Source organism: Hyaena hyaena, unplaced genomic scaffold, assembly GCF_003009895.1.
Source record: "Hyaena hyaena isolate Hyena2069 unplaced genomic scaffold, ASM300989v1 scaffold_84, whole genome shotgun sequence".
In the NCBI taxonomy this organism is placed as follows: domain Eukaryota; kingdom Metazoa; phylum Chordata; class Mammalia; order Carnivora; family Hyaenidae; genus Hyaena; species Hyaena hyaena.
The window spans coordinates 339,660-411,593 of NW_024080716.1; the positions used below are offsets into that span (position 1 = coordinate 339,660).

The 71,934-nt window shown below is 44.6% G+C and overlaps 1 protein-coding gene across 2 annotated transcripts; it reads left to right on the plus strand.

Annotated features, from left to right (window-relative positions):
* The first annotated feature begins 13,778 nt into the window (after positions 1–13,778).
* Positions 13,779–49,482, plus strand: RTP4 (receptor transporter protein 4). Of its 2 annotated transcripts, none has more exons than XM_039234186.1 (3): positions 13,779–13,871; positions 45,966–46,178; positions 47,670–49,482. In XM_039234186.1, the coding sequence occupies exons 2-3, from the start codon at positions 45,997–45,999 to the stop codon at positions 48,697–48,699; spliced, it is 1,212 nt and encodes a 403-aa protein (XP_039090117.1). In that variant the 5' UTR covers positions 13,779–13,871; positions 45,966–45,996; the 3' UTR covers positions 48,700–49,482. The 2 variants fall into 2 exon arrangements, with proteins under 2 accessions (XP_039090117.1, XP_039090116.1); XM_039234185.1 differs by lacking the exon at positions 13,779–13,871 and adding an exon at positions 43,958–44,060.
* Positions 49,483–71,934: the final 22,452 nt, after the last annotated feature.

Consider the following 71,934-nt stretch of genomic DNA (forward strand, 5'->3'; position numbering starts at 1 on the left):
ACAGAAGACAGAGTACAGAAATAAACCTACATATTTATGATCAATGGCTTTCCAATAAAGATGCCAAGGCAACTCAATGGGGGAAAGACAGTCTTTTTAAGTCGTAGTGACACAATTGGATATTCACATGCAAAAATACACACCTAGACAAATACATAGACTCTTACTTCTCATGATACAAAAGTATGAATTAAAAAATGGATTGTAGACTGAAATGTAAGACCTGAAAGTAAGGAGCAAACGGGGTGTACATGTAACAAGAATGATCCTCCCAAACGATATGCAAAGTTAAAGAAGCCAAATATGAAAGAGTAAATATTTTGGGTTTCTCTTTACACAGAGTTTCTAGAAAAGGCAAAACACTAGAGACAGAAAGCAGATCTGATGTTTACACAGACTATCAGGCCGCTAACAGGCATGAGGGAACTTTCTGGAGGGTGGCAGTGTTCTAAACTGTGGTGATGGTTGCATAGCTGTGTAAATTTGCCAAAAATATAACGGATGGATTTTATGGTGTTTAAAAAGTAACTCAAAGAGACATGTCAGCTGATAAAAGTAAACTTAAATGGTAACGATGATAAATGACCTGTTCCCTTGTTGTGTTCTTTGTGCAGGATGCGTTCATTCCAAACCACTTCTTACTACTTTATTAGTCTCTGTAACATCCATGGCACATTACACATGGATATACTGCTCACAAATGAGTAGCCGTTTGAAAAGATTAGAATAGATGTATCATGATTTATATTGAAAACTAGACTCTTTTGAGAAAAAGAGTTTATAAATCTAAGTCCGTCTTCTAACACTTTTATATGCAATACCAACACATGCCATTGGTATACCAAAATTAGCCATAGCTTCGAGCATGTAAATTACCCATACGCACTAAAGACACAATCTGTTGGTTCTGAATACCTATGAAGCACAAGGAAGAATGTTCTGTGTCTCTTTAGCAGCTTAGGATGGAAACCAGACCCTGCCGAAGATTTCTTAACCAGTTTACTGTCTTCTAAACCTCACTAGGGTTCATAAACTGCCATCACCCTCAATCTCTACCCAATCAGAATCTCTGTGAGGCCACACAGAAGGTCTTGGGGATGTAGTCTTGCAGACCACCCCAGGTGGTCAGGAGATTTGTGAACTTGGTTTAGTGAAATCAGCTCCATCAGTTTTGAGATCGATCACAAAGGCCTGGCTTCCAATTATGGTTATAATATCAAGGTTTGCAACTGAGTTACTTAAAAAAAAAATTTATTAAGCAGAGTATAGACTAAGTTGTCTCAACAATCATACCACCCACACTTCCTTGCCATCAGATCTTTAGAAAAGGGTGAAAAACTAATGGTTGAGAGGCTAGAATTTTGCCAAGTCCTGGGATCTCCCATCGATAACCTCAGATCGTTAGCTTTTAAAAGCCTCATAATCCTTTTTGGTCATATGGAGAACATCATCAATTACTTTTTAACATTGTTAGCTTCTGTGCATCAAGTTGCCCTTCTGTGTTTGTGGAAGCTGACGTTTAAACCAAGTACAGAGTTCATGTTTGCCAAATTCAAGCTGGGTTTTAGCTCTTCACTCAAGACTCTTAATATCTTTTTGAATCATGGTTCAGTTATTTAATGAACTTACTATTTCTCCCAGATTTATATCCACTCAGATCTTGGCAGAGTTGATGTATTTGTGGTAGTTGTTATCTTTGTACCTAATTTGAATCACCCTGTGAACCTGTTTTCAAGCACACCTTTTCCCTCCCTTTCCCCACTGGCCTCAGGCAAGAGGGGCTCTGGACCTCACCCCAGCTCCTGGTCCTCTCCAGAATTTTCCCTTCTCTGGCCACCCTGCCCTCCTGGACCCTCTGCTGTGATCCACATCCACTCGGCCTCCATAGCATAGAGAGATAGTCAACTTTTCCCACCTGATCACCAAAATCCTTCTCTGGCACCTATTTCTGTCCCCATCTGGCTTCCATCCTCTTCCTCATTTTCTTTCCGGATCAGGCTTCTGGAGGGAAGAGGAGCCCCTGGTGTTAGTATTTCTCTTTTCCAGTTACTTTTGACCTTCTACCATCTGGCTCTGTCCCCACTGTTCCCACAAAACCGCCCACTGGATAGTCATTAAGGACCTCCCCATTGCCCAAAGCCAATCAACCCATTTTCTGTTCATACCTAATTTAGCTTTCATGGTGAGTTTGCTTTGGGGAACCATTCTCTCCTTAAAACAATTTTCCTGTGGTCTTACAGGCACTGCTTGTTCCCTCGTCCCTTCCCACCCCTCCAGTTTTCCTCTGTGCCTGCGACCACAAGGCATCAATTTCACAGTCCGTCTCTCACTGTCCTTGGCCGTTGCCTCCTTCATTCTTCTCCAGTTGCCCCTCAAGTGTGGCCTTTGAGCCATTTGTAGCAGAAGGTTAATTCTTCCTGAAAATGCAAAGTCTGGGGCGCAAGCCCAGACCTACTGAAGCAGAATCGTGGAGGGGCCCTGGGACTCTGCACTACAAGCTCTCCCTCCCGGAGATTCTACAGCATGCACAAGTTTGAGAACACCAGCTCTACAGATTTTCCTGGGCCACGTTCTTCATTCTAATATTTCCCAGTTCATTGACCCCACTGCTGCCCAGACCCCCATTTCTTTGTTGTCCTTAAAATCTTTTGCAGGGATCTCACCCCTAGAAACAGAGGCTAAGCCCCTACGTCCTGGCGTGAGAAGCCCTTGTGAGCTGGATCCTGTGCAGCTCCTGGGTTTGCCTTTCTCACCCACAACTCGCAGATGCGTCCTCTGCTCCAGGTGCGCCCTTACCACACTTGCTTGTTCACACCTCGGAGGCTGGCTGTGCCAAATGCCCTCCACCAAGGGTCACCTCAATACACCTTCAAGTCTCAGAAACTACCCTGAGATTCACAGTGTCACCCCAGTGTCTTCTCTCGGCCCTTAGGGCACCTCTGTGTAGGGAAGGCGGTTGCTGTGTCTGATGTGTAGTGCATGGCTAATTCCCCACACCATATTGTGATCCATACCTGACTTTGCTGGGGCTCCTCCCTGACTGGAGGACCACACGGTAGGGACTATGCCTTGTTCTCTTCAGGACCCCGAAGTTTTGGGGGTCCATAGCATGGAGCAGGAAGACAGCGGTCATGGTGACAGGTGCAGCGATGGCCTGCATGCATGCAGTACTATTCATATGGATGATGGGGGACTTTATTCATCTGTCCGTGTGTTCCAGGCTCCAGGCTGGGGATACAGAGTGTGAACAGTCTCTACTCTCAAAGGTGTTTTTTGAGTGAGAGATACAGAGAAGTCAGTAGGACAAGCTGGGTAGAGAAGCCCATTGCAGTGGGAAACTTAGGCAACTTTAGAGCACAAAGGAGGGCATTCAGCCCAGACATTGGTTCCAGATGGAAAATTCCTGTCCTAGGAAAAGAGTGAAGTGGAAGGGAAAGTTAACATTGCACAGGGTGGGAAAGTGCTCTGGAAGGAGAATGTGAAGGCCTAAGCTTCAATGTAGCCTCTGCCTCTGATGAGCCACCTGCTATATCGCTTATGCAATCCCTGAGCTTCAACTTACATGTCAGTAGTGGGAGGAGTTTGAACTGAGTTCAGTTTGAAATCGGTAAAAAGAAAAATATAAACTTAGTGCAAGTTGGTGTGGTCAGAGGTGAGTTAGTAAGTAGTGACCACCAGATGGCACCAGAGAATCACTTTTAGCACAAACCCTGGGTTTTGCCTCCTTGACTGAAACCTGGAGGGGGAAGGGGGGGGAAGTGTCCACTAGAATCTGAAGCTGATAGATGCCACCAGCTCAAGGCTTCGCTTCTATGTAAAGCTCTTCGAGACATATGAGCAGAAATCTTAAAGACATACCACTTTGGGGGAGCTAGGCATTGGTTGTCTTTACATGAAGTTTAAAAGCAGCTCCTTGTATGCCTGCTCATGTCCTTTTGAGCCTGTTCCCGCATTCCTGTGCTACAGTTCTGGTTCTGACCCCTCATGCTGGACACGAAGGGAGAGGTATTGCTCTAGTCCCATTGGGACCACCTACTCGCTTCTCATTCTCTGCGGGAGGCAGGCAGTGACCACAGGAAACAGCATGCATTGTCTTGCTAAGGACATGTCCCATCCCTGGGGCTTTGAGCAAAGCTGAGTAGTCTGGACGATGACAAGTCCATTTCAGATCCTCATGTGGCTGGAACTGAATCAGAGACCCGTCAGGATCTGATGGAAGCCATGGACCTTCTCCTTCAGAACACTCACAACATGCATGCTATTTCAACTGCTTCCAGACCTTTGCCTAAGGCACCCAGGCTGTGGTCCGTTCCATGGGACCTTAAGAACCTAATGTGTAGTCATTCTCCATGATTGCCCTATGCATATTAGCTTCTTAATTTGCAGTAAGGCTATTTCTTCCTGAGATGGTTATCTCTTCCAGAGAACAAATAGTGGCAGGGATGGGTCCCGAGTCCCAAGATGGCTAATATCTAAAAATTGGACCACGCACAGATCGGTTAGACATAATGCAGATGTGTTTGGATCTGGATTTCGTGGGAGCACTTGAGCTGCCCGGAGGAGGTTGCATTCTGGAGCTCTGCTCCAGGGGAGGCTGAAGAGCTGCAAATGTTCCTTGCTGGGGCCTGCCTGCTGGGAATGTACCTTTGCTGCACCAGGAGGACTGGAAGTTTCTTGCCAGCTACTCCTCCACATCTCCATCCCGAGCTTTCTTTGTGAACCTTGCTTGGTGCTAGAAAGCTCCAGGGGTTCTGCCTGTGCACTGTACGGCTGCTCTACACATAAGTGTCTTTGGGGTTCTTTGCTTCCTGAGGCTACTGACCCAGAAGTATCAGAAGACAAAAGAGCTAGCAGTGACCTTGGGGTGAGAGTCTCCATTTGGTCCTGGCTCTGCTCTTTCTTAACTGCGAGACTCTAGGCTTCAAATATAAAATGGGGATAAGGACTTGTCTCTTTTTGCTTCGTAGTGTTCATTTATTCAACAAATATGGATTGAGCACCCATTACGTGCCACTCTCTGCTCCAAGCAGTGGATTCTGTGGGTGAGACAGACATGATTTCTCTGTCTTGATAAAGCGAGCAGTCTAGGGCAGTTTTAGAATCAAATCTGAAAACGTATCTGAACACCTTTTGTTGACTCTGTAGTGCTGGGCAGCCACACATTCTTCCTACTCTCTCTCTCAATGGTTTTGTGGCCCACTGTGGCAGAAGACCCAGACTTAGGCTCACAAATATTACAAAAATGGGGAAGTTCCAAACAAAGGTGATGGCTTTCAACTCCGGTCAATGGGAAATCACAAAGGGGCTGGCCGCACCTGTCTTCCTTCCTCCTTCTTAGTCTTTCTCCTGGAAGATAAATCGGTGGGATTGCGACCTCCATTATCTCAGCAAGCCACAAAGTCTATTGAAATTTGGGCAGGCAGGGAAGGTCTTGCAGAGAATGGAGGTAGGACACTGCCATCCCAGCACCCCAGGGCATCCTGAGTTTCAAGTCCTTTGAGGGTTTCTCTCTCGGTTCCCACTGCCCTCACCGTATCTGATACAGGGTGCCTAACTTCATACCCTCCCCTACTCTGTGCCCTCGCCTCTTGCTCTAATCACTTCTTGTTTAGTGCAAATCATTTAGTATGGCACAGGGAAGGAATCTCGTGAAAAACTGAAAGGAAATAAAGAAAGAAAATACTGAGCTGTACAAAAAGAGACATGTTTATGGACAACGAGGTTTGGGGCAGAAACCAGCACCTACCTCCACCTGTGGGCCCCCAGCTGGCCTAACATCTTCCACGTGAATCTCCTTATTGACTCTGCCCCATCGTGTTTCCCAGTCACTCAGGCTTGGGGCCTATTCAGAGACAAACTCCAAAGAACCTGAAACTCTCCCTTTCCTTCACTCAAAACCTCCTCACTAGTTCAAGGTTTTGAAAGGCATTGAGGTCACAGCTGCATGATCCAAGGATTGCTTCCTATATCTGTGCCCTCTGGTTGTGTCTCTCAACCAGAGGAATTTTGGCTCAGCCGGGACCCTTACTTTGGAAAATGGAACACTAGCAAACTTGATGCAAGCAGAGGCTTTAAAAAATGCCTGATTTCCTTAACCTTAACTCAGATGTGCAGAAATAGCTGCACGAATATATAACAAATAAGCTAGGTTTTCCCTGAAGCATTACTCAAAGGTTGGAAACAACCCAAAGGTTCCCATGCACTGATTTGAAAAGATCATCATGGTGTAGTATATAATGAAGAGCAGTGTGTACAGCATAATAATGTTTTGTGTAAAAAAAAAAAAAGGGAAACTAAGAATATACATTCATGTATGCTTGTGTCCTCATAGAAAACAGTGGAAAAATATATAAGAAATGAATAAGAAAGTGTTATCTGTGGCTAGGAGTGGGCTGGGAGAACAGGGCAGCCTGGAGACAGGAACTGGTAGTAAGATTTGTCACTCCTATCTTTTTACAATGTTGAACACTGGTTTGATCAATTCCACTTCTGTGTTAAAATGCTATTAAAGAAAATACGAGGAAAAAATTTTTTAAATGGACTCCAAAATGCCTGATTTCTCACTTAGACCCCTGCCACTGCTCTGAGAACATGTTTGGGCTGGACTGCTAGACAAATGTGGCAGACATGTGACAGAGAGACGACCAGAGAGTCCCCGAGCCAACCAGTCAGCTGATCAGCCACAGACACATGCATGGACCCGGTCAGGGTTGGTCACATAAGGCCAGGTCAGCAAGACCTGTAGGTGACCTGTAGATTTTGAAAAACAACAGAAAGGAAGATTTCGGGTGACTTGTTACTCAGCAGTTCCTAGCTGATACAACTGTTGCCCAGGCCATTATCATGTCTTTCTTAACATAGCTTAAGAAAGGTATTGGTAATTTAATGGTAATTCTTTGGAATTTAATGGTAGCTCATCTTCTGGCCTCCAGGCAACAACCCTCCCGTTCAGCCTCCACTCTGATGTCAGAATGATCCACTCATGTTATATTGGACTGAACTGAATTATCCCCTGCAGAGGCCATGAGGATCATCTTATCCTTTCCACAGATGAGAAAACTGAGGCCTAGAGATGGAAAGTGACTTTCTCATGTCACAGAGATTCAGTGGCAGTCTCCTCTCCCCCTGTCAGCCCTAAGACTGGAGTCTTAATCTCTGGGGGCTGTTTGAGGCTCTATGCCTGCCCTGGAAATCTGCTACATGATCAGAGTGGCCATTGCCATCTCCCACTCTAACGGGTCCATTCAGGGGCACCTGGGTGGCTCAGTCAGTTAAGCATCCAACTTCGACTCAGGTCATGATCTCACAGTTCATGGGTTCAGGCCCCACGTGGGGCTCTGTGCTGACAGCTAGCTCAGAGCCTGGAGCCTGCTTCAGATTCTGTGTCTCCCTCTCTCTCGGACCCTCCCCTCCTCACTATGTCTCTCTTTCTCTCAGAAATAAATAAAAAACATTAAAAAAAATTTAACAGGCCCATTCCCAGTAACAAAGGTCTACCCTACCTTTTCACTGAGGCACATTGGGAAAGTCTCTCCCCAAATGTCAAAGGTGATGAGTGTGTGATGGCCCTGTTCCAGTGACACCCCTGGGAAACGACAGCTTCACCCATCACCCTCCTTCCCCCACCCCCCCGCCTCATCTCCTGTTCGGAGGTAAGCCTGGGCCCTGCTCAGTGTAGGAGGTGGGTCCTCTGTTCTGGGACTGCTGTCCCTAAGTCCCTACCCTTTTTTAATGATTCCACAGATATGATCGGTGAGGTACCTTTGCCAGATATTCTCCTATGGTTCTTCCCAGGCTTACAAACACACCCAGCTCAAAACTTTAATTCTATTTCATTTACTCCTTTAAGAAGGCAAATGTGACAGGAGGAGAGCGATATTATTCAAGGAACAACCTTGATGGCACCTTGACTTAGAAAGCAGTGAATCCTTGACTAGATGTGTAACCCGGTGCCTCTGAACAAGCATTGCCCTTGACCCCGGGGCCGCGTGCAGGCTCTCTCCTGGCTGTAACTGGACCCATTTTCCGCGACCTGGGCGCTGGCAACAGCAATGCTTTTATGTCACGTGTGTTCTTCCTGCAGTGCCCCAAGCCTCCCAGGCAAAATGATTCTTAAAGCAACCAGTTCAAGGTTTCCATTCCATCTTACTGCTTCACATGGTCCTAAATTCCTACAATCGTAGGTTACGTAGACAAAATACAGGAATATTAATGGGGGGGGGAGCTGGGAGACCCCGGACCCCCACTCCCCACTCTTTTCCCCTGTCCTCTCCAGCAAGGCTGTCTTCCAGGCCAGGCTGGTCTCTGGGTGAGATGCTGTCAGTGCACAGGCTCATACCGAGCAATAGCAGAAACTCAACAGCCCAGGGGACTCCAGACTAGAACCCAGAGCAGCTCCTCACCCCAAGTCTTTACAGATGTAAAACATAATCCCTTTCCTTTCCCGAGGACCCTTTCAATCATTTGAACGTGCACCCCTCTTTCTGGAAGGCCTTTCAAACCCCAGTGTGGTTTGCAGATGGAAGCTGCATGTAAGGGGTCTGAGTTCACTCAGGAAGGGGTGGAGAGGGGTGCCCATCCCTGAAGTCACACTTTTATTGAAGAATAAAGGAATGGAGCCATTCTGTTCTGTGGGAATTATTCAGGAAACCAGTTTTCCTGGACAGATGGAAGAAGTAGGGAATGCAGGAAACAATGACTAGGGGTTCTGGAGATGAGCCCTTCTCTGTTGTTTCTGAGAAAATTGAGGAACTTCGGTCTGTCCTGCTCTGAAGAAGACTCATGTGCAGTAGGTGGTACAAAACAGGCTACTCATCGCAACCCTGCCTCTGTCCCCAGCCCGGCCCATGCACATATCTGAGTGCACCGAGAGAGTCCCGGGCATCCCGTGAGCTGCTCTGAGGCCCACACCCTTCTAGGTGCTCGGCCCCCAAACTGTACTTCCACCCTGACTCTGTACACGCTCTCTTCAGAATTACAGCTGGGGTGGTCCTGTAAAACATAAGCTACATTAAACCAATTCCCTTGCAAACCCTTCCATCAAAACAAAACCAAATTAAAACCCATTTGTATTCTCTACTGATGGCTGGCATGTCTAGACGGCCCGTGCTCTGTTCACCAGCATTAAATACTATCAGCTCTTGGGTTTGGGTCTAATTCTCTTATTTCCTCTTAAAGGCTGACAAAAAAAAATCCTGAAAATGCGGGAACAGCAGAAATAGGCTAAGAATTCTTTGAGGTTATTAATTTTTATTTCCTGCTGGGTGAATCGGGCCCGAGGTTCTCCCGAGAAGCTCAGAGCAGTGATTTCAGCAGGGCCCTGCCAGAGTAGGTCCAAGGATCCATCCAAGGCTGGCACAGGGGAGCCATTGGAGGAAAACCAAAAGAGCCCATGCAAGTCAACTGGAAATAAATGAGGCTTGGATAAGTTTCATTACCTGGCATTCCCCCCGTTACCCAGTGTCTTTCCTTTAGGGGGCCCTCTGCCAGCTAAGTTCCTCGATATGCAGTCTACAAAATCTGATCTGAATAAAGGGAGGAAATATTGATGATGGCCAACAATTATTAAGCACTTACTTTGTGCCATACACTATTCTAAACCACTCATACTCAACCGTTCATTTATTTACTCATGCAACAAATATTCATTGGCATTTAATACATATATAAATAAACACAAAACAGAAAAATAAACCCTTACCCTCCAGAGCTTACATTCTGGTACAGGGAGACAGAAAATATACAATAACTATAATGAACAGATAAACTGTATTGTATATTAGGAATGATAGGCTAAGGGAAGGGAAAGGGAGTACTTGAGAGCAGGGATCAGGGTTTTTTAATTAAATTTTTTTTAATTTTTATTTTTCGAGAGAGGGAGCACAGGCAGGGAAGCATGGGAGAGGGGTAGAGGGACAGAGGGAGAATCTTAAGCAGGCTCTATGCTAAGCGTGGAGCCCATCATGGGGCTTGATCCCACGACCCTGGGGATCATGACATGAGCTGAAACCAAGAGTCGGATGCTCAACTGACTGAGCCACCCAGGTGCCCCAAGGGATCAGTTTTATGTAGTTGGGCCAGATGGGCCTTACTGAGGAAGTGACACCTGAGTGGGGGTGGAGGTGGTAAGGAACCACAATCTATGTGGTTACCTGGGGGACCAATGCTCCAGGCAGAGGGAACAGCCAGGGCAAGGACTGCAGTGAGAATAACCCGGATGCTCTAGGACCAAGAAGGAGGCCGTGGCTTGGGAGGAGGTAGCAGGGATGAGATCAGAGATGTAGGGGTTTGCAGAGGCCATGAAAGTCTTAGGGGGCAACTGTAAGGGCTTGGCTTCCTCTCTGACCAAGTAGGGAGCCACTGAAGGTTTTGACTTAATGTGACTTATGTTTTACAGAGTCTCCCTGACTGCTGTGTGGAGAACAGAGTGAAGCGTGCAAGGAAGAAGTAAGGAGGCCAGTCAGGTGGCTACTGTAATAATCTTGTTGGGAAATGATGATGGATGAGCAGAGGGGAAGAAACAAGCTTAGATTCCAGATATATTTAAAATTAAAAAGAATTTAATGCTCAACTGATTGAGCCACCCAGGTGCCCCATGTTTATTCATTTTTGAGAGAAAACAGGAGTGGGGGGGGTGGGGCAGAAAGAGAGAGGGAGACACAGAATCTGAAGTTGGATCTGGGCTCTGGAGCCCGATGCAGGGCTCAAACTCACGAACTGAAAGATCATGACCTGAACCAAAGTCGGAGCCTTAACCGACTGAGCCACCCAGGTGCCCCAAGGTACCAGATATATTTTAAATGTAGAGTAGAGTCAACAGAGCTTCTTGGATCTGTAGTCAGAAAGAGAGGAATTAAAAATGAATACCAGGTTTTGGCACTTAAAAGAACAAAGTTTCTTTTAGCCGAAATGGAGAGTGCTGGTGAACAAGCTTCTGGAGGAAGATCAGGAGTTCAGTTTGGGACATGTGGTGTTTACTGGAGTGAGCAGTTGGATTTGTGAGCCTGGAGTTTAGGGGAGAAAGCCAGCTGGAAGTAAAGATTTAGGGGTCATTGGCACACAGGTGGTAATTAAAACCTTGAACTTGGACAAACTCACCCAGAGAATGTGCATAGATAGAGGGTGGATTGAGGACCCTGGGGTCTCTCACATCCTGCGTCTGGGAGAAGAGGAGGAACTCACAAGAAGAATGAGAAGGAGCAGTCAGACAGGAAGGACAAAGCCCAAAGTGTGTTGTCCCAGAAGCTAAGGGAAGGGAGAGTGTCAAGGAGGCAGCAAGGATCTGCTGTGTCAAATGTCACTGGTGGTTCAGAGAAGACCAAGACCGAGAACCGGCCTTTGGGTTTAGCGATGTGGAAGTCATTGGTGACCCAGGCAAGAATGCTTCGTGCAGGTGGAATAAAGGGCATGCAAGCCTAGTGTAAGTATGTTTAAGGAAAAGTAGGAGAGGAATTGAACACAATGAGTACATCAACAAAAGAATAAGTAGAATTCTTAAGAAATAAAGGCTATAGTAGAAAAAGAGGAATGCTGTTGGAACAATGTCTTTGGGTCATCTAAACAGGGTAAGAAGGCAGTCACTTTAGATCACTGAAGGGCCGGCTTTTGTCATAGTTTTCTAGGGCTGCCAACACAAAGTACCACAGCACTCAACACTGGGTGGCTGAGACAATTGGAAATTTACTGTCTCACAGTCCCAGAGGCGAGAAATCCAAGGTCAAGGTGTTGGCAAGTTTGGCTCCCTCTGAGGTCTGTGATGTAGATTCTCTGCCAACCTAGAGGTATGCCGGCCCGATACCCTGTTCTAGCCTTCCTGTTCATGTGACATTCTTCCCGTGTGCACGGCTCTGCACCAGTCTCCCCACGTGTAAGGACTCCAGTAGTATTGAATCGGGGCCCCTCCTACTCCAGTGAGACCTCATCTTACTAACTACATTTGCAATGACCCCATTTCTAAATCATCTAAATTCTGAGATGCTGAGGGTTAAGATTTCAACATATACATTTTTAGAGGGCACACAACACATAATAACTTTATTTATTTATTTATTTTTAATTCTTTTAATATTTATTTATTTTTAAGAGAGAGAGAGAGAACATGAGCCAAGAAGGAGCAGAGAGAGAGGGAGACACACAATCTGAAGCAGGCTCCAGGCTCTGAGCTGTCAGCCCAGAGCCCGACATGGGGCTAGAAACCGGGAGACCATGATCTGAGCCAAAGTCAGATGCTCAGCCGACTGAGCCACCCAGGCACCCCAACACATAAGATCTTTAGATAGGGATGGACAATGTATCTTTAGTAACAAGAGAGAAGGGAGAGTACTTGTTTGAAAATGCTGGCAGGTTTATAGATACATTTGTGAAAGTCTGTGGACCTGCTCTTCCGATTGCTTTAATCTTTTCAGAAATGCAGAAAGCAAGGTCGTTCGCTGAGAGTGCTGGCAAAGGCAGATTGAGGAGAGGGATGTTGTGAAGTTGTTTCCCGCAGGGTGAGAGTGAGTGGCCTAAGGAAACACACAGCATGACAGTCGGCCGCTTTATGGGTGGGTCCTTGGTCCTGTATCCAAGCGGGTGGTTTGTGTGGTGGTGAATTTTTCTCAAGCTCCCCTCAGCCGCACGGGGGCAGCAGAGAGTGTGGGGAGGGTTGTGATTGACTAAGGCTGCGGTTTTACAAAGCACATTTCTGCAGAGGAGGCAAGGGGGGAGGAGAAGCGAGTGGAGAGTAAGGAAGGAACTTGGAATGCTAGACTGTGGAAGTAAAACTGGGTAAGAGGGAAGAGAGATACTGTGATTAAGCCAATTTTACAGATGAGGAAAGTGATGCATAGAGAAGTGAAGTACTTTTTTGGACTCCATCGGTGGCAGAATCAGAATCCAAACCCAGCTGTGTGGCACGGTCCCCATGTTCTTAGAGGTTTGACCAGAAAGGTGGGAAGAAAGAGGCGGGAGAGAGGAGGAGGCATCAGATCAGTGTGGGGGACTGTTCCTTCCACTGACTCAGCTCATAACCATTCGTAACCATAAGCAAGGAGTTCCTGATTCCTGTAACACGACCTGCTAAGACTCCAGTGGTTTCCTCCTCTTCGGAGAAGGAGCTTTCTTTTTTATTCTGACAGAGATATCTCTTTTATTTAGGACAGATATATGTTTCCCTACTAACGTCCTACCCTCACTTCTTTTCCTCTTTAAAGTCTATATATATAGTGTTTCATTGTTTCCAAAATACTTTTATATTCATTCAGTCTTCGTGTCTGCAACTACCCTACTATGGGAGTCACTGTTATTCCTGTCTTCAAGATAAGGGAATGAGGCTCAGCCTCGTTTGGAATTCAAGAGGTGGACATTGCTGTGACCAATGTGACAATGGGCAGGAAGGAGAGCATCAGCAGGCAGAACTAGGGGTTGTCTGAGCTTCTTTTTTTTTTTTTAATCTTTTTTTTAATGTTTTATTTATTTCTAGGGGGGAGAGAGAGAGAGAGAGTGAGCAGGGGAGGGTCAGAGAGAGAGAGGGAGTCACAGACTCTGAAGCAGGCTCCAAGCTCTGAGCTGGCAGTCAGCACAGAGCCCGACGCGGGGCTCGAACCCACGAACTGCGAGATCATGACCTAAGCGAAAGTCGGACGCTTAACTGACTAAGCCACCCAGGCGCCCCATGAGCTTCTTGAATGATATGGTAACTCCACCCAGGCTCGTGGTCAGTCTCAGGTTCCTCTAACCAGCAAACAAAACCAAAGCCTTTCTGGTTCAGAGGAAGCACAGAGGGCTGGTGTGGACGAGGCCTGGCCAATGACTGGCTGACTGATGGATGGTTGACCTTCCACTTCTCCTCCCTGGGCCACAGTTCACAAATTACGGAGCTGATATTGCTAAGGGTAATTGTTTTATGAATGAATTATTTTTCTTTATACGATTTTGTGTTTTCTGTACTGTCCATAGTTTCTACAACGAGAATGTCTTAACTAACTTTAAAATGTTAATGTATTAGTTAACCTTTTAAAAAGTGAAAATGAAGGAATTGAAGTAAATGGCTTCTGAGATCCATTCCAACTAAAAATATGATTTTGTTATTTTAAAAAAATTTTAGAGGGGGAGAGGGCAGAGGGAGAGACAGAGAGAGAGAGAGAAAGAGAGAGAGAGAGAGAACATCTTTTTTTAAAAAATGTTTATTTATTTTTGAGACAGAGAGAGCTTGAGTGGGGGAGGGGCAGAAAGAGAAGGAGACACAGGACACAGAGTCTGAAACAGGCCTCAGGCTCTGAGCTGTCAGCACAGAGCCCGATGTGCGCTCGAACCCACCAGCCCTAAGATCATGACCTGAGCCGAAGTCGGATGCTTAACCGACTGAGCCACCCAGGTGCGCCGAGAGAGAGAGAGAGAGAGAGAGAGAGAGAGAGAGAGAGAGACCATCTTAAGCAGGCCCCACACTGAGTGGATCATGATCTGAGCCAAAATCAGGAGTTGAATGCTCAACCAGCTAAGCTACCCAGGTGCCCCTCAAAATATGATTTTAAAGAACGATTAGAGGGGTGGCTGGGTGGTTCAGTGAGTTAAATGTCTGACTTGGCTCAGGTCATGGTCCCGCGGTTTGTGAGTCTGAGCCCCACATCGGGCTCCGCACCGATCATGCGGAATATGCTTGGATTCTCTCTCCCTTTCTCTATGACCCTCCCCCACGTGCACTCTCTCTCTCTCTCTCTCTCAAGAGAAATAAATAAACTTAAAATTTTTTTCTTCAAGAAAAAAAAAGAAAGATTAGAAACAGAGAAAATAAGTGTATGGCTTTTGGTGAGAGTAATGCATTCTGTGAACAGAATGTATTACTTTTTCTTAGTCAGTCTCGAGTGCTCCCACTTTACATACATCTTTATCTTTAAGTATGTATCTTAGATGCTTGTGTATACATAGAGAGAGCATATATCTATATAAATATGTGGATGTCTCTATATATTTGGTACAGATACAGATATAAAGAAAGATGAGACACATCCCCAGAGCCAGGAGAAGCAATATAGTGAAGTTCTGAAGGTCCTTCTGACTGTGATTTCAGTCCTGGCTTGGTCTTTATATTCCTCATCATCTGTCTCTGACCCCAGTGCTAATAAAGTTCAGAGAGGCCTATTTGCTCTTCATGTGAGCATCAGGAATATACTTCCCCAGGTCTAGATGTTCTCAAGACCCAGTGCTAGTGGTGTCCATCTTCTCCTTCCTTCAGCTGCTTGGCATGGGTGAGTGCCCTGAAAATGGGTAGTGCTTCTGGTGGTAGAGCCGCAAGGCAGGGTAGTCACTGTAACATCTAGGAGTAGCTGGCAGCCCGCATGTCCACAAGTGGCCGCAGGCATGACTCATTGCTTGAGGCACATCACAGGGCTAGAGTCAGATTTGGGTAAGGAAAAAGCACTTAGGCGGCCTTAACAGCAGTCTCTAACAGAAATTGAGAAGATTACCAAGAATTGCTGACGATTTAAGGGAAACAAACATGATAGAAGAAAGGAATGAGAAAAACCAACAAACAGAAGAATTAGCACCCTAGGAGAGAGAAAATAGAATAAATAAAAATGGAGAAAATGTAACTAACAGTCACAGTTATGAAACAAGCATGGAATGTTCTGGAAAAGTACCAATTAGAGGGGCGCCTGGGTGGTTCAGTTGGTTAAACGTCCAACTTTGCCTCAGGTCATGATCTTGTGACTGTGATTTTGAGCCCTGCGTAGGGCTCTGTGCTGACACCTCAGAGCCTGGAGCCTGCTTCAGATTCTGTGTCTCCCTCTCTCTGTCCCCCACCCCCCACACTCTGTCTCTAAAAGCTGAATCAACGTAAACATTTTTTTAAAGTATCAATTAGAGGAAGGAAAGGAAAATGCTTGTTGAAAAGGAAAAGTTAACAAATGAGGTCACAGAGCACAGAGTGAGCTGTGAGTTAACACTGAGCAATTCCCTCAGCTTTTAGAGCAGAAGCATCAACAGATAAAACATGGAGCTGAAGTTCCGATTCCTTGGAGGAAAGAGTGAGAAGTCCACTATCTCCGTGATATAAGTTCAAGATGGAGAGACTGGACAAAATGAATGAGAGAAAATCAGAGATTTCACTGAAGAAAACATCCTAGCACCAGAGAAAGATACATGTGTAGATTGAAAGAGCACATGAGGCTTCTGGGTAGAGTGGGGAGAAAAATCAGCCCTAAATACGTCTTAGTGAAAGTTGGGGAAATGAGAAGGAACAAAAGCCAAACATAATCTAAAAGCTTTCAGAAAGAAAACAGATTTATCTACAAAGGAAAAGGAATCCGATCACCAGCAAGCTTTTGATTGCCAAGAATGGCTGCAAGAAATAATGGAATAATATTTCATGTTAAGAAAGAAAATGATCTTGAGCCTGAAATTCTATAATGACCCGAATGATCATTAAAATGTAAGGTCAAACTAAAAGCATTGTAGACATACAAAGTCTGTACAGCAAGTCTTACTACAAGCATTTCTGAAAGCTCTAGTCTAGCAAAAGGAAAAAAGAACACAAGAGACAATTATTGCAGACAGAAACATTCTTGAGTAAAAAAACAAAGACAATTTAAAAATAAAATCAGTCATTGTTGACTATTAAGAAATTAATATTATGCTAGATTTCAAATCTATAATGATCCCTATGTATAATCTGGGGGAAGAGGAGGTTAACATTTTTGTTATAAATAGGAAAAGATATAGATACAGCTCAATTTTAGGCTATAGAAAAATAGATTGATTGTATTGTTTGGACTGCAGCCCTAAGTGTGAATTGTGTTCAGAGTTTGAAAGGAAGATCAGGAAGCTACATATCAAAGGGGGAAAAAAAGGCTCTGCCATCAGAATGGAAATAGCAGTCTTAGCTAACATCCCACTCACTGAATAACTCTTTAATTTCCCTTTAACACCTACGGGCTGATTGTTTAAAAGTCAGGATGGAGTGGTGGCTCGCAAGTTTACAATAGGATGGGCTAATAAGGTCAGTACCTCTAGGGTGGGACTCAGGCATCTCTGAGTTTGTAAAATTCCCCAGGTAATTCCAGCATGCAGCTGAGTTTGCAAAAAGGAAAAAGTCTCACTTCATGTGGAACTAGATGGCCAAGTGACAGGGGTGAAGTCCTTGCACCCTCGGACATTCATCTTATTCACCTCTGTGCCATAGGAGTCAACATGGATGTGGGCTATGGGTCCTGCCACAGCTGAGCAAATCTGATTCTATAAAGCCAGTTCAGAAAGAAGAAGATGTGTTTATTTCCTTTTAAAATGTATCACAGGGGACCCATCTGAGTACAGGGCTCATTCCCTCCTGGTCATCAGAGCTAGCACCCACATTGTTGCTCTGTCTGCACTGTTATAGCCAAACTTGACCCCCTTCTCATTAGGTTCATTAGGCAGCTGCCCACAGCCATAGTTTCTTGACTTAGAATAATGGTTAATGCTCTTGCTGAGCTCTGCTGCTGGTCCTAATGCCCAGCCTTGCCAAGCCTGAAATATTGTCTCCTCTCCTCTCTGCCTATTCAGGACATACTCAGCTTATCTAGGAAGACACTGTTTGTTTGTTTGTTTCCTCTCAATTGACTATCTTGGCCCCGATGTACATGTCAACCTCCTTTTTGTCATTTATTTTTAACATCTTCCTGTGGTTTATCTATACCATGCAATACTACATGGCAATGAGAAACAATGACATCTGGCCATGTGTAGCAACATGGATGGACCTTGAGGGTGTTATGCTGAGCGAAATAAGTCAGGCAGAGAAGGACAAATACCATATGTTTGCACGTATAGGAGGATTAGGAGGAACTTGACGGAGGAACAAGGGGGAGAAGAAGGGGGGAAATGGTGGGGGAGAGGGAGGGAGGCAAACCATGAGAGACTCTTGAATGCTGACAAAAATTGAGGACTGATGGATGTAGGGGGGAGGGGGGAGGGGCATGGAGGAGGACACTTGTGGGGATGAGCACTGGGTGTTATGTGGAAACTAATTTGACAATAAACTATTAGAAAAAAAAAAGAAAACTCACTTAACTCTCTAAAAAAATTAATTAATTAATTAAAAAAAATATTTTTAACATCTTCCAAATGCTTGTTTGATCCCAAGTCCAATATTATGAGGAGGCATTTAAGCCTGCAGTCTTCGTTCTTCTTTCTTTCCTTCTTTCTTTCCTTCTTTCTCTTTTCATTTTAAGTAGTGTCTGTGACCAGCTTGGGGCTTGAACTCACAACCCTCAGATCAAAAACTGCATACTCTATTGACTGAGCCAGCCAGGCTCTCCAAGTCTGTAGTCTTTGAATGCATTCTCAGTATAACCACCAGAGTGTATGTTGGTCTCCTGCATATCTTTTCCTCTTTGACATGGTGAAATCCAAATGCCTTTGCGTGGCATCCATGCACTCATCAATCTAGCACTCATCAGCCTCATGGAACACCACTTTCTCTGCCTTCTGGTTAAATCCATTTTCCAGTCATGCCTCCAAGGCTCCATGCCTTTACTGCTGGGAGAATATGCTACCCACACAGCCTCTCCTCTAACCTTCTCTGTGAAGCACTCTTGGAGGCCGCAGTCAGAAGTGAGTTCACCTGCCTCCATGCTCCAATACTACAATGGAAGTCATCGCTGTGTGTTACAAGTACATTTCTCACGTGTCGGTTTCCCTTGGTAGACCACAAGGAACTAGAAAACAGTACTGATCTCTGTCTTCACCCGCGACTATCACAATGCCTAATGTGATACTTATGTGACAATAAATACTTACCAGATGAATGAAAGAATCAATGAGAGAAATAATTTCAAGATCCTAAAAAGGTCAAGCCAAAAAGGAAAAATCTGGAGCTTGGTAAAAAATCAGGCTTAACAGGAGAGTGCCTTAAAATGCTTATTCCCAGGCTTCGGTCCATGAACGTTTTGATTCAGTGAGAGGAAGACAAGACCTGGCAATCTGCATTTTCAAAAGCCTCCGTATCTGCGTCTGGTTTGTCAGATCTGGGGACTTGCCGTAGCCTTGGGGTTTTTCCCTGGGAGAATGTGTGCTTTTGCCATTCTTCCAGTATGTGGAGCCCTGAGCCACAGGGCTGGTCTGTTTGGCCTCTCCCTTCCCAGGAGGGTCCAAGAGGCCAGCTGCCCTTCCGGTATGCTCCCCTCCAATGAAGAAGAGTCTTTCCAGCCTAAAGCACTCTATGGGCTGTGGCCCAAGCAAGGCAGACCTGGGCCCACACAGACCTGCACGCCATGGAACCCACCCCCGACAGCTGATTTGCATTTTGGCTAACTTCTAATCCAAGAGGATCCGAGGAAAATAGAGCAACACCTTTCTCTCTGGGTCCTGTCATCTTTTTACTTTCTGATGGGATTGACAGCTTGGGTGTGAGCAGTTGGCTTTTCAGCCACCGTGCTCCTCTAAATGAATATTGATGCTGTGTTTACCTTTAATTAATATTCATTGTAATAAAGGCATTACACTCATTCACTTTTAATTATATCCTTCTTGCATAAACTGGGTTTTAATAACAGATATTCCAGGGTGGAAAAAACCAGCTGCCTGTCCCCAGCCTCGTCTGGTGCCAGGAAAGCCGCCTCTGTGTTTGATAAAGGCGGTTTCGGTTTGTTTACTCGGTGCAGTGGGAAGAGCTGTGGGCAGTTCTAGCGCCAGCCCCACCGCAGCTACTGTGGGTTCTTGGGCTAATTCCTTCCAGCCTGGTCTTCGCCCTCACATCTGAAATGCAGTCGGACCGGATAGGTCATTCTCATCTGTGGCTGGATATTGGGATCACCAGGGGCAATTAGTGAACAATGCCAAAGCCCAGACCATATTCCAGATGAACTAAAACAAAGTCTCCGTGGACCGGGTGCAGGCACCGGTACTTTTGAGAAGATTCTCAGATGGAATTCTTTTGAATGTCGAGAATTTCAGGGTTGATAACTGCTGATGTGGAAATCCTCCTCACCAGTCTCCTGGTTGCTCGTGGCTCCGCCTGCACAGAGCCCAGAAGGACGCTCAGCTCTGCCCGGATTCTCCCTGGTGCTGGGGACTCACATCCTGGAATTCGCTTAGTCGTGTTCCCTAGGAGTGGAGAAGAGGGAATCATATTCACCAGATACCTGCTCTGTGCCAGGCACATCTAGTGTCTCGTCTATCAGTCATCAGACACCTGTCTCATGTCTACCGTATGGCAGGCATGGGGGATTTAATGTTGGTGAGCAAGGAACCTTATGATCTCGTAGAGGAGAGAGACTTTAAGCTGACAATTAGCAATTAATTATATGAATTTAAAGACCTGCAAAGTAAAAGTAGAGTTTATCAGGGCACATAACACAGATGCAGGGGAATGTTGATAAGGGAAACCTGCCTGATGAAGGGACATCTAAGATCTAAGGCCTGAGGACAAGCAGGACTTAGTTCACTTAATAGGTGGGGAGGAGCATTTGGGTCAGAGATCATGGCCTCACAAGGCAGATGCTGTCGTTCCTGTTTTACAGATTGGCCAGCTGCGGTCCAGCGCTTCTCCTGAGGTCAAAGCAACCACCTTAGTTCTACCTTCTTGGTGGGAGGGGAATTCGAAACCACTGAAAGCATGTGGTGGGGCCGAACTGGTCAAAATGACCTTGGCTGCAGCTGGACACAGTAGGAATCCGGTTGGAGTGGGGATGGAGCGGGAAGTGCAGGTAGGAAATGCCACCTGCTTGGTTGTGTGGCAGACTGCGCGTAGTCCGGGAACATCACACAGGTCACCCGAATCTCGGATGAGAGTAGCATTCTTGGTAAGGCAGACAGGGACGCGTGGCATGCCAAGAGGGGTCCAACAGCAAGGCATATTTGGATGATGCCAGTAGTGGGTTTCCTCCGATTATCCTGGAGTTCGGAGGTGGGGTCCCAGACTCTGAGAGACACAAGACAGTGCCCTGCCGATCCAGATTAGACAAGCCTGGCCATGCAGCTTCCTCGGGGGCACAAGGTAACACCACATCTTGACAGCTGGCCAGGGCTCAGAGGCGGTGGTCAAAGCCAGTATAGCGCCAACAGACTTGATAGCTGTAGCCAGAGCTTGGGCCCATGGGATCTGTGTGGGAGGCTGTGGGCAGGCTTACCTGAGGGTGGGAATCAAGTAGTTCAAGGTGTGGAAGGAGCAGGTATACAGAGGGGGCAGGCAGGTGGGGCTTGACAGTCCATCGCAGTGGTCCTCAGTGGCTATGAGATTCTAATAGCTCCTTAGAATTACCTTCAATATGTCTGGGGTGGAGGGTGGGCACCTGCATTTTTAAGAATCTCCATAGGCAACTCTAGTGTACATAAGAATCGCTGATGTAGGCCAATCCCTTCAGTTTTTCAGATGAAGAAACCGAGGCCTAGAGAAAAGTGACTTGCCCAAGGTCATATATAATACTAGCAGAGATAAGATTTAAACCCTGGTTTCTTCATCCCCAGGCCAAAGTACCTAAGTGTTCAAGTTAGTAATTAACATCAACAGCAGGAACAACCGCTCCTTAAGTGCATACCACTAGGCCTCTGATATCATCTGATCTTCACAATCAGGGGACATTTATGCCCCAGGTATCAGATCAGCAAACAGAAGCTGTGTGAAAGTGAAACAATTTACTTGCTCAAGGCCATGTGGCTGGGCTGGGACAAGAACATCTTCTTTCCTACTCCTGAGATCTTTCTCCAGCGTCAGATTATAAAAGCAGGCTTTTTTCCCAAGAGGCAAGACCTGACCCTTCTCAACCTGGACAGTCTAATGGCCCCCAATCCATTTCCTGTACATGTCGCCAACAAGCCCCTAATGGAGTGACGCAATAAGGCCAAAGGGGAGCCTGGTAATTAGTGGCCTGGAGGCCTAAGTGGCATTTGGACAACTGGACAGCTGGCTGCAGTGCATTTGGCACCCCAAGGATTCCAGCAACCGGAGCTCAAGTGCCAAGTACATCAAACTCAAGTGTCACCAAGGTCTGAGCTCAGCTGCTCCCTTAGCATTTGCAGAACGTCCCGCCCACAGTCTGCCCTTCGCATCCTCCGTTGGCCATTTTCAGGAGCAGATGAGCTGAGGTTACATGCAGCTGATCCCAGACCTGCTGGTTAATTATCTTGGCCTGTAATTAGTGTTTCTTATTCCTCGCCCCCTGCCAACTTCCGCAGTTAATGTATCATTTCTCTCCCGGCAGATTCTCCTGGGGGAGGGTGCCGAGGCCACGGAATGAAAATTTCCAGTAGTGGCAGCCTTTTGGAGTTGTTCTGTCTGCTGACTCTGCCATCACCCCTGGCATCATCCCTGATCCCTCTCTCTACCTCACTGTCTGTATCAGCCACCAAGTCTTCCGGTCTCTCCTGAATGTTTCCAGACCGTGTCTCTGCCTCCCCATCTTTGTGCGCTCTGATTTGCTCAGGCTTCGCCAGCTCTCGGTTGGACTTCTGCGGTATTTTCTTAATGGGCTTCCTGCCCGGGTCCGGCAAATATCTACTATACGATAAAGAGAGAATAATCTTTCTAAATTGTCCATCGGGCTATGTCACTTTCCGTCTAAAGCACAACCTTTTCAGTGTGGCATGCAATGCCCTGTGCAGTATGCTCTATTTTTCAACTCCTTCTTTCACATGGTTTTCTCACTTCACTAATTCAGAACTGCCGTAATTCTCTCCTCCTTCCTTTGCACATCCCAACATACATGGATGTGTGTGCACACGCACACACATGCCGGCACCATCCATCCATGCTGCTCCGTTACCAGCGGGACACAAGATGGGGCAGGAAGGGGTCTTCCCTAAGGACCATCACAAGGAAAGGGAGAAAAGACTCTATGTGGCCTGGGGAAATAGGACTAGAAACCAGAAGTTCCTTTTAATGTACAGAATAAGTATTCGGCCGCTGACATTGTGTGAACACAGGGTGGGCAGCCCCAGGAAATAGTGAAGGTGCCACTTGCAGGATTCAGAAAGAGGCTATCCGTCCAGGATGCTGTAGGCGCAGTTCCTCCTCTCAGCACAGTCTGGGAGTCTCTGGCCTTCGGATTCCAAGATTCTGTTAATTTCTGATATGAAATCCACATGAAGTTTTGCTGTTTCCACAGAGATTTCTCTGTTTGGGAAAACCACTTGCTTCTCTGCACATCTGTGCCCAATTCCCTAGAGGCACATACACACATGGTCTGCAGATGTCCCCAACATGGACGATCACTACGAGGTGCAGGGAACTTCACCATACGCTGCCTCACATGGCTTCGGATATCTAGCAGAAGCACATCTTACACTCATGCAACATGCAAGCTCGAGGGAGAAAGAGAGCAGGAAAGAGTCATTCGAATAATGTGCGCACACCACCTAGCCTCCCACCTGATACACGGGACCCCATGCCAGGAGGAGTGTGGGGGCAGGCGAGAGTCTGCCAGTCCCTCACTGCCATCTCCTTCCCTGAGTGCTGCTTTGGGATGTAAGATCCTCGATGATGTGGCTAGAACACAAGCTACCTCTTCCTCTTCTTCTTCTTCTTCTTCTTCTTCCTCTTCTTCTTCTTCTTCTTCTTCTTCTTCTTCTTCTTCTTCTTCTTCTTCTTCTTCTTCTTCCTCCTCCTCCTCCTCTTCTTCTTCTTCTTCTTCTTCTTCTTTTAATATTTTTATTTATTTCTAGGAGAGAGAGAGAGAGAGAGACAGCGTGAGCAGGGGAGGGTCAGAGAGAGAGGGAGTCACAGACTGAAACAGGCTCCAGGCTCTGAGCTGGCAGTCAGCACAGAGCCCGACGTGGGGCTCGAACCCACGAACCGCGAGATCATGACCTAAGCGAAAGTCGGACGCTTAACCGACTAAGCCACCCAGGCGCCCCACAAGCTACTTCTTCTAAAGCATCACCAAGAAGCAGTTATCAGTTCCAACCTGGAAAGGCAGCTGGTGGCGTTGGACTCAATGAGCAACATTACGTCAGGTCCCGTTGTGAGGCTTCCCAAGGGAATTTAGAGGGAAATTTGGGTGCAGTTTGATTTTCCCTCAGATGCCAACTTGAGAGGCTGTTCAGGTAGAGCTCCGCTACGTAAGGCCTATCACAGCTCCCAGTGCAGACCACCAAACTTCTCTGGTCCTCCACAGAACCCTGAGGAGGCATGGTGCTGGGCACCCAGAGTCTCAGGAGTTAGTGATGAGTAATTGTTTAGAAGACAAGCTACTTTAGTCTTTCAGGATTACGTGGTAGAAAGAACATTACTTTAATGGTTTTGTGATTTTAGGTAAATCTCTTTCTCTCCCAGGCTCAGTCTCTTTATCTGTGAGTTGAGGGTAGGGAAGGGAGAAGGGAATACATGATCTCTGTTCTTTCTTCCAATGTGAATGTACTAGAATGCTCTGATTTCTCTATTTCAGAGGCCAACAAACTTTTTCTGTAAGTGGCCAGACAGTTAAGAGTCTGCATACCACACAGTCTCTGTAGCATCTACTCACCATCATCATCATTATTGTCATCATGATTATTGCATGGGAGTAGCAATAAATTGATGAGCTTGGTGTTGTTTCAATGAGATGTTATTTATAAAAACAGGTGGCAAGCTCAATTTGGTTCGCTGACCCCTGGTTTGTTGATTCTTGTTCTAGTCTATTCTATTTTCCACACGATAGGACTGTCTTCTTCAGTCTGAAGTAAGTGGTGGGACTCTATTCCACTAAGTTGACTATTTCATGAAGGGACTTCATCTTTGTCTGAGTCAAATGTTTCCAGCTTACAGTAAGCTTTTCCTTAAATCATCTCTGAGTTCTCTTGAATTCATGGTAAAGTAATGGGAGTTAATCATTTTCACTCTGTCAAGTCTAGGTTTTCAAGATTTCTCAAACCCCTGTGATGACTGGAAAATTTAGTGATTACCAGAGTTACTGAATCTTTCCAATAGTAAGATCTAGAGAGAATACCTCCAGAGCTAGACACTTTGATCTTAACTTGGCATTATCCTCATGATCTAGCATCAGTGGCATATATACATATTTGCCCTTCCTATAACCATCACCAGCTACTGTATCAATTTTATCACTTCTAAGCTGGGTGACTTCAAAGAAGTTAATCTCTCTGTGCCTCAGTTTCTTAATTGAAATTAAATAATTTGTTGAAAGAGCTTTGCACAGCTCCTGGCATACAGTAAGCACTTGACAGATGTCCTGCGAATAATCTCCATACTTACCTGTCTCTGGGCCTTACTTGTCTTCACCCTTGCACATCTGTGTTCTTCCCATTCTTCAAGATTGAGCTCAAATATTAACTGGCCAGAAAATGTTTCTTTATCTTCCTGGTGAGAAATAACCTTCTCCCGTCCCACTAACCCCCCTTAACTGAAACTCCTACGTCTACTCATCAGGGGTATTTTCTCCTTTGTCAGGGTGTGTTGGCACCTGTTAGCATAACATCTCAGGGCAGAAGACTTCACTAGTTCTTCTCTGGATTCTCTCCGTGGTGCTGAGCCCCATGTCTGAGCACACAAAGGATTCTTTGTTAGTGTTGGTCCAATTCATGAATCAAGTAAATGATGAACAGCCTCACTAGCCAGGTTCAACTTTCCCTTTCATCTTGCATTCTGTACTGTGTTTTGTGAGGATGGGGTCTCCTGTCAGTTGCCAGTAGAAATCTAGCAAGGCTCATTAGTTTTCAGAATCTATTGGATACGATAACTGACAGAGATGTGATTCTTACTCAGGCTCATTTGAGTTGGGTGGATGGGTTTTCTTGATAACTTGCAGCTAAGAACTCATCCATTTATACCACAGCTAGGCACAGACTGGAGGCTTGGAATATGGGCCTAGGAGACAGCAGGAGCAGCTGGGCTTGAAGCCTAAGGCTCAAGAGAGAATTTGTCCAATTTTGCTAATTAAGTCTGGGGCCCCTCTTTCCCTCAGCCTGTCAGGATGATGACAGTGAGCTGCAACTAGCTATTTTACTAGAGAATTCCCATTGTAATATTTTTCCTTGTCATTAGTGAAAGGGAGGTCTGTGTGCATTAGCCACATATTGAGGCCATACTTTACCCCAATTTAGAATATATATTTGTTCCTGCTTGACTCCCAATTTACGGAGTGTAGTTTAACTTCAGGGAAATTTTGGTCCCCAATCCTATGATACTTCCAAGTGCTGCATGAATTACAGACTTTTAGAAAATTGAAAAGGGACTTGGAGATCAACGACTCTAATGTCCAATGCATCCATCTCCCCCAGTGTCTCGAAGAGAGGGCTGTGCGACTTGCTCATGAATGCGCCCAGTGACAGGGAGTTTTATTGCTGTGACAGCCCATTTCTTTCTCATTGTAACTCCAGTTCCTATTGATATTAATAGTAACATCAGCTTGCATTTTTATAAAGATATACTTACAAGAAAGTATCTATAGCGATCTGCTTGCAAGAAAGTATCTTCCCATTCCTAATGTTTGATGTTCACAAGGTGGTTGGGAAGAGGCCTAGGCACATTCTGTCAGCAATTTTCACTGATGATGGACACAAGCCTGGCTCCGTGCAAGCAGTGAACCTTGCGCGGGTCTCCGACTTCACGTGTGAGGTGATTGCCACCGTGCCATGGGGTCTCTTTTTTAAAAATAATGGTTATTTTCCTCTTCCAAACGATAAACAGTGGAGTATATTTTCTCAAAGTGCAGAGGGGAAAGAAAACACTCTATGTTTTGAACTCAGGGGCTGTCTCAGTGCTCCTTTGAGACGGCTTAACCACGTGGCCAGAGTTCAGGGAAGAAAGGAAGCCTGGAAGAGGTCCCACCAGCCCTGCAGGGCACTTCAGTTACCATGGAGATGATTCAAGCAATCACCTGGGGTCTGCCTGCAGCAGGTGATGGTTTGCAGCTCAGAGAGCCTGGGGCAAAGCCCAGGAGCAGCTGGCCTTGAAGTCAGTGCAGCCTTTTCAGCCCCAGGACAGGCTCGGCCCCTGCTGACACCAGCTGTCCTGGGTGGGCCAGGCCCGCTGAGGGGCGCTGCTCTTTCGCAGTGTCCTCTTTTCCCTCTCATGAGCCTGGATAAGCTCATGAACCCAGTGGCCTTCCTCTTCCTTAATTCAGGAATCCTAGCCGGTCTACCTGTTGCTATGGACCTATCTGGAGACAGTCTAGAGCCTTTCAAGGCCTCAACAGCCCAGCCTTAATCGTGTTGAGGGAACTTACAGTGGCTGATGGTGCTGACAAGTCTAAGCCATGTTCGTGAGAATGAAAATTAATAATAATAATAAATAATAATAATAATGCTAGACATTTGAGAGAATGAGAAGCCTGACAGGAAAGCTATAACACTGACAGATAAAAATAAAACAGAACCCATTTAAATAGGCTGGAGGAAAGAAAGAGCAAGAAAGAGAACCCTTTGATACAAATTGTCAGTGAGATTCAAGAAGATGTTACAAAAGACAAATAATAAGAAATAGCAACAACAAAGAACCCTCAAAAGTTAGGAAAGATCATTTAAAAAAACAATTTCTAAAATTGAAACGTTCCACAGGAGCAGTGAAAATATATGCAGGGACTGAAAACCGGATTATTAATCTAAGAAATAAATTTAAAAATATAGTCCAGAATATAGACCAAAAAAGACAAATCAATTAAAATTTTTAATGCAAATAAAAGAGAAATGGAAGATGGACTCAGGAAGTATAATTGACAAAGACAAACAGCTCCAGAAGACGAAAAGCAGAAAATGGAGAAACAATAATAGTTAAACATTGTAATTTCTTGGAACTGAAGAAAGAGAAAGGCTTTTCGATAAAAATTCACATGATTATAGATGTGATTAACAAAATAATACAAACAAACATTTTGTGGTGAAGTTTTAATTTCCAGAAATAAAAAGTACATTTTACAAGTTCTTAAAAGGAAAGAACGGGGGCGCCGGGGTGGCTCAGTCAGTTAAGTGTCCAACTTTGGCTCAGGTCATGATCTCGTGGTTTGTGAGTTCAAGCCCCATGTCGGGCTCTGTGCTGACAGCTCAGAGCCTGAAACCTGCTTCCAATTTTGTGTCTCCCCCTTTCTCTGCCCTTCCCATCCTCATACTCTGTCTCTTTCTGTCTCTCAATAATAAATGTTAAAAAATTAAAAATAAAATAAAAATAAAAAGAGAGAACAGATTACTGAGAAGGGGAAAGAATGATTTTGACACTCATGTCTTATCCGCAGCAGCGGAGGCTGGTAGATTTGGGAAATATTTAAAGAGGATCAGTGGAGAAGCAGAACTGTGATTCCTTTGGTCCCCCAGCCAAGGGCTGCAAGGGCTCAAAAGAATATGCACCTGTGAGCATCTTACAAAGGACTTGAAGAACTATGCCTTCTAGATTAAAATTTAATCAGGAATAAGAGTTGAGATTGGGGAAAATGAAATATACAAGAAAAAATACTACTTTTCAATGAATCCAGAAAAATCTCATTTTAAAATGTAATTCAAGTTTCTTAAAATAGAAGAAATTAATATTTTAACAACTCGAACTAAAAATTCCAACTCTGTTAACAGGCAAAAGGAAGATAGAGTGAGGGAAGGCACACTAATAATCTCTTCTTGAGGAAATATAAGAACGGTTAGTAAAAGATCTATAGCTGGAGAGGTTAAAATAAGCAATCCCTAGGAATCTGATTTTGAATAAATGAAGAAAATAAAACTATAAAGCATTAGGAATGAGAAGAGTATAACAACCTGAAGAATCTAAATGAAATGCAGAATTCTTCAGAAAAGTTGCAATAACCAAACTTGACTCCAGACAGGGCTCTCTGGCCCTCCTCACGTTGCATATATGGGTACAGGAGTATCTGGGGAGGGGCCTCTGTGCCAATAGCTTCCAGTGATTGGGCAGCTCAGTTCAGGAGGACCCCCCCGTTTTGGCTGCAGAGCCCACCATGTTCTTTGGGCCATTTCTACCAGTACTGTAAGGGCTACTATATTTTCATTCCCTTCAAGGTCCAATGTCTATTTTTCAATGTAATCTGGAAGTGGAAGGAGATGAGGATAATTAGCTTTCTAGCATATTCCAGAGTATAAACAGAAGAAAAACTTCCCCAAAATTTTTATGAGACTAGCATAGACCCCACAGCAAAGCTCGATAGAGAACACACACACACACACACACACACACACACACACACGCATGCACAAATATAGACAATTCTAATTTATGAGTGTTGTATTCATTTTGTCAAATGGAATTAAGGAAAAACAATGGAGCTCACTTGTTCATGTTATTAACAAGTATGGGAGTGTGTCTTGCAGCACGCTGAAAATAAGCACTTGAACTTTTCTTTGTGCTTTCATTCCCAAGCATACTTTCTCCTGGGTGTGGCAAGGGGGCCCCAGCGGGTGGAAGCCGACAGTCTCTCATCCAGTCTATCATCGGGGAGCTGAAGCAGAATAAGAACATCTCTGTCCTGATAATTCCAGTACAAATCCTGAGAAGGGAGCTCATTGGTCCCACGGAAGTTTACCGTGGGAGAAGTAGCTGTGGCCCCAGCACTCCCGGAGTGCGGAGCACACCTCTGTCCACTCCCAGGATAGAGTTAGCCTCACCTAACCAGGGCAGAGAACAAGGGCGGAGTTAGCCTCACCTGAGCCTCATGGGCTTAGAATGAGTAAATAGTAATTGTCCAATGAAAACAGGGCCCTTTATGAAGAGAAAGGAGAATGGATCCTGGGCAGATGAAACAAAAACAAGTCAAACACACACAGACAAGAAACAAACAAAAATAGAGGGGCACCTGGGTGGCTCAGCTGGTTGAGCATCAGACTCCTGATTTTGGCTCAGGTCATGATTTCATGGTTTGTGAGTTATAACCCCATATCAGGCTCCATGCTGACAGCATAGAGCTTGTTTGGGATTCTCTCTCTCTCTCTTTCTCTCTCTCTCTCAAAATAAATAAATAAACATTAAAAATACAAAACAACAGCATCTAATGTAATGTTAGTTATAAAAATTTTAGCAAACCAAATGTAGCAGTATATTCAAGGAGTAGTACACTACTAACATAAAGAGTGTCCCAGGGATGCCAGGATGGGTTAGCATTGAGAAATTCATGAGTGTACATCATCAGGGAAATACAAACCAAAACCACACTGAGATACCACCTCACACCTGTCAGAGTGGCTAAAATGAACAGATCAGGAGACTATAGATGCTGGCGAGGATGTGGAGAAACGGCCACACTCCTACACTGTTGGTGGGAATGTAAACTTGTGCAGCCCCTCTGGAAAACAGTGTGGAGGTTCCTCAAAAAAATTAACAACAGAACTCCCCTATGACCCAGCAATAGCACTGCTAGGAATTTACCCAAGGAATACAGAAGTGCTGATGCATAGGGGCAAATGAACCCCAATGTTCATAGCAGCACTCTCCACAATAGCCAAAACATGGAAAGAGCCTAAGTGTCCATCAACGGACGAATGGATCAAGAAGATGTGGTTTATCTATACAATGGAATACTACATGGCAATGAGAAAGAATGAAATCTGGCCACGTGTAGCAACATGGATGGAACTCAAAGGTGTTATGTTAAGTGAAATAAGTCAGGCAGAGAAGGGCAGATACTATATGTTTTCACTCATATGTGGAACAGGAAAAACTTAATAGAGGACCATAGAGGAGGGGAAGGGGAAAATAGTTGAAGAGAGGGAGGGAGGCAAACCATGAGAGACTCTTAAGTGCCGAGAACAAACTGAGGACTGATGGGGGTGGGGGAGAGGGGAAGGGGAGTGATGGGCATGGAGGAGGGCACCGGTTGGGGTGAGCACTGGGGGTTATATGGAAACCAACTTGACAATAAACTATGAAAGAGAAAAAAGAATATTTAATACACTTTTGTCCAAGAAACACACGCATACACATGGATTACGAAGTGCATTTGAAATGGAAAGCTAAAATATTGAAGATAGCAATAAATTCAATTATCATTCAACAAAAAAGAAAGAAATTCATGAGTGCAAATCAGAACAGTAATTGTTAAAAAAAGAAAAAAAAACATGTAGGGAAAGGCATTAAATTTGATTCAGCATCTATTTCTGGTTGGCTCATTCCTCCAGTAAACACTTCTTGAGTACCAACTATGTGCTAAGCACTTTTTTCAGTCACTGGAAAAGTGAACAAAATGGGCAAAACTCCCTGTCTCATGGAGGTCATGTATTAGTGATTAAAACTCCATGCAAAATAGTTAGAATGTGAACCATATTAATTACGATGAAAAACTATCTTTCAGATGCTAACAGCAAACTTTACATTAAATATTGAAGCACTAAAGTTCTTCACATCCCAGACTTCTTATTTTATTTATCTTTCAGAGCACAATTTTAATAAGGTTTCTGAGAAGTGCCGATATAGGTACTGAGTTCTTGCTTGTTAAGAATATCTTTTTACCCCCTTGAAAGTGAAAATAACTTAATATGTTTTTTAGCCTTGAATACTTTACCTTTAAACTCTGCAAATGTTGTTTCCTTTCCTTTTGGCATTTAATATTAATAAGAAATGATCTGAAGCCAACTCGATTTCGGTTTCTTTGTAGGTAAGCCATTTCGTCCCACTTCTGCTGGGATACCTGTAGGCTTTTGTGTCTTTTTCTTCCTCTGATATGAAAAAAGAAAACAAAAAAAAAAAAAAAAAACAACCAACTTACCAGAGTATGTGCATATGTAGGAATCTTGATTAATGTTGCCCTTTATAAAATCCTTTCAAACTGAAGCATAAATCTTTCTTTGAGTCAAGATATATTTCTTCTTTTTCTTTTTTTTGTTTCTTCTCAATTTGCAATTTTCTCTTTCCAGGCTTTATTTTATACCTACATGGGATGTTCTGGGTTTGTTCCCCACATCTTTATTTTTCTCCAATTGCTCGCCTCCTCCTGCCGTACCTTTGACTGTGGGGGTACTTTTGAACATGCCCTCTCCTTCTTTGGTTTCCCTTGGTATCCAATGCCCTCTGTTCATTTGTACTTTGCTTGTGGTTTTCTTTGTTGTCAGATAGTCCTTCCTTTATAAAACTGCATGATGTTACTAGAAGAAATATCTATTTGAACATACTTAGAATACAGATTAAATACCTCCTCTTTTCCCTAGCAACTTCACTTCCTAGAGAGATGTTGTGCTGATTCTATAAGTCTGTGCTTTTCCAATATCAGATGTTGAACCAGAATTGGTCAAGAATTATTTGTAGACTTCTTAGACATTTAGGTGTAGACATGGGAGACTGAAGAAGTTTAGGCTTAGGATAGTTTTTCTTCGCTAGTTCGGCATTCCTAAAGCCTGGAAAAGAGACACAGAGCCAAAGGCAGTGAGGACGGTCTGGAGCTCTGTATTCGTGGCCAGGGCTCCTTTCCCTGTGTTTGTGTGATCTGGAAGTTGGCTGGGGCAGTGACCTCATTCGCCCGCCTTCAGAGTCCCCTGGCACCAGGTTCATGTGTCCTCAGACATGCACCAATGTACAGTATACCCTTTATGCTACAAGGATCAGGAAACTTAATTCAAACAGATTCAGACAATAAAGGGGAACAACAATGCCCGGTTAACTGAGATAAGGTGAACTCTTGAAGAGTGTTTTGCCAGAGCCCAGTGATGTTGTCAAGACCCCAGTTTCTTTTACTCTTCCTTCTCTGCCTCTGAAGTGTCAGCCTCACTCTGAGACTGAACTTCCCAGGGAGACAGAGGAGATGAGGTGCAGACAGGATCTCTGCACCCTACACGACCCAGCAGGAGTGGGATCTCACTGGCTCAGAATCGCACCTGAACTTGTAACTGGTGAAGGGAAATGAACTTTCACTGATAGACTTAGACCCATCTTGGTCCTCTTCCTGCCCCCACGCCAGGCTGAGATGGGGTCCATTCACTACTGTTCCTTGCCCCACCACACCACGGCATTATGGGTGACAGGAAGTCATCCATCATATATTCAGGTTTTTAATGTTCCTTTTAGTGTGTTCTCAGAGTTGGAGGCATGTTCCAGAAGTGGCCTAAATGCTGCAGAGCTACATTCCCTTAGCTAGGTGAGCCTATTATATTAATTGCCCAGTATATGAAAATTGTGGAACTGTCCTGAGAGTTTGGGGAAAGCCTCTTCGCCATTATTTTGGTTTTATTCCACTTTCATAGTCTGTCAGTCCAAAAATCGATGAGAGGGTAGCAAAGAGGCTAGACTGGAAGAATCTCATGGAATAACACTAAATTTTGATATTAGGAAATGGATGTTTGGGTTCATTTACTTATGTAATACTTTTATTTAGCACTTGCTACTTTCCCGGTGTTTCGTTCCTAGACGTGAGGGTACAATGTTGTACCAGGTAGAAAATGCTCCTGCTACCAAAGAGTTTGAAGTCATAGAAGAGATTAAAACAAAGTTAACAGATTTCTAAGTGTCAAAGTGTTATAAAAGGAGAAACATCAGGTGCTCTGGGAGCACGTGAGATAGGCACCATATCCAGGCTTCTGGAAGCAGTAAATGCTTAGCTAGTAGAGACAAAGACAACTGAGAAAAGATTTCAGGGATGGGTAGTCATTGGCCAGGTGGAGATGATGAAGGAGCTTTCTAGCCAGACAGCTAGAAGCATGTGGAAAGACCCAGAAGTGAGAGGCAGTAGAGCAGGATTCTAGAGTGTGAGCCCATGGTTTCAAATCCTGGCTTAGCCACTTAGCAGCTGTGTGACAGTGAAGGAATGAAGTTCTTTGTGTTTCCATCTGTGAAACATGGATAAGAAGGTGAGCTACCTCATAATGTTGTTATGAAGACTGAGCAAGGTAGAAGGTGATTTGTTACATAAGAAATAAATCTGTAAAAAATAAAATACATCTTTCCACAACACGTCAACCAACAGTAAGAACTTACTTTCTGGTGTCTCCCATTCGAGGGAGCCATGCTTATTCTCTAACTCCCAGAACAATGGGTCCAGCTGCCTAAACAAGGCTGCCTGCTCGACCCTTCCCTGGACTCAGCCAGCTCACTCAAGAGGCAGGCTCAAACACAAGACCAGAAGAGGAGTGAGTGGGAAATGCAGTTCAGTCAATAAGTCAAAGTTAAGGGGGTCAATGAGGATCCCAGAGAGATGGTCCTAGAACAGCCAAGATGGAGGCAGGGCAAGGCAGCAGTCAGTGAGCCATACCAGTGGTCAGAGAGACCGACAGCAGGTCCTTGTCAAAGCCTCTCTGTGCTTCCCTGTGCAAAGGCAAGGCTCTATCTCTGAGAGGCCTAACCAGGACTAAGTCAGGTCCAGATCCAAGGAAACAACCATACAGGCAGGCTATCAGAGCAGTGACTCATTCCTCTGATTCATTCATTTACCAAAAAATGTATTAAATGCTTAACATGTGCTAGGTAACCTGCCAGGTCCTAGAAGTATTAATAATAACGTGATATCTTTGCTTCTAGTTGTCTAATCTGTCCAGAACAGTGAGTAGGATAGATAATACATAACAAAATGCTTTGATAAAAATATGCACAGGGCAGTATGGTAACAGCCCAAAGTTCTGATCTCACCAAACCCAGATGCAAGATGAGGGAAGAGGTAAGGAAAGGGGGCAAGATAGGGAAAAAGCATTACAGTCTTCACTGAGAAAAAACCCAATTATTAATATGAGATCAAGGCTAGCTGGCTTCTTGAGTAGCCTGTTGAGGCCACTCTTTAACATGACCCTTTCTAGAACTTAGATTAGAGACTGTGGGTCACAGTGCGCAAGGACAGAATCATAAATAAAGCTAAGGAGAGTATCTGAATAAAAGAAAAAATGCAGAGTGTCCCTAAGATATGAACAAACCTCACAAATATCATTGGTTAGAATACTACTCAGCAATAAAAAAAGAGTGAAGTACTGAGGTCAGGGATGCTGCTTAGTATTTGCAATGCACAGGATAGGCCCTCATAAAAAAGAATCATTGAGCCCAAAATGTCAATGGCTGAGGTTGAGAAGTCCTGGCCTGAAGAGGGAGGCAGAGGTCGTGAAGCATTATAGGGTCGAGCCAAGGAGTGGAGCCTTCCACTTAAGAGTAGTAAGGAGACATGGGATTCTATGGGGGCATTGGCATGATAAGATCTGAATTTTTGATAGATTACTTTCAGTGCAGCACATTTAAGGTCCTGTGGAAATCAAAGTGGAGATGTTCAGGACGCAACTGCAGATGCGGTTATGACACTCAAAGGGACTGGAACCATACGCGGACAGCAGGGTACATGAGGCCATGGTAGGCGGGGAAGCCTGGGCTTTCCGAAGAGGAGCAGAGCATCAGATGAGAAGGTGGAGCTCTGAGGGCCACTACCAAGCACAGGAAGAAGAACTTGGCACAAGAAGCTAAGAGAGTGACTAGAAAGTTGAGCAGAAAAACAAAACAGAGTAGGACTGTGTGGTATGATAGAAGTCAAAGGAGCTTTTGTTCCAAAGAGGGCAAAACTCTGCACAGAGATCAAGTAATATGAAGACTAGGAATTACCCGGTGGGTTTAGCAACAAGGAGGTAAAGGGAGACGATGGTGACACAGGGTTTAGTGGGGTGTTGGGGAAAATGTCATGTGTGGTGGGAGGTAAGGAAGCAGAGGCATTGAGTGTAAGTGACTCATTTGAGAAACGTGGGTATGACAGGGAGGCAGGAGGTCAGTGACAGTTGGAAGGGGATGGGGGGGAGGTCAACACATTTAAATGCCAAGTGGAAGCTTCGGTAGACAAAGACCATCAGAGAAATAAAATCGGGAAATGAAAACTGTCAAGGTTTTCAGGAAGGATGTAAGTCATTGCTCGACTTAGGTTGAAGGACACCTCCACTAAGAAGCAGGAAAGAAGGGCAAAGGGATGGGCATAGACAAAGGAGTTTGTAGGTCTGGTAGCAGAACACTGAGGATGCCTTCATCTGAAGTTTTCAGCTTTCCTGGTGCACAAGGCAAAATAATCTCCTCAGAGTGAGCTGGGAAAATGGTAAGCCTGGGATTTGAGAGAGTGTGCACACAGTTCGAAATAGCTGTAGTCGAGTGGAAGAGAAGGAAGCAGAGAGATTTCTGGACAAGGCAGAAGCCTCTACTGAGACTGGAGAGATAAACATTCAATGGCATCCACCTGTGTGTTTTCCCAGCAGCATCGGGCAGGCTACTTACATACTGGACTAAAGCAGGAAGCAGATTCACCCATGGCTGGGATATTAGCTGTCAGATGGGAAGTGTCAGTGTCAGAGCACCTTATCTAATCTGGAGAGAGAAGGAGGTGAAGGTGGCAGGGTGCTGATGGACAGAGAGAGTAGCGAAGTCAGGGGCTGGCAAGGTCTAGCAAGAGCTTTGGTGGGAGTTGCCCAAGGACAGAGTTGTTTGTAGTTGGACATTGGATAATCTGGGACATGACAAGGTCAAGTACGAGGCTGCAGGATGGTGTAACTTAACTGAGTGGAGATGAAAGTCATTGAAAACAAATAGAGTCAGAAGTAGAAAATGGATTTTCTTCATCAAAGCTGCCTTGTCTCTGGAGAGTAGAAGTAGAGCATGCCTCTCAAGGCAAGCACAGATCCTAAGTAATGTTTTGTTTTCAGTTCTCAATTGAATTTATCTGTAAATCTAGACCCACTAGTACTTGTTACATGTCAAATCTATTGAGCAGCCGGCAGTTAAGGAAATCAAGCAGAGAAAAATGGAAACATTTCTGAAGACTACAAACGAATATGGACCATTGTGTGCTCATTGACTTGATGGTTAGAGCTATGGAAAGTATTATAAAGCCTAGACTTTATAATAATCTTTTTGTAAACAAGCACCCACTTAGCCCACTTACACTGATACTCTGACTTGCACCAAGCCAAGAAGGGCCATGCCAGTTTCTCCTGTATTTTATTTTCAATACGGGGGCAGGGGGAGAGGCACCTGGAGATTTTAATAATTCTAAGAAGATGCCTTTGAGTCATCTCCTCCACCTGACTTTTGGTGTTGAACTGTTCAATATCCTCTCTGTGTGGATGCCCTGTCCATTCCTGGGAAGAGTTTGAATTTCAATCCCAAGTCTTTAATTCTTCATCTGGCCCTCTGTGTGTTACTCAAAATTTCTGGGATGCTGCCAGAGAGAGGGGCTGGTGGGGGGGGGGGGGAGACACACCACTTCTGCATAGCTTGGAATGACAGTCTTGTTCAGTTGTCCCTTATATCCCATGAAAGCTCTTCTTGTACCTTTCCTCTCAGTCCCGCCCTTGGGGTTACCAGAGACAAGCTTGCATCCTTCTGCACACACCTAAGGTCTTTGGCTATTCCAGCTAACCCTCCATCTAGTGGATCTTCCCTTCCTCAAGATACATATTTACTTCACCACCCCTCCTTCGTCTTAGGCACTGACCTCTACACACCATCTTCTGTCTCTTCTAGATCTTCTTTTTACCTACTCCCCAGCTCTCTCTTAGGGAAAAGTAAGCTCTATCAGGAGGGAGACTTTCAACCTTCAGAGGACTGCTCTAAAGTTCACTTCCCTACTACCCTCTTGGGACATGCTAAGGCTCTGGATTACATGACTATGGGATACAGAAAGACCCTTTTGCACCCCTTTTGGTAGATCCAGAGCCTCAACCCATCCACAGAATGCCAGCACTAGGACTGAACCCGAGACCATCCAAGCCAATGCTTTCTGACGCAGAAAGGAAGCTAAGGCAGGAAGATGCCTGGCAATGGTGCGTGTGCAGACCATGGCAATCAGCCGTGGATTCAAATCTATGTCCTCTCACCTGAATCGGATCCATTTTGTTTATCAAATTCCCTGGGGATAGTATCCCATTTTTTTTCTCCCTAAATATCTGTGCCAGAATAATTTTTCAGCTCAGTGCCACCCAGGAGTGCTCTGAATATTCATTTCCTGAGCCTCTGGAGCTTAACGAGAACAAAAAGTGGATCCAAAAGTTAATCTGTTATTGGGTGACATGGGTTATAACAAATACAAAGTGGGAGAAAACACAAAAAGTAAAGCCTCGGAGTGTTTGCAGCCCTATGACATTCATCAGGCTGTGACCAGAATTGGACACGACAGAGCATTATAAATCGTGGGGCTGGAAGGGAAGAGCAAGGAGAGAAAACTGCGGCAGTGCTGATGCCCGCAGCCACATTCATCACCTGCAATCTCCCAGCGTGCCTGCCTTCAGAGCAGGTCTTGTGCACAGCGTGGTTTGTTCAGAAGCAGTCGCTCTCACTGCTCACTGAGCTCTCTGCAGATCTGACACACGCTACTGATACTCAATAATTAAACGTGCTCACAGGGCCAGCTAAGCCCCTCCTCACTGAAACAAGGTTATAATGAATCTGGATTTTGAAAAATGAAATGGAAGAAAAAAATCTCTGAAGAGTTGGCAGGGGGAGAGAGAGAGAACTGACCTCTTTTCCTCCAACAATGGAAAAACCTAACCCTCAATCTCATGGCCAAGAATGAAGAGCACCCCACAGAGAGGTATAGGAGCCAGGGCTGGGAAACCAATCTGGGGAATGAACGGGGAGAAATCAATAACTTCGTGAGAGACTTTAGGTCAGATTTGAAGATTACTCCAACACCCATCTCTTAAACTGTCCTTGGGGGGACAACATTGCCAGGCATCTACCTGGAGGTCAAGATCAGGGATCCTTTAATACACTCACCAAACCACCCCTGGGGGACCTTGCGGTTTTGAGCCTGCTCACCTCCTGCTGCTGGCCTGGGTGCTTGGCCTCTCTTTTGCACAGGTTCAAAATTCTCAGTGATACCAGGACCTCCCCAAGGCCTGAGCAGCACTGTCATGGCCAGCCTGAGGCTGCAGAGGTAGAAAGCCAAGTTCTGGCTCTTTGGCGTGACCGCCCGAGGCTGTGCAGCGTCCCTACGGCTTAGCATTGCGATGGCCACAGTTGATCCGCCTCCATTGCTTGTAGCTCTCTTCCTGGGATTTCAGTATGTATCACTGTTGATTACATTCGTGCATAATGACTGTGCCTTCTCTTGGACTCCATTCAGGAGAAAGCAAGGTGCTTTCTGAGGCCAGGGCAATTCAGCCTGTCAACTCAATGACTGGACTAATCAAGGCTAACCTTGCCTTCCCGAATCACACAGTGGAAGAAGGTGCACAAGTGAGACTCAAGGATCTGGCTACACCTCCTGTCACTGCCACTCAGAATGTTAGATCTTGGCGAGTGGCTCTGACTGCCTGATCCTCAGATTTCAATGTATTAGTGACTTTTAGGTGAGAGTGTACTTCAGCATCGTCCTTGGAGTTTTTAATTTTTTTTTAATGTTTATTTTTGAGAGAGACAGAGCATGAGCAAGAGAGGGGTAGAGAGAGGGAGACACAGAGTCTGAAGCAGGCTCCAGGCTCTGAGCTGTCAGCACAGAGCCCGATGTGGAGCTCGAACTCACAGCCTGTGAGATCATGACCTGAGCTGGAGTCAGATGCCCAACTGACTGAGCCACCCAGGCGCCTCCCTTGGAGCTTTTAAAAAATACATGCCCTCTCCACCCCTCAACCTGCAGAATCAGAATTTTCAGAGGTGGGCCTGGACATCTGCATGTTATAAAGCTCCATTAAATGTATCCATTCTGGAACATTTCTTATTGAGAGTCCTAAGCCATCAAGTTACTAGAGGGACAACATAGATCTGGGGATAAAGGTACATTTTAGCAGATAAAATGCTCTAAAATTTGGTTAGAAGTCTTATCTTCTACTTTTCTTCCCCACAACACACAGACACAGACACTTTCTAAGCTCTCGGTCTAACTCTCTGTCTTCTTTCCATAAGTGGGTCCTTGTCTCTTCCTTACTGTTGAATTATTGAGTTCAAATGCTCTGATCCATCCAAACACAATGATTTCAAGCCACTGTATAGTTTTCTTTTTTGAAGTGATGCTACTTGGTATTTTGTAGGTTTAAAAAAATTGTTTTTAACATTTATTTATCTTCTGGGGGGACTGGGGGTGGAGAGAGAGAGGGAGACACAGAACCCGAAGCAGGCTCCAGGCTCCTAGCTGTCAGCACAGAACCCACTAAGGGGTCTGAACTCACGAACCGCAAGATTATGACCTAAGCTGAAGTGAGATGCCCAACCAACTGAGCCACCCAGTTGCCCGCCCCTGGCATTTTGTAGTTTTGATTCATATTTATATCATATCAGCACACATATCATTTAATGTAGTGGACTGGGTATTATTTCTATTTCATAGACGAAGACACTGAGGTTCAAAGCGCTTAAGTAACTCAGTAAATGTTAGAGGGGGAATGTATACCCTCGTCTTTTTATTCGGAGCCCAAGCTTTTCCCCCACTGACTCACTCCAAGAATCATATCTAAATTTGTACTTAGAATTCAAATGTCAACCATTACAAAGTGAACCAGCAAAGAATGGGACCTAGAGAGCCTTTAAAACCTCTTCCATGGTTTGGTAGTTTAATGATCTAGCGCATGTTTGGAAATCTTGATGGCTGACTGAATTCTTTCTTTCTCCCCCAGATATTATGAGTTGAGAAGAGAATGAGTCGTTACCCCACCCCCACCCCCGTGTGGGACCTGGCTCCTCTCCCAGAGAACGACACAGGCATAGCTCCACCCTGTTGAGCTTATGCCTGGCTCTCTTCTCTCATTACTGCAAGCTTGGTAGGTCTTGTCCTTACAGCAGGCAGAAAGGAGGTCACACATGAGAAGCAGTGGGCTGTTCCCATGTGTATGGTGGAGGCACGTGGGGGTTGGCTTTGAGTATTTCCCACCCCTCAGGTCAGTTAGGCTTTTATAAAATCCAAGTGTGATATGTCTGGTGAAATAGTTTTCCTTGACAGAAGGCCTTATTAGGAACAGAGAGTTCTGGGTATCTTTACTTTTTAAATTAAAAAAAAAATAGTTATTTATTTTTAAGAGAGAGAGTGACCGAGCAGGGGAGGGGTGGAGGGGGGGCGGTGCTGGACACAGGATCCAGTCTCCAGGCTCTGAGCTGTCAGCGCAGAACCTGACACAGGGCTCAATCTCAGGAACGGAGGGATCATGACCTGAGCCGAAGTCGGACGTTGAACCGACTGAGCCACCCAGGTGCCCCCTTGGGTTTCTTTAAAAAATGGTTATTTTCCTCCTTCTCCTCCTGGAAGCACAAGAAGAATTTTCTCCATCTTCATAGTGAGGAGACCTCCCAAGGTTCTTGGAGATAGAATTCACGAAAGGATGGAAATCTCTTCTAAGACTGGACCTCCTGCATCTTCAATCCTTCAGTGAGTTGAAGCCCCCAGCAAGTGGCCAATGACAGTGTCGAATGTTCCGGCCAGCACCGGTTCCAGCAGCGGCAGCTTCTGCTCCTGGGCTTTTGGCTCTGGTCTGCTGTGATTTTCTGTGTCCACCTGTCTCTCCAGTTTTCAGGGCAGCAGTTTGCCCCATAAGCCCAATTCTCTAGTGGATCTAAGAAGCGTGGTTAGTTTTCAGTTTGTTGAGCTTTTTTCTTGTGAGGACTGGCAGTGATGTCTTCTCAGCTCCGTATGTGCCAGATCAGAAAATGCCTTTGTACACAAGGGAGGGAAGTGAGGAAAAATTACTTACATTCTTTGTCTTGGTTGAGGCTCAGAAAGCACAATTAGGATAATTGCTGGGTGCAGGTGGTGAATGCAAGAGGTGATCCCTGGGTGCAGTAACAATTGGGTAAAGTGAGTCAGGAACAGGAGAAAAGCCAATGAATGGTATGGCTTTAGCCTGCTGGTTTACTGGCACTGGTGTGCGGTGGGTGGGGGGGTGGAGGGGAGGTGCTTAAAGACTCTGCTTTAACATATCTTCATCTTCACCACAGCCTTGGGATAGAGCCTGAATAGTTCTGACTCTGGTGTTAAGACTGCCTATGTTGGAAAAGAGGAAGTGCTGTCAAGAATGGGGGTGGGGGTAGGGAGCACCTGGGTGGCTCAGTTAAGCAAAAGACTCTTGATTTCGGCTCAAGTCACGATCTCATGGTTTGTGGGATCGAACCCCACATTGGGCTCTGCGCTGACAGCCCAGAGCCTCGCTTGAGATTCTCTCTCTCCTCTCTCTCTCTGCCCCTCCCCCACTAGTGTGCTCACTCTCCCTCTCTGTCTCAAAATAAATAAATAAACTCAAAAAAATAGAACAGGGAGGCGCCTGGGTGGCTCAGTTGGTTGAGCGTCCGACTTTGGCTCAGGTCATGATCTCAGGTTCCTGGGTTTAAGTCCCGGGTCAGGCTCTGTGCTGACAGCTAGCTCAGAGCCTAGAGCCTGCTTCGGATTCTGTGTGTGTCTCTCTCTCTGGCCCTCCCCTGCTCACACTGCCTTTATCTCTCTCTCTCTCTCTCTCTCTCTTTCTCTCTCTCAGAAATAAATTAAAAAAAAAAAAAAAAAGAACAGGACTCGGAGGCTCTACTTGTAGGGGCTTCTGGGTGGCCCGAGGTTGGTCACCTTCCTCTCAGGGGCTCAGCTTTCTTCAGGCTCACAGGAGACCTTTCTACCCCGAACATCCAAATGGGGGCAAACCCCAGCGCCTTGCATGGACTGCGTGAGGTCTGAAGGCAAATCGATTTTCACAGAAACTGTGAAGTAGCCTGCCCCTTTGAAAACTTGTGAGTTTTTGTTTGCGTTGTTTTGACTTTACACAGTTTTTCTGATTCTTTCTAGGATATTTACTTATTTATTTGTTATTTTTGTCCTTCTGGTGTGACTTTTGCTCTCTGGAATGGAGTTCTCAGGGGGTCTAGCCCTGGGCCTGAGCAGCAGCTCGCTCTGGGGGTCACACTGCTTCACTTCTTGGCTCGCTTGTTACAGGTAGCCGGCTATTGGGGCGGGGGGGCTGGGTGTGAGCCCTCAGGGAGCCCCGGCCTCACCCAAGGAGGTCCCAGAACAGGGCTCCTGCTTACACAAAAGCAGGGTGATAGGAATGAAGGTATATCCGGAATACCTAGGAATGTATCTGTGTACCTAGGAATGCATAGTGATAGGAATGCATCTCTCTGCCCAGTCTGAATTCTTAAGTGGCTGTTGCCTCTCTGAGTCCTTATATGCACATTTATTTGTAGTTTTCTTCACCCTGTACTACTATATATATTATATACAGTAGTATACTATATATGGTATAGTAGTATGCTATATATATAATGTACTATAATATAGTATATATATATATATACTTATATAGTATATATACATATACATATAATTTAGTTTTGTTGTTATTCTCAGCATGTTTAAGAAAGGCTTTATGGCAACTTAACAAAGAAACCTGTACCACAGCGACAACAAGTAGCAAAACCTTCTATTTGCTTGCTAAGTGCTGGTAACTATTTTTCAACTCATTCAATCCTCAGCATAGCCCTGCGAGGTAGGTGGTATGATTATCCCCATCATTTAGATGAAGAGCCCAAGGTACAGAGAAGAGAAGGGGCTTCCCCAGGCCTCCAAGGGAGAGAATGGCGAAATGAGGGTCCAACCCCGGGTGGGCTGGCTGGGTCTGTGTTCTGAGCTGGAGGGATAAGCAGAGAAAGGTGAGGCAGGCAAGGTGAAGGTAGGTGCTCCTTCACACATCTGTCTTTCTTGATAGCCTGAGAAAGAGGATGAGCAGATGATGGTACTCGATAGGTGTGTTCTTTGTTCTTTCGAAGACAACTGCCTAATTCTGCCTTCCCTGTTCTAAGTAGTGGTAAGTATCCATAATTATGCAGCCTAGGGGCAGTGGTGAGGAGAACCAGCCCCTTCCATTGTGCTCTTCCACTACAATGTGATTTCAACACCTTCCCTCCCTTCCAGGCTGACTTTTGGCTGAGAAGTAATTCTCACTGGAGGACTAGACCTTCCAAGATGAGCCCAGGAGTCCCAGCCCAGAGAGGGACACCCTTAGAAGAGCAGCCTGAAGACTCCCATTTGGGTTACCCAAAACTGCTGCTTCTGCCTTCTGCCCGTTCTTCCCTTATTACCAACCCTCTCCTTTCTTTATTTTTAAAAAATTTTTATTTTATTTGGGAGAGAGAGAGAGAGAGAGAGAGAGAGAGAGAGAGAATCCCAAGCAGGCTCCATGCTCAGTGCAGAGACTGACGTGGGGCTCAAACCCACGACTCTGGGATCATGACCTGAGCCAAAATCAAGAGTTGGACACTGACTGAGCCACCAAGCTGCTCCTCAACTCCTCCTTTAGACAAGCCTACACTTTCCTGGGATTTAGTGTGGCCTCAGAGAAAGGTAAGCCTTGGATCTGCCACTCATTAGACAAGTCATCCTAGGGTCCAGGAGGTGAAGATATGGCTGGCATCACCCACACAGCAGGTGCTCCAAGGCTAGTGTTCATTTGTCCTTATTTGAAATCCCCAAAGTAGGGGAAATGGACTTAGTGTAGGGACCATCCAGCCTCATTATTCCCCAGACCGACCACCTTCAAAATTCTCTGTATGTGTTTGGCATATACCTATAGAGTTTCTGGGAGCCGAAGAGATGCTTAAAATAGAAGTAAAATTATTGCCACATTAGGGACTACATTTCTTGTTTCTTGTTTCTCTCCTTTGACCAAATCAAGTCCCTCCAGTCCCTTCTACTCCTAAGCTAGAGTAACTACAGAAATAAATTATCAAGTGGATGGCTGCCATAAAGAGAAAAAGCTTTTCAGGCTTTTAAAAAAAAAAAGTTTATTTATTTATTTAGAGAGAGAGAGACTGACGGGTGGGGGGAAGAGAGAAAAGAAGACAGCACAGAGCCTGACACGGGGCTCAAACCCATGAACCATGAGACCATGACTTGAGCTGGAGTTGGTTCCTTAACTGACTGAGTCACCCAGTGCCCCTAGGCTGGGGGCGGGGGGGCGGTTTGGGAAGAAGGGAAACATGTTAAAATCTAGAAAGCCAGAGAAGGCTTAGACTGATTTGGGACACAGTAACCTTAGTGAGACTTCCGAGGATGTAAGGTCCTGCTTGTCTTATTGCCCCATTTGAGTTTAAAGTGTTTTTAAAAAAAATTTTTTTTAATGTTTATTTATCTTTGAAAGAGAGAGAGGGAGACAACGTGTGAGTGGGGGAAGGGCAGAGAGAGAAGGAGACAAAGAATCTGAAGCAGGCTCCAGGCTCTGAGCTGTCAGCACAGAGCCCGATGTGGGCCTTGAACTCCCGAGCTGTGAGATCATGACCTGAGCCGAAGTCAGATGCTTAACTGACCGAGCCCCCCAGGCACCCCAACTCCCCGCCCCTCATATGAGTTTAAACTACAGAAGAACAGAGCTCACTTTCTAGAATCTCAGACTCTGAGGTAGTAGTGACTTGTAGGTGGTCTAGCCCCAGTCCCTCACCCCAAGCATGGGAATTCTCTCCACCCCGTCCCCCAAGATGGCTCCCCCACCTGCCTGCATCCTGCCCTGCAAGATAATTTAAAGGGCAAATGGCAGAGTTAAATAAAGCCTGGACCCAGGACCCAGTGAGCTCTCAAGAGATCCACCCATCAGGTCAGCTTTCAAGATGGTTCCCCCCATCCTAGCTCTAGAGCCTCAAATACCATCCTCAGCTTCTTCTCAAAGAAGAGATGGGTAGAGACATCACAGGTTTTTGGAGCCACACAGGCTTGGGTTCAAGTCTTGCCTGCCTATAATGCTCACTGGCTCCAGGGCTTTGGGCAAGGTGCCCCAGCTGTCTGTGCTACTCACCTGCAAAAGACCAGGATTAACCCCGCCCCACGGCCAGCCCGGGGGATGTGGTGAGGAGTCACTGGGTGCATGAGACAGACCAGCATTGGACACATGCTTCCACACCTACCTTCACACGTCTGCATGAGAGTGTGAGCATCTATGGGGATAGAAACTGCTTTCTTAGTCAGTGGTATTTATCCCAGAGCTGCGCATAGTGCTTTTGCCTGGTGTAAAAATAAGAGAAAAATAAAATACTCAAGTAACTTACAAGTGCCCCCAGAATCAAGAACAGAGCTCTGTATTCAGATAATCTCTTAAAGAGTTCTGTTCACAAACTAGCAAAACTCTGCTGCCCTCTGTCTTCTGAACAAAGACCTGTGCTGTGTACTCTGTCTAAAACGAAACTTAAGAAAATAGCTGACGTGTGTTCCTGACAGAGAAACCGAAACTGATGTGTTTTTTTCTTTTCCTCTCGCAAGTTGCCAGATAAAACCGAGTTACTCCCGAAACATGGCTCCCCAGCCTCAGGAGAAGAAAACAGTTTTAGATGTCAGGACATGGGACCAGATATTTCAAGAACTGATGCAGCAGGAGAAACCCCGAGCCAGATGGACCCTGAAGGTGGATGCGAATCTCGACCCAAGCTGCCTTGCAGAAGGGTGGAAGCAGTACGAGATGAGAGGATTTGGCAGGTGAGTGAGGGTCTGCCCTTCAGTGGGCATTCTCGGACAAAGAGGCCAGCCTAGCCTCAGCATCACCCTTGGGTTCCTTCCAGAACGTGTTAAAGGAACAAATGACACCAGGATCTCCCTTTGCACAGTATTGTTTAGTATGTAAATGCCCCCATTTTGTTTAATGCAGGAAGTTTCTTCTTTTACGAGGCTTCCTCCCTAAACCTGAGTGGAAACAATAAATGGGATTCTAGGGCACCAGGGTGGCTCAGTAATTAAGATCCGACTGTGGCTCAAGTCATGATCTCACGGTTCGTGGGTTCAAGGTCCACGTCGGGCTCTGGAGCCTGCAGCCTGCTGGATTCTGTGTGTCCTTCTTTCTCTAGCCCTCCCTCACTTGCACTCTGTTTCTCTCTCTTCCTCTCTCTCTTGCAAAATGAATAAACATTACAAAAAAAGAAAAAAAAAAAAAGGATGGATGCTTAACCGACGGAGCCACCCAAGCATCCCAAGCATTCCTTCTTCTACCTTTCCATAAGATAATGGTTTTATTTTATTAAAAAAATTTTTTTAAATGTTTATTTATTCTTGAGGGAGAGAGAGAGAGAGACAGAGCATGAGCAGGGGAGGGGCAGAGAGAGAGGGAGATACAGAATCCGAAGCAGGCTCCAGGCTCTGAGCTGTCAGCGCAGAGCCCAATGTGGGGCTTAAACCCACAAACCATGAGATCATGACCTGAGCCGAAGCTGGACGCTCAACCGACTGAGCCACCCAGGCACCCCAAGATAATGGTTGTAAATATATGTATTTAAAAACAAGCTGTTTATCTCTTGATGACTCAGTTTTTTTATCTGGACATTGGGGCCAATATTGCCTACCTCAGAGGGGAGCTTTAAACGTGAAATGGGAAAATTTGCCAAGCCCTTATTTCAGCGCCTGCCTCAAAGTAGGCCCTTTATAAGTTTTCTGTGATCATCAGGAGGACCAAATTTCACTGGCAGGTGGCAGAAGGACTTTTCCCCATGAGACACCCAGGCATGTTTTACTAGCAAAGAGGTAAATGTGGGACCACATAGGATGGAAGCTATGATGGCTCACAGGAAAAAAGCTTTGTTAAAAACACACTCCCTTTCATTCTTTTTTTTTTTTTTTAATGTTTATTCATTCATTTTGAGAGAGAGAGGGTGCAGGGAAGGAGCAGAGAGACCGGGAGAGAGAAAGAATCCCAAGCAGGCCCTCAGGTGTTAGCGCAGAGCCCGACGGGGCCTTGAACCCATGAACCGTGAGATCATGACCTGAAACTAAGTCAAGAGTTGGATGCTTACCAACAGTTGGATGCTTACCCAGCTAAGCCACCCAGGTGCCCAGCCCTCTCATTCTTATCTGGCAATTTGTCAATATCATATGTCCTTTTTCAAACTGGAAGAGATTCAGAGACTGAGGCCAGGCAGGCTCACCTCCCTTGGGTCAGCAATCACCTGAAGACACATGGTCTTGTCCCCTTATCTGCAGGTTCCAGTGTTCCTCATGCCATCGGAGTTGGGCTTCTGCTCAAGTGCATATCCTATGTCATATGCACCTGGAGCCCCACAAATCCCAGGGTCAGGTGATTATGCGCCTCTTTGCTCAGAGGTGCAAGAAGTGTTCCTGGTCTCGATTTGAGAACCCCGAGTTCTCCCCAGAGAGCGCCATGAGGATTCTGAAAAACGTGGTGCTGCGCATTCTGAAGAAATTCTACGAAAATGGCTTTAGGAAGTTTTCAGAGCTACCGATCATCCGGGAGGTGCCTTTGGATGGGTCCCACGACACAAAGAATTGTGAAGGATGCTCTCTCGGCTTATGCGTACTGAGATTACAGAACAGCACGACGGAGCCATCAACATCCCCATTCTCTTACATGGATATTACGAGTTCTGCATCTCCCGTTGGTCACGTGTCCAGCCAAAACCAGTGGAATGGGTATTGCTATGTCCCTAGGGGCTCAGGGTCCAGCCACACCACTGCTGAGCCCAAAGGGGAGACCAGTAGGCAGCTCACCCCAAAGGCAGACAGGCAGGCTGTGCAAGGAAATTTACAATCCACACAGAGGGCAGTGTCACAGGCCCCCCAGAGGACATACTCTGAGGTCGTCAGGAGGGCAGGCCAACAGTCCACACAGCAGGTGTGTTCACAAGCCACACAAGGGGCAGGTATGCAGACCACGCAGGGGACAGACCCAAAGACCACATTGAGGGCAATCCCAAAAGCTCCATCAGGGTCAGACACTCAGAATCCAGGGAGAATAGTTCCCTCTAGGTCAAACTTACAGCTCACATGGACAGATTCCATGGCCACACATGGGTTTTCGACCACCAGCGGAACTCAAGCTGTCCGGAGAAGTTCACCCAGAAATGCTGTTCCAAATGGCTATCCTATATATGCTCCGTTAATGCAACCAGATTACTTCGTTCACAACGATACATTGGACATGTTATTTTTCTGTGGTATTTGTTTCTTTACTGTGTTAGTAGTCAAATGGTTAGAAGAAGGAAGATGGCGATAAGCTTCTCTTCTTTTGTCTTAATTCCGTGGTAAACAGTGAACTGGTTGCCATTTTAGTATGACACAGAATATGCTTTGAGACCAAGCAGGGTCAAGTTTGTAAGAATAAACACTAGTTTCCTAGATCTCCTTAGCAGATAGTCTAAAACATAACCTAGCAGATAATGGGCCCAATAAGAAATATTTGATGACTTCGTAAAAGCTCTTTATTCATTCATACCCTCATTCATTTATCGGTATCAGTATACATGTGTGTGTGTATCTATAAATACCACATCTTGGCAAGAACTGAGGGTCATGAGTGTTATCAGAAAGTTATTGTGGTGGGCAGAATAATGCACTCCCCCCCCCAAAGTTATCCATGTCCTAATTCACAGAACCTGTACATATGTCACTTTACATGGCAAAAAGGACTTTACAGATGTGATTAATTTAAAGATCTTGAGATGAGGTGCTCATCCTGCCTTACCTGGACGCGCCCAATGTAATCACAGTGGTCCTTACAGAAGGGGGGCAAGAATGTCAAAGTGAGAAAAAGGAGATTTAATGACGGCAGGAGTGACGGGCCCATGCAGTGATGGGCTTTGAAGAGGGAGGAAGCAGCCACAAGCCAAGGGACGCAGGCAGCTCTTGAAGCTCATAGAGGCAAAGGAACAGATGTTCCCCCAGAGCCTCCGGAAGGAAACAGCTCTGCTGAGGTATGACTTCGACCCAGTGAGACTGATTTTAGGCTTTGGACCTTCAGAACTCTATGATAATAAAGTTGTGTTCCTTTAAGTCACTACATTTGTGGTAATTTGTTACAGCTGTAATAGGAAAATAACCCAGTTATCAATATCACTCCAAGGATCAGGCAATTATGTTTTACATTTTAACAAAAAAGAGCCATGTGTAGATTAGAAGTATCCATATGCTGATCCCCTCTTGTTCCTCCTTCTCCGCTTCTTAAATCTACCCTACTTAAGTCTACCTACTTAAATCTACCCTACTTAAGTCTACCGAATGCCCCCATCCAGAAGAGACTCCCTTTGATCTGGTGACCGCTGCAGCTATCCTAATCTCTCCAATGGCTCCAAGAGGGAATGCTTCTAAGGGGAACACAGAGGAGACTGAGAGCCTTCCCCCAGCTCCCATGGCATCTGCATGCATGGAGAAGAGTTCACACTTCCAACAGAGTTTGGAGATGCCTTAGACAGGAACACGGAAAAGCATGCAGAGAAACAGGAAATGAAAACCAAGGTGATCCTTAACTGTAGGGCTCACAAAAACAGTTGTACAAGAAAGTAAACGCAGTGAGACTAAGCTATATGGCTTAGCCATGATAGCATTCAAACAGTCCTAATATTAAATATCGTGACGGACTAGTCCTTTAACAAAACATTAGGACTCAAAACCGGGGGTGGGGGTGGGGGCGCTGCGGGTGTAAGACAGCGAAATCTTTATCTCGATGGTAGCAAATTCGTGGATGGTTTTGGAAATCGACAGGCAGAAACATGGAGTTTACCGACTAGATAAGACAAAAGTTAAGAGAGACAAAGGTAATTGCTTCTGCGAAGGAAAACGGAAGTGGGGAGGGGCAGGGAAGGGTGGATTTTTGTAAAAGACGTTACACTTCTCTTGAGCGCTGTACACATATGGCTTTCACAGACATTAAAATGAAACGTCACTTGTAAGGCATCTGATGAGATTTGCAAGCTCGTAGGGTTTCCCCATTCTGTACGCCTTTACTCTCACAGGCCTCTTCGCTGGGCTCTTCTCGCATCCGGGCTCTTCTGTCTTTTCCGGACCCCTCCTCCCGCCACAATGCAGACACTAGGAATGCAGTCGGGGGCTGGTGTGTTTTCTTTGCTAACACTGCCCCGTGGGTCAGCGGAGGGCGGGGTTGGGACCGCAGGAGGCCGGGGTGTGGACAGAGAAGAGCCCTGGCTGCAGCGAACTTTAAATCCACGATAAGACCCTTAAAATGTGCTCTGCCTTTTAACCTCCCTCGCGCCGCCAGTTCTGAACGTCAGTGGCAAACTACTCCCCGAAAATGGTATTTTGGTGGTCTCCATTTTATTTTTATTTTCTTTAAATGTTTTTTATTTATTTCTAGGAGAGAGAGAGAGAGATCGCGTGAGCAGGGGAGGGTCAGAGAGAGAGGGAGTCACAGGCTGAAACAGGCTCCAGGCTCTGAGCTGGCTGTCAGGACAGAGCCCGACGCGGGGCTCGAACCCACGAACCGCGAGATCATGACCTAAGCGAAAGTCGGACGCCCCAAGGTGGTCTCCATTTTAAACAGATGGCTGCGGTTACGGGTGGGGTTTTCATAGTATGCAGACATCACTGCGGACAGACCTCCACCGAGGATCTCCTGGAAATGACTGCAGAAAATCCCGGCGGGGGCGGCCAGCCCGCGAGCCGACCCGGAGCCAGCGCCCAGAATCGGGACGCCGGGGACTCCACCAGCGCCAGGCCCGAGCTGCGCGGCCCCCGTCCGGGTCCCCCGCTCGCCAGCCGGGGAGGGACGGCCTGGAGGCCGGGACGGTGCCGACCCGCGCGCGCCGGGCACCTCCGCTGTCCCCGCTTTGCGCTTGCGCCGCACGGCGGCCGCCTGCAGCCGAAGCCGCACGGGCCCACATAGCCCTCCCGCCACGCCGGGTCTGGCTTCGGAGACAGCCCCGATGCACAGGGGGCGCCCGGCCGCGGGGTGGGGCGCGGCGCCCCCCGGCGGAGGCCTGGGTCAAAGGGGCAGGCGGGGCTGGGGCGCGATGACCACTTCTGTCCTGCCCCTTCTTCTGCACTTCTCGCTCCCTGCTTGTAGCTGGAGGGAAGCCACCCGCCCTTTCCTTTAGCTTTTTTTTTTTTCTTGCTAAGGCTGTGATCCTGGAGACAACTTGTCCCTGAGTTTTGTAAAGGGATGTGCGATCTGTTTGGAATTGCCTTTCCTTCTCAGAGACACAAATGTTCCTTCGCCCAATGTATTTGGAGAAACTTCTTTTTAACCTGGAGTGGATACTCCCTAAGTTCTCTGTCTTATAAAGGAAGACGGTGAGGGTGTGTGTGTGTGTGTTTTAAAAAGACCCATTCGGGGTGTTAAATAGGTACATCGTCGTTTTCTGATTAGATCTCCAGGATAACATACCCAAGCACTTGGTGATTTTGTTTCAATGGCATCTTGTGTAACCACTCAGGATCCAATAAATATTACGTGATCTGGCCTTTCCTTAGGCCCAAGCTTCAGCAATTCACCGCCCCTGCCTCCCCCCAAGCCCCCAAACCCCCCACCCCAGTCCCCCAGCCCCACCTTAAACTGTGTAGTTCAGGAGCTCTGATGTCCCTGGATGTGGCTGGCCTTCAGGAAAGCCTGACTCCATACCCAAGCTGAGGAATTAACTGGAATCCTGAAACAAAGCATGGGGCTATTACTGGAGGGAAGAAGCGTGTGCAGAGAAATTCAGCAGCACGTTGCGCAGTCATGAGTAAGTATTTTATCAGTCAGGCCTAGTGGCCAAGCTGGGATCAGAGACAACAATATTTATTTTATGAACACTGTGAGCACTGAGCTGATTCTGAGGCAAACAGATCTGACCTGAGGAGGCTCAGCAAAACCCCCCCAACTTTTAACAAGATCAAATCATCCCCTGAAATGGAGAACTTTTTCTATGTGTTGGTCATTAACTACAGTCCAGGGCCAAAAAGCTGTGGATTTCAAGGAATACTAAATGCGTCCAGGGGTCTTTCCTGACCCAGAGCTCTCAGGTCCTCTGTCCCATCTACCCTTCACACCTTCACCCCGTGGAGTCAGGGCGCTTCCAGCTGCAGTACGATGGCTAAACATCCTCGGACCAAGAAGGCAGAGGGAGAGAAGCCTCGGAAGGACAGATTCATCAGATGTCAGACCCGGAAACAGGTGTCCAGAGCGATCCTGACCTGCCCCCTCGCAGCAGGGGGACTGTGGGTGTAGCTGTGTGACCTCTGTCGCCTCGGTGGGAGCCAAAAGCTACCAAGTTCCACTTTAGGATGTCAAATAGGTGAACGCTCAGCGGAAGACGCCTTACCATCCAAATTAAACAAATTAAACATCCTCTAAAAGCCTGGGGATGTGGGGGCGCCTGGGTGGCTCAGTCGGTTAAGCATCCTGCTTCAGCTCAGGTCATGATCTCACGGTTCGTGGGTTCGAGCCCCGCGTCGGGCTCTGTGCTGACCGCCAGCTCAGAGCCTGGAGCCTGCTTCAGATTCTGTGTCTCCCTCTCTCTCTCTGACCCTCCCCTGCTCACGCTGTCTCTCTCTCTCTCAGAAATAAATAAAACGTAAGTCAGGCAGAGAAGGACAGATACCATATGTTTGCACGTATAGGAGGATTAGGAGGAACTTAACGGAGGATCATGGGGGAGAAGAAGGGGGGAAATGGGGGGGAGAGGGAGGGAGGGAAACCATGAGAGACTCTTGAATGTTGGGAACAAACTGAGGACTGATGGTGGGGGGGGGAAGGAAAGGGGGGGTTGGGCAGGGAGGAGGGCACTTGTGGGGATGAGCACTGGGTGTTATATGGAAACCAACTTGACAATAAACTATTTTTAAAAAAAGAAATAAAACATTAAAAAAAAAGCCTGCGGATGTGGAACTAGGAGTTTCTAAGGTTTGTATTGGGAAGTGGGGACTGGTGGAGGCAGGGAGAGGCAGTAAAAACAAAACAAAACAGGCATAAATTCAGCAAAACAATGTAGTCTGCTTCCTGGGAACTTCTAGAACAATCCCGGAAAGCTGCGAAAGAGGGTTTGAGGTGGCTTAATGACTCAGGGACCTTAGAGACCTTCTAGTCCTAAGGCGTCTTTTAACAGATAAGGGAACCAAATCCTTGGAGGCAGAAGTGAGTTGCCTGTTAAAACATACTTTTCAGAAAGATAAGGCCACATCTTTCATACAGATGTTAAATGAATAAGTTTCAAAGACTTTATTGAGCTCATTAATGAAATGCGGAAAGATTTAAAACTGGCCCAGATGCAAAGAGCTTCTGAGACACTAGACAGTGTAGGTAATCTAATGGCTTGCGGGGTCACAAGCCGTACAGAAACTGGTTTGTATTGTACAGGATTATAAACTATAAACCTCGAGGCTATTAGTTCCAATAGGAAGAAATTATTTGCATTTCTATGGAACAAAATTTTCCAAATAAGCCTTTGCCTTATAGTGAAGAAAAACAATCCTGTAAATAGAAAGTCAGGTCTGGCACTACTGAATGAATACCCAATAATCTTCTCTTCCTACTTCCAAGTTTCAGATAATGTTGTTAACTTGTTAAAATCACGCTAATAATTGCTAGTAGATGTAGGATAATCACTGAAGTCTCATCCTACCCAGACCACTCTTTCTGTTCTTGCAACTCAATCCATAAAGACCATGAGGGACAAGAGCCCAATCGTCAATGGGAGAAAGGACCGCTTAGGGAAGTGGTGCAATCCCTGCTTTTTGTCTGTCCAGCCCATCTATCCCCTCAAGGTTCTGCTCGCGTCAACATAGACCTTTGAGGAAGCCCCAAATGGGTCCTAATTACCACCTTCCCCAAACCCAAGGTATAGTCTCAATATTCCCTGTCTTCCCTAGAAGAGGATCCCTGAATCATCCCATCACCCACCCTTCCACAGTCAGTCCACATGTTTCACAATCTCTGGGCTGCTTTCCTGCATAGTCTCTGTTGGGATCTTCATTAGATGTTTTCAAGTGACGTTAGAGGACACCTAGTGGAGATGTTAACCAAGGGGATTTAAGTGCTGAGTGTACTCGGTTGGCATACGAATCTGTTGAAAACCCTTCTAGTTCTTAAATTAAAGCATTCTGTGATAGTTTGTTTTCCCAAATGGGAGTAAGAACTTGCACATAAAACCTAGAAAGCCTCAGGTGGGTTTGCAAAGCCAACATTGACCTTTTGGCTTTAGAAAAACTCTAATTCCTTGGCTCTTCCTCAGAGTGAATACTAATGTCCTTCCTTCTGGGACACTCTGAGGATAAGTGAGTTACTCTTTGCCAAGAGATTTGGTAGCCCGAGGCAAGTGACACCGAGCTATGACAAGGCATCTGCACAAACTCCAGTCTTTGGCTCTTGCCACATCTTTGTGGGTGGCTGAGTTTGTAATAACTTCATTACCAGAGTCCTTCAGACTCGCTGGTGTCCCCTTAAGATTGCCTTTTTCATTATCTTTTTGTTAGTTTGTCTGCAATGAAATTCAGGTGGATAGGGAATGAGGGTAGTGCAGGGGTAGCTATTAACTGCATTCAAAAGATAACATAATGGGAATGAATCATCTACCCCCACGCCCGGATTCTAAAGCTTGTTTTTGCAATCTCTGTATCCTCTATATAAAAAGAGGAGAAAAATTCCAAGAAGGATAAGTTCCTTACAGCTAGTGAAATTGAGAACCATCATAAGGTTTAGACCACAAGCTTGGGATGAAATGGCAACATGTTAGAAGTGTTGAACCCAAATTCTGATTTTGTTCTACTCCCAGTGTGTTAAGACCAAGGGAATATAAGAGATTATGAGAGATCAGTATTTTATAGGTTTGGAAATAAAGACCCAGAGAAAGAACATAACATGCTCAAGGTCACACACCTGTGTTGAGGTGCATGTTTTTATAATTTATAAGGGACGAGGCAGGAGGAATAAAGATGTCGGAGTTAGTGCCTTGTCTATTGAACTGTTGCGTCAATGAGGAATATTTCTCTGAGACCGCACTATAAAACAGAACAGAGACAGGAAGGAGTGGTTTCAGCCCATTTCCCTTCTCCTCAAATCAAATCTTTCCTCAGATTTTGTCTTCACGGCCTCCAGGACCAGCTGTTATCTCTGCTTACCTCACCACCGACATTTTCTCCACTTCTGAGAAATCATTAAAAAATGGCCACTTTCATCAAATATCCATTACAAGTCTCAAGTTCAAAGGACTCTACTTTTAGTATCTCGATTAATGTTCACAACAACACTGAGGCCAGTACTGTTATCTTCATTTCAGAAATGAGGAAACCGAGGCCCATTTGCGTACTGAGATTGAGTATGCAAGATCTTATGGCTGGTAACAAGAGAGCTGGAAATCTTCTCAACTCAGATCTTCAGTTTTGTGCTTGGCAGTCTTCCACACTCGATACCATTTTTCCCAAGACCATACCTTCTCTCATCTTGCTTCCCCCCTCAGGTTGGGGAGGGGGGGTCACTGTCATTGGATCCATGCTGGAATCCAAAAATCTGAGACAGGTAAGGGAAAAGCAGTTGAGTGAGTATAGAGCCAAGACAGATCTAAATGTCTGGGTTCATGAACGCCATGTGTTGCCTGCCCAGTGCCCATTTTCCATTTTTGCCCCTACAGAGCATCAGTTTTTTTTTTTTCCTGGTATCCATCTTTCTCTCTCAAAGCTCATGTGCTTTACCCCCAGCTCCAAGGAAAGCCTAGTTCCTCAAGGCAGGTGATTGGTTCGTAATCCAGCGTCTGACACAATGGTGGTCACTGAGATATAAGGAGAAGTTTGAAGAGGCCTTCTGGCAAAGTCTTTCCATCCCCTTTGCCTGCTCCTGCACACATTCCTTTCTATTCATGTGGGACTATGAAATACCAATTCTGAGAAGCTGTTTGATGCCTGTACTGTTTCCAACCCACTTTATCGTCACAGTGGTAGCACTCCTGGCTTTTCATAAACCAGCTCTAATTCAAGATTTTGGGTCTAGATCCCCCTCTTTGTCTTTAGTTCACAGTGGAGACTTTTTTAATGAGGTGGCCCAGAAAATGCTGACCAGTGTCTTTAAATATTAAAACTTCATTTGTTTCCATAACTTAAGAGAGGTGTCATGAAAATTAATGAGTGTGCTGGCAGAAATCAATTGTCTTCTGCAAAAGGTTCTCTGGAGTCATTGTGTAGGAAATTATGTGGATCTTTGTTTTCTTTTTTTGCATCTGGTATAACATGTTTCTAGCTAAAGGGTATCTTTTGATTATACTTATGATGTAGAAAGTGGAGACTTGGTAAAAATCTTCTGGGCCTTTGTTTTGGAGAAATGTGAAATTTGAAGAAAAATAATCCCAAAGAATGAAAACCCAAAGGGATGATTTCAATTAAATGTTTTTCATGTCTCTGGCCTGGGTAGTTGGACTCTTCTTTAATCCTTGGGTCTTTACATTCACAGCTAGACTAAGATAGACTCATACTGAGCTGGGGACACAGACAGGCTTGGAGAGGAAAAGATTTGCCATGAATCTCACAGGGTAGTTAGCAGAAGAGGTTGGTGATCCCTTGCTCACATAGATGCTATGCTGTCTATTGCCTACCTTTCCTACTCTCTCTTAAAAAAAGAACAAAAGCCAAAAAACCAAAACTGGACATGGGGATAGAACTTAGTAATATATTCCTTTGTTCTTGTAAATTTTCCAAATTAAGGTATATTAATGACATTGAGTTAAGATCACAGTTTTTTCCCATTCTGAATGTGCCTTCATCTCAAATTTGCTAGTGTCACGGAGCATGAGTTAGACTGTAGGCTTTGGGGGTCTTGCTGTGAGGATGCTGGAGATACACTGAATTGAGTAGGACACATTTATGTATTTCACATATCTGAACATAAATAAGATGAACCATTTTATGCAGAAAGTTGATAATGTTCAAAGAAAACATTTTAGCTGCCATTTGAAAAGACATATTAGAACATTTTAGTAAATCAGTGAGAATTTATTGCTTCCTGATTTGAACAGACATGAAGGAAACCTTGTTTTATCCTTTAAAAATGTATTTACCAAAGAACTGAAAGAAAATTCAGATGAAAATTAGTGGATGTTTATTGTACCATTAAAAAAACCATTTCATATGTTAAAAACCTTTCATAATAAAAATTCAGGGACTTTTAAAAAATTAATGGAACACAGAACAGTGGGGATCGACACAAGCAAGGAAACTGATAGAAATTTTCTGAGCTTGAGAGGCCGGCAAATTGGAACAAAAACAAAAGTCGCCAAAGATAGAAATTCATTAAGAGAAAGAGATAACTTTCCAATAAAATTAGTGAATAGACTCTTCGGTTGTTTGACAAGCCAATTAAGAAAGTGAAGTGAATCATGTAAACACATTGGAAAATTTTAAAATATTCTGTAGACTTGACCTGGAATGATAATATCAATAAAGGACAATAAAAAACTGATAATATACCCCATCACAAGGACATCAACAACAATCTCATTTAATGAGTGGCTTGCTTCAGAGTGCTTAAGATGAGTCACTGTACAAAGAAACCTGAAATGCCCTGGAAACTTCCTGCTCACACAAGAAAAAACTTGATACAAGTTCCCTTGCTTGACAATAATCCTAAAACTTTGTATGGCATTATTAATAAAGAGTTGTAATGCATAAAGAAATGTTCCTAAACTGGCAATAATGCTTTCAAAAAATTGATTAACTGTGTTAGAAGAAAACTGTATCATCTTTCTAGTCTATAGTAAATGATATTACAAAATCAAATGAAAGTTTGATCAGATTTTAGGGGAACAGTATGACAGAGATGTCAGTGTGTGTCATTTTTCTGGGTTTTGTGGTACTCATTGGCACTTTAGAATATACTTGTTGTGATTTTTTTTTTCATTCTAGATAAAGATTTGTTTTTGCTTCAATTTTGTATTTTCCTTCTTAAACAGGGCCTGACCATATTGTATAAGCTCAGGCCCCACCAAACCTGCAAGGCTCCAGCAGTGACATGGGGCGGGGGGGGGGGGGGCTGATGTGGAGTTGGGAGGCGGGGGTGGTATTTACGGGAACCTGAAGTATGGGTGCCGGTTATGGAGACAAGTGAAAAGAGGGAGCATCTAGGTGGCCAGGGGCACCAAACTAGAGTGTTGGCTAAGTCAGGTTACCTTATAAATAGGAGACAAAGAGTGGATTGGAGCTTTCCAAAGGCTCTTAAAATACAGAGAACAAACTGAAGTTTGATGGGGGTGGGGGAAAAGGGAAAGTAGGTGATGGGCATGGAGGAGGGCACTTGTTGGGATGAGTACTGGGTGTTGTATGGCAACCAATTTGACAATAAATTATATTTAAAAAAAAAACAGTGACAATAGGGACACTTGGGAGGCTCAGTTGTTTGAGCATCTGACTCTTGATTTGGATCAAATCATGATCTCATGTTTGTGAGTTCCAGCCCTGCATCGGCCTCTGCACTGACAGCGGGAGCCTTCTCTCTCTCCCTCTCATTCTGCCCCTCCCCTACTCATGTTCTCTCTCTCTCTTTAAAAATAAATAAACAAACTTTAAAAAATAACAACAATAATAATTTCTACTATTACACACCACTTATTATATGTCATGCATTATATCAGAGGTCATGGCTATAGCCCATGGACCAATCTGGCCTCCCCCGTTTTGTAAATAAAGTTTTATTAGAAAACAGCTACAACTAAACCATGAGAGACTCTTGAATGCTGACAAAAACTAAGGACTGATGGATGTGGGGGGGAGGGGGAATGGGCATGGAGGAAGACACTTGTGGGGATGAGTACTGGGTGTTATGTGGAAACTAATTTGACAATAAACTATTTGTAAAAAAAAAAGAATTAAAAAATAAAATATAAATAATAAATGAAAAAAAAGAAAACAGCTACAACTATGCACTTAGGTATTGTCTACCTTTGTGTTACAATAGCAGAGTTGAGTAATCATGACAGACACCAGGTGGCTTATAAAGTCTAACATACTTACTCTCTGGTCCTTACAGTAAAAGCTTGTCAGTTATGTGGGCATTAACTGCACTATGTGGTCGTTAACTCTGTGGTACATTGGTTTTTCAATATGTCCACAGTGTGTCTCCCAACCCAAATACTCAGGTGAAAATGTGACCTTCTAACCCGCCCCCAGCTACCTGCGTCTGGGTGGGTGTGTCGTGTGGCTGCTTGGACCAATAACATTCAGTGAAAGCAATGCTTTGCGGTTCCAGGTAGTGCTCCAACTTTTCTGACAGCTTCTGCTTCCTGACTATTGGAGAAACCAGCCACGGTGTAAGTACAACTACCTGGGACCACTATGTTGTGAGAAGCTCAAATCTCATGGAAAAGCCTAGCAGATTAGATGCCACGTGAAAAGAGAGAACAAGGATCATGGAGGCACAAGATATGTGAGTGAAGGAGCTATCTTGGAAGTAGATCCCCTTGCCCAGATGCTCCCACTAATGCCATGTGGATCAGGCACTAACCACCAAAACAAACCCTTCTGGAATTTCTGACCCACAGAATCGTTAGATGTATAAAGTGGTTGCTTTGATCCATTAATTTTGGGGTCGTTTGTTATGCACCAATTTATATTATCTTTGTAACTACCTCATGAGATGTGAATTATTAGTCTCAACTTTTATGTCAGAGAATCAAAGGTTGGAGAAGCCAAGTTATATGTTCAGTGTCACACAGCTGATACGTGACAGAGCCAGAGTTCAAACCCACATCTGTCAGACTCCAAAGCCCAGGTACTGGTCATGCTTATCAGTGCTGGTATTCTGTGTGCTAAAAGCCAGCAAAGGTGAGCAACAATGGGCCAGACCTCCTGAGAAGGTCATACTCCGGCCATAATGGAGTTATATTCAAGGAGGGAGTTTTGAGTATCCAGCTTCCATAGAGTGGAGCAACTAGCAGTATAGCAAACGTTGCAATTCTCCTGACTGTGTTTCCTTTTCATCCATGTTATGTGTTTATTCTCTTCCAAGGCACATTGTTTTTCAAAATGCTTTCTTTTTAAACAGCTTTACTGTGGTATAAAACACATGCCACAAAATTCACCCATTATAAATGGATAGTTAAGTGGTTTCTAATAAATGTACACAGTTGTGCAACCATCCCTACAATCCATTTTAGAACATTTCCAAATGTTCTAAATGAGGGAATATTTCCTAAAAAGGTTCTTCATGCCAGATTGTGGTCAATCCCTACAGCTAGTCCCTAGTACCTGATGATCTGCTTTTTGTCTCTATAAGTTGGCCTTTTCTTCAAATGTCATAAAAGTGGAAGCATGTGATAGATGGTTTGTTGTGTCTGACTTTTTAAAATCGGGCGTGTAATTGCTGAAAGTATTGCATTGTATGGATGTGCCACATCTTATTATAAATTCAGCCGTTGACAGATACATGGATTGATTCCAATTTTGTGTTTAGTCCATGTTTGATTGTTTAAGACTCATAGGACCCAAAATGACAATGCTTAACATTTATGATTTACTGCAGAACAAGGATACAAGAATAAAACAACATTATTAAAATACAGACTTCAAGCACTTCCTGCCACTTTCCACAGAATCAGGAAGGTCGCCCGCTGTTGGTGGGGGAGGGAATTGCGGAAATCTAAAGTGAATATTGGGGGCCCAGTCTATCCTCCTAACCTTGCAGGCAGGACCCAAAATGTGTCCTGTTTTTGTCTCTAAGTGGCAGAGTATGGAAATAAACAAAGACCACCCAAGTGAGGACATGCAAAGGCTGTTATTAAGAGCTTGCTTTTGCAAGCCAGTCAGCTACCATCATGCTTTTGGCAGAGATGCAAAAGTAGGCAAGAGAGTCTGAAAGCTTTACAGTGAGAAAAGGGGAAGCTTCAAGTATGCCCCACTTGGAGATTGTTGGCATGGGGAGCTAAAGGAGGGCCGGTTGTGGGTCAGAGTTCTATTTTTATATATAGTCTGTCCACTGACCATTGACAATGTTTGGCCTCTCAAGGGCCAGTCTTCTCTTAAAATCGCCTCCATTTAACTCCAGCACGTGGGTTTCCAGGCAGCTCTTCTGTGATGCAATAGAAAGGAAGGGCATTTGATGTCGAAAGACCCAGCTCTACTCCATGGAAAAAAATCACTTCACTTCTCTGAGACTCAGGTTCTATGTATCTAGATACAGTACATAATGACAGTAATGCTTGCCCTTTTACTGCATAGGGTTTATAAGAGATTGCACTAAGTTTGCTAATTTTCTTCTGCCCCCTAACTGTGCCTTTTGCCATGTGACCTCCCACCAAAGGGAGGAGGATATTTCCCTGCGCCATGACTCTGAGTTCAGCCATATAATGTGCTTTGGCCAATAGAACAGAAATGACAGCACGACGGTTCTGAGATAGTTCTCCAAAGGCCTTTGTGTTTCTCCTTGCTCTCTGGTTGGCTTCCTCCATTACCATGAGTAGATCATGCCGAGTCTAGCTCACTAGTCCCAGAAGGTGGAGCAGAACAAACTTGTCCCAGTTGAGTAATCCTATATCACCTGACCCCTAGTTAACCCCTACGTCCATGAGCAAACCCAGCTAAGATGAGCAGAATCACCCAACTAAGTCCCATCTGTGAGAATAAATGATTTTTTTTTTTAAGCACTGAGATTTGGGGCAGTTTACAGAGCTGTCACGTCAATCAAATAAAACAATGAGTATGGAAGGTTTTTTTTTTTTTAGAAACTGCAAAGTACTTTCCAAAATGAATTACTCTTATTTTTTCTTCCCATGTGACCTTATTTTCAGTTATTTGTGAATTAATCTCCAAAAAGTATTAGCTGGCAACAGCTTAAGGTATGCTCTTTTACGAAATATTCATCTATATATTTGTTTTGTAAATATTTTTTTGAATACCAGATATGTATTCTGCAGAATACAGGAAGACTTCTGAAAGTCAAAGAAATATCTCTCTAGTAGAGAATTTTCAGACATGGAATAGATTTGGGGTGAGTAGGGAAAGATAAACTTTGAGGTAGTAGGTCAGACCCTGGCCTGCTGTATTCTATGGTGGACATCTATTCCGTATCTTGCTCAGAGGAAAGGAAGAGCCAAAGCCCTCTCCCTAGGTGATGGGGAGCACAGAATTCCTTGGAAAGCAGGACACAAGTAGATCTTCTTCCATCTGGTAAGGACTGAGGAGGAGGGCCTCATGTACCTATAGTGCTGGGTCCAGAGAAATTACTGGAGAACCTTCGGTCCTTGTCATTAACATTTCTGAAATCAACACATTTATTCAAAGCCCAGCTCAAATTCCATCTCCTTCAAGCAGTCTTCTTTCTGAAGGCCCTTTGGGTAACACCTTTTTTCTTTACATCTGGGGCAATCTTTCTTTGTTACCTCTATTATAGCCTCGCCACCCCCCACTGCTTTCACAAAGACAGGAACCTAGTCAACTGGTAGGATTTGACCAGGCTTTTAGTAGCTGAATGAGGCTTAAGGCAGGAAGTATAGCTCCTGGTAAAGGTTGGGATGAAAGAAGTAGAACACGGAGTAGCTGGTTTCTATGAACACTTCTTTGGGGAACCAGGAGGTCAAAGAGTGGCCAAGACTACTTTGGGCTGTATCAGGGTCTTAGAAAGAATTTATCTGGCTGGGAATTTGAGGGCCACACCCGTTTAGAGGTGCTTACCTTCTGCACTGAGTCTTGGGTTCTTCAAGTGGCCAGGGCCCAGCCAGGTGGAGCCTTCAATGACATATTCCTTAGGTGCTCCAATCAGATCTGGATTTTCTTGGAGCCAACTCTCCTTTTAGATGACTGGTGCTTGAGCATTACACAATTTAGAACATTGGCTTTACTTGACAATTCATTTCAATGACTGAATATTTAAAAAGGGATATCTCCAGATCTTTAGAATCTCAGAAGGCATTACAAATACAGTGGTTTGTGGTTCTGATAGTTGTTGTTATTTTTTTTTTTAATGTTTTATTTATTTCTAGGAGACAGAGAGAAAGACAGCATGAGCAGGGGAGGGTCAGAGAGAGAAGGAGTCACAGACTGAAACAGGCTCCAGGCTCTGAGCTGGCAGTCAGCACAGAGCCCGACGTGGAGCTCAAAACCACGAACCGTGAGATCATGACCTAAGCGAAAGTCGGGCGCTTAACCAACTAAGCCACCCAGGTGCCCTGGTTCTGACAGTTGTTAAAGAATGAACTCACCTATGATGCTTTTGATAGAACCAAAACATGCAGGTATACCCACTTTTACCTAATTAGGGACATGATATGTATCAATAGTAAAAGAGGAGCCAACAGATCTTTTAAATGGCTGAAAGAAATATTTTGAAACAAGTTGGATTCTTTTACAGTAAACCAGTGGTTTACCTTCTGATCCCAAGTAGTTGTATATGTCTGTCTCATCCAGTAGCCTCTATTTCCCTGAAGAACATTGCCTCATTTCTGTTGGCATCTCCTCTATGGATAGTACAGTGCCTGGTGCATGATATGGGAGCTCAGAATGTATAATTGTTGTCATGAAGTGCTATCACCAGCTGCTTTTGCATATGCGGTTCATTTACTCCTATGCAACAATTTTGCAAACCATTACCACGCTGGTAATGGTTTAGAGGAAGGAACTAAATCTGAGAGAGGATGATTTGCTCAAGATGGTGCCATTAGTAAATGGCAAGATCAGGATTCAATCCCGGCTTACTTTCTATGGGATCCTTCCCTTTAGACAGAGAAACAGGACACAAAAATGATCAAGTGCAGGGATTTCGTTGCTAGCCTGCTGTGGCGGATTTCACTCTTTTCTCTTCTTTTCACTCCATTGACTTATCATATTATGCTCTTCAATTACAGCTGTCAACCTCCTCCCACAATTGCTCTGTATTCTGGGCTCTAATTGCACCTCACAGAACCTGAGCCCACATGCCTACAATTTCCCTATCAGCACAGAAGCCCACACGGCCTCCAAGGGACCATGGCTGCATTAGCCCACAGAGGTATATGTACCTGTGATTACTGCCATTTTCCACTTTAGTTGTCCCAAGAGAAGCACTATTCTAGAATGCTTTTTAAATAATGTGTAGTGACAATATCCTGACGTGGGTAGGTGGCCAAGAATCATTATCCCACATGTTATTATTGGAGAAGTGGTACCTTCAAAGTAGGAGCTGACATAATCCCTTGCATGATGGAGGCGGGACACAAAGGTGAGTCTCTCTCTCATAGTGAGGGTTATTCTGTATCCTTAATGCTGAGGGCATAAAGCTCTTTCCTAGGTAATAAATTAAGCCTTCATTTAAGAAAAGCCAAAAGCTTTTGCTAATAAACCACTGGCTTGCGTTGTCCAAGAAAAATGCAGTTCAGAAAAAGAATTCCTCCAATTTCTTCTATATAGAAATTCCCAAAGTGCATTTCCAAAAAACTCAAGCAGGTCACAGAACCCGAGAATTAAAAGGGCCTTGCACAGCTGAAAGAACTGGGGTCTAAAGAGGGTATAGCTCTTGGCCAAGTCACTCAGCAAGTGGTAGACCCAGAGTTTAGGACTTCCTAAAAGTCCTGACTTCCTAAACCAGCAACGGTCTTATTCACTTGGGTTAAATTAATGGTCGAAAGGTAGGACTGGTGTCAATTCTGCTTTCAGTCTCCTGGGAGCTTCTGACAGGGCCAGCTGTAGAAACAATGGGTCCCCAGAATGCAGCTCCTGCCATTGGTAACATCTTCTGTCTAGGACACCCTAGTCCAGAGCTCAGTGAAGAAACTCTGACCAAAAAGCCAAACATTGCTGAAGAAATTTAAAAAAATAAGAATGAAACAAACAAATAAAACACTAAAAGGGCTCTTGAATGTGCTTGAGATACAGTTCCCTCTCAGCTGCAGGAATGAGAAAATCTAGTCAGGAAGCTGGTTTTAGGGACCTGAAAAGCTTCTGGGAGAGATGAAGAGATCAGGTATAAGGGTTTTCCCGACCAACTTGAAGCCCAGGAGACCTAGTGCCTGTCACAAAGGAAGAGACCCCCTTTCCTGGATGCTGAGGAAAATCAGAGAGCTGAGGAAATGCTAAGAAGGGGTTCCCAGAAGCTGCTGTGAGGCAGCGACATTACAGAGAGAGCAGCTGTCTGAGGGACCTGCCTGGCATCCAGCAAAGACAAAGCCAAACTTACACAACAGCAGCTAAACAACACTAACAAGGGGCACCTGGGTGGCTCAGTTGGTTAAGCATATGACTTTGGCTCAGTCATGATCTTGTGGTCTTCGGGTTCAAGCCCTGCATCAGGGTCTTCATTGAGAGCTCAGAGCCTGAAGCTTCCTTCAGATTCTGTGTCTCCTTCTCTCTCTGCTCCTCCCCTGCTCATAAATAAACATTAAACATTTTTAAAAAATAAACAACACTAACAGAACAACATGACTTAACTTTACTGAGCACTTATCACATGCCAGCCACTTTTCTAATTGTTCTATAAACATTATCTCATTTGATTCTCAGAGCAGCTTTAGAACAAGAATTAAGGAATGTAGTGGAGCCACTTTCAAAGGTTCTGGAAAAGGGTTATTATAAATTAAAAACATTTCATAAGAGGGCTGTTTTGAGATCCCCACAGCCTCTCTGTGTATGCATAACTATTGTTTTTGATACATATTAGTTTGAACCAGGGGAAAATGCTAGTTTTGCAGATCAAAACCATGGTCACATAGCAGAAATTTCATATGGTTCAAACTTATATATAAAATATATGTTCTTTATGGGAATTAAGTAAAAAAGTAACAGGCAAATACAATAGAGTGGGATACATACCAGTAGGCTTGTGCACACTGAAAAACATCCATACACAAAAGATGTTCTAGCTAAGTTTTCAGGGAGAGAAGAACAGTCAGGGGAGACTTCAGGGGAAATGTTGAGATCGGAGGGATAATGCACAGTACAGGAAGTTAACTCTGTTGAGCCAGATTCAGTAAGTCAGGGAAGCTCAGGGTCATCACAAAGCAACAGACACAGGGAGTGCTTGGGTGGCTCCAGTCGGTTAAGCGTCTGACTTTGGCTTAGGTCATGATCTCGTAGTTCATGAGTTTGAGCCCCGCATCAGGCTCTGTGCTGACAGCCCAGAACCTGGAGCCTGCTTAGGATTCTGTGTCTCATTCTCTCTTTCCCCCTCCCCCACTTGTGCTCTGTCTCTCAAAAATAAATAAACGTTAAAAAAAATTTTTTTAATAATAAAAAACAAACAAAGTAACAGACACAGGACTTGCACTGCCACCAGAAAAGTGTAGAAAACTGGGAAAAATATAAGAAACAAAGAATACTTTCAGACTTTGAACAGTAAACATTACAGGGCCATCACTGGGAGCAGGAAAATATACAAGGTGTATCCTTCAGTTGATTAAAAAATCAGTAAGTCTAAAAAGAATGAGGTCAAAAAGAGTACATTCTCTATACAGAATTCAATTAGAATTAAAAACAGAAAAATATCTAAAAAATAAACAACATAATTTTTAAAAAATGTTTAATGTTTATTTTTGAGAGAGATAGAGAGACAGAGTTTGAGCAGGGAAGGAGCAGAGAGAGAGGGAGACACAATCCAAAGCAGGCTCCAGGCTCTGAGCTGTCTGCACAGAGCTAGACGTGGGGCTTGAACTCACAAACCACGAGATCATGACCTGAGCTAAAGTTGGACACTTACCCAAATGAACCACCCAAGTGTCCCAATAAAGAACATAGTTTTAGGTAACTCTTGAGTAAAAAAAAAAAAAAGAAAGAAAGAAAGAAGGAAAGAAGGAAAAGAAATCCTGAGAAGAATTAGAAAATGTTTTGAAATGAAACTAAAAAAAGACCACATATCAAAATTTGTGGAGTGCAGGTAATGCAGTACCTAAAAGAGGTTGTGAAACTTTAAATGATTCAGGTAGAAAATAATAAATATCAAATGAGTGATTTCAGCTTCCATATTAAAAAGCCAGGAAAAGAGGAGACAATTAAACCTAAAGTAAGTGAAATAATAAAATGATAGAAATAAGAGTAACAATCAATCAAATAGAGAATGTACAAATAATGGAGAGAATCAATGAAAATGAAAGCTTACTCTGTAAATGTCAGGTCCCAGGCTGCAGGCAAAATATCTTCATCTAGAAACTCAGAGATGAGAATAGCTCATAATGGAGGTCTGCCCAGTGGAATGTATATTGGCTGCAGAGACCCACAGCTATGGGCTGCCACTCAGTGTATCTCTGTCTTGATTGGCTGCTGTGACAGCATTTCAATAAAACTAATAACTACTATCTACACTCATCAAGAAAAACAAGGGAGAAGACCAAATTATCCATGTCAAGAAGGAAAGAGGGGACATTATTACAGATTCTACAGTAACTAAAAGGATACTAAGAACGATTGTGAACAGCTTTATTCCAAAAACATTCAATGGCTGATATGAAACATAAGAAACCTTTGGAGGGAAAAAAAGCCAAAACTGACTTGAGGAAATAAAAATTATACATAGTCCTACACCTATTAAAAAATAATTGGATTCCTTATTAAAAATATTCCACAAAGAAAAATCCCAGCCCAGATAGCTTCTCTGGTGAATTCTTTAAAACATCTAAGGAAGAAATAATAATAATAATCCAATACAATGTCTTTTAGAAAATTGGGAAAGCAATAATACATTATTTTGCCACTAGCAAAGACAAGAAAGGAAATACCAGCAGCACCATTTGGATCTTGCTTCCTACAAGGGTCTTATAGTATCTGCAAATCCAAGAGAAAGGAAAACATGTGCTTCTAAAAATGCTTGTATGCAAATCTTTATAGAATCTTTATTTATATTAGACATAAACCAGTAATAATTGGATATACACCAGCCATAGAAGGGATAAACAAGTTGTGGTCCATACATATGAAGGAATACTACTCAAGTTAAAAAGGAAAATTCCACAGAGATGCAACAACACAAATAAATCTTAAAAAATGACACTGAATAAAAATGCACAAAAGTGTGTGTGTGTGTTTGCGTGTTTGTGTACACTTTCCATTTCTAAAAATAAATAAAGGAGGTAAAACTAGTCTATGAGTAGAACAGTGATTACCTGAGGTCATTTGTGGGGATAATTAGCTATGAAGGTGTATGAAGAAGCTGACTTGCTTGGGGAAGTAGACTTTGTCTTAGAGATGATGTTTAATACGTATATACAATTGTCAAAAGCTCATCAAACTATGTAGTTAAAATGGCCACATTTTAGTACATGTAAATTATAACTTAATAGAATCAGATTTTCAAAATAAGAGAAATGGCAGAAATAAAGAAATTAGGGAGAGTGCTATCTGGGTTGTCCCTAATGTTTCAGCTGAAGCAAGTTGGTGGATGACACCTTCGCTCACTACTCTGGGAGGAAACGCAGGAACAGAACCTGGTTTGAGATGAGGGAAGAAAACTGATAGAGCGATATTGAAATGCTCAATTAAAGGTACCCGTGGCAGTAGTGCCTGTTAAACAATTTCTCAGGAGGACAGGAAATGGCCAGGGAGCCCTCATTGTAGCATTTCCTGATTTTCATGCTGTAAATGGTTCCATCACATCTGATTTCAAGCTACCAATGGTTTAACAAGCAGATTGACAAATTTCTGGAAATTTAGCAATAGTCTCTGGTGACCGGGGAGTAGCTGGCTCCAGCAAGCCACAGCCTGGCAATCATCAAAACAAGTATGTGGAGAAAGCAGCTATATAAATGGAGGGGGTTGCTTGGGGGTGGGGGTGGGGGGGACAGGGGAATGTAGTCATCTGTGAATAAAATCACATATCCCTGGTAATAAAATCCAGAGATGTAGATGCAATTAGGGAAAGCGTACTGAGAAAAAGATGCCTAGAATTGTACCTTAGACTTGTTGGTTTTAAAGCTCAACTGGGAGAGAGTGAGCAAGTAGAAGAAAGTGAGAAGCAAGGAGCTGAGACCCCGGAGGAGAACCATGGCAGTATGGTGTGAATGGAGCTAAGGAAGTGGTTAGCAGCGTCAAATTGACCCAAATTACATACCACAAGGATGAACATTTTATGGTATGAAGTTGACGGTGACCTTTAAGGATACAGTTTCAGTGGCTATTGGAAGTAGAATAGACTGCAGACAGATGCTTTCCTCTAGAAGCCCAGACATAGAATAGCTTTTAAGATCTGCTTCATAGAATCTATACAGGTCTTTCTCAATGTATAATGGGATTACATCCTGATGAACCCATCATTTAGTGGAAAATATCTTCAGCTGAAAATGCATTTAATATACCTAACTTAGCAAACGTCATAGCACAGCCTCACTTACCTTAAAGGTGCTCAGAACACAGCTGGGCAGAATCATCTAACATAATGCTTATTTTATAAATAATGTGGTGAATATTTCATGTAATTTATTGAACACTGTACTGAAAATGAAAGACAGAATACCCTTCTGGATACAAAATGGTGGTCAGTGTATTGGCTGTTTACCATCGTGATAGCGTAGCTGACTGATAGCTATGGTCACCGCCCCTGCCCAGTGTCAGGAGAGAGTATTGTGCATATCAATAAGGCTGAGACAAGGCTGAGACAAGATCAAGATTCAAAATCTGAAGTACAGTTTTTATCGAACATGTACAGCTTTCACACCATTGTAAAGGCGAACCATCTCAAGTCAGGGACCATCTCAACCAGCTACAGAAGTCCATAGCTATGAACTGCCCCCTTTGGCGTGTCACCTCTCATGGCGTGTCACCTCTCATGGCGTGTCACCTCTCATGACGGACTGCCATGACCAACGTTACCTGCTCTAACCAGAAACAGAAGGTGTCCTGAAACCCAAGCTCATGTGCCCAGGCCCAAAGTTTTATGGTCAAACATGTCCCTAGAAACCTGAAGATCTCTTCATCCACTCATGGAAGAACTTCACAGTGGACGTGGGTTCTCTGCTCCACTTCCCAAGTATCTGCACCATGACCCTATCCATGAAGGAAACTTCCCTTTTCCTGCATGATCCACAGTGCTCTAACCATGGCCCATGTTGTCCATTTTTTAAAGAAGGAGTTCTAAGTTTTCCACCTGAGCTCCCATCAGTATCTAGCATGTCTAAATAAGGATTCAGTAAACACTTATTGGGTGAATAGATGGACCAACTCTCTCTTCACTATCTATAGTGACTTCCACATAGAATCAAAGGGTCCTAAAATCGAAGGTCTATTCCCACACAAGCGCTACAGCAGATTTGTTCTGCCAAACCACATTATGCTCCTCAGAAAATCCCCCCAAAGTGTGGCTTTTCCTTCTGCCAAGTCCCTACTTCTGAAGCACCATGATTACCCCAGTACCTCAAAGAACCACAGATAACTGGGAAGGACCTAAGATGTTCTAAATTCCTCCAAATAACAATGTAATCTCAACACCTTTCAAATTGAGGTGTTTGTACCTACTGGTGGGGAATTGAAACTATAAGAGAAATATCACATCTATTCTTGGAGTTCTAGTTTTGCTCAAAGCTGCTTTAGTGCAGGAAATACACACACACACACACACACCTAAATAGATATAAAAAATAAACACTGTGATGTACTATGAAATATAAAAACAATAGATTTTTAAAAGATAAAGCATGAGTTTTCAAAGAAACTCTGTTTGCAGTGTGTTACTTTACTCTAAATTTCTAGGAGTCTTTCAACTGCTCCCTTCTACTCCACCCTTCTATCCAACCGTGTGTGGGGCATCCATATTCATTCTCCTTGGCCATCAGGGAGACATGGATGAATGAGTCTGACAGAGTGTCGGAGCCATGTGCTGACAGGTGCCAAGAAGCAGGATGTGACCTCTAGTACCAGATGCTCTTCAGCTTTTCTCGGGTGCCACCTATCCCTGGGGAACCTGGCAGACTATTGCTTGAGGCTCTTCCCAAGGGAGGAAGTTGTCAACCCCGTAGTTTCACACTTTCATTTGCCATCCTTCCTATCACCCTATCCATATTCCACTGCTTCTGACTGCACCAGGCCTGCAAACGGCTCACGGTCGACTGCATACCTAAGAACCCAGACCCAGAAACCAGAGAGGGAATAGAAGCAGCGTCAAGACCAGGAACTTCCAGGGGCACCTGGGTGGCTCAGTCGGTTAAGCAGCCAACTTCGACTCAGGTCATGATCTCGAAGTTAGTGGGTTCCAGCCCCACATCGGGCTCTGTGCTGGCAGCTAGCTCAGAGCCTGGAGCCTGCTTTGGATTCTGTGTCTCCCTCTCTCTGACCCTCCCCTGCTCACGCTCTCTCTCTCTCTCTCTCAGAAAAAAAAAAAAAAAAAAAAAAAAAAAAAAAAAAAACGACCAGGAACTTCCAGGCTCTTGCTGACTCCTCTACCAGCTTCATTCACTGCCTGGGTCTCTGGGAGAGAACAGATATATAAGGAAACTTGACAGCATGCCCACACTCCTGTGAAACCCAGAGCTTAACAAGAGCATCTCAGAGCCATTAGCTGATTTATATAGCGCCTTTATGCATAGAGACTCTTGGATTTTTACACTTCTTTGTTTTAAACATCGTATGTTATGTCTTTGAAAAGAAGACGTAAGTGATA

Bases quoted from the DNA above. Each gene is read 5' to 3' on its own strand.
- RTP4 (XM_039234186.1), top strand. From the start codon at position 45,997: ATGGCTCCCCAGCCTCAGGAGAAGAAAACAGTTTTAGATGTCAGGACA. The intron at 46,179-47,669 runs GTGAGTGAGGGT...CCTTATCTGCAG, and splicing joins GAGATGAGAGGATTTGGCAG to GTTCCAGTGTTCCTCATGCC.